The following is a 72,089-nucleotide window of genomic DNA, read 5'->3' on the forward strand; positions in this document are numbered from 1 at the left end:
AATAGTTCGCATTTTAAAACTTTATATAATCATGTCACATAGCTTTCAGCTAGACATTTCAAATTGGGTACCAACCTTTCTTGATTTTCATATTAAATTCATTGAAGTGATTATATTGTATATTATATATCATTACATAACTCATTATATAAACAATTCACCAAGAGAAGTCAGCATTTCTTCACTAGTCATAAAATAAAATAGACAGCAGTTCACCAAAAACATGAGCAAGTTCAGTCCAACACACCACTGGCCATAGGAGAGGGAATTTATTGGACAGTTAGCACCGACTTAAATCAATTATGGAAATATGTCAACAAAATAAGATGACTGTGACCACTTGTTGTAAGGGAGTGATGTTGCCATCAGTGCCAGTGAGCAGTTAGCGCTACAGTTCCAGGAAACGGGCCACACATCCAACTCCTCAGGAAGGTAATATCAGCATCACATTGGAGGGTGTTCTTCTCTGGTTTCCTGTTAAAACAACTCCGGTTCGTTTAGCTGCACTGGACACAGGAGTTGCTCATCTGTTATGAATCTGACCAATAAGATTCTCAATAGATGCAGAGACCAACAAGCACTCACGCTCACACTCAGACCTACAGACAATTTAGAGTCACCAGTTAACCCAAACATGATTCATCGATTTCAAATTTAAATAAATTCCATTAAGGCATCGTTTATATTTTGCTTTCATTCTGATGATGCAGAGTGAAATCTGCACAGAAAGTTTCTGTGTATGAATGACCAATGTTGCAATGTTTGAAAGAATGACAATATTCCCATGACTTCTGGGTATTTAGTTTGCAGCTGTGTTTCCTACTGAAGATGGGTGCACATTTGTTTGGGTCTGGGAGTAGAAGTCAAGAAAACTAAAAAGTTTGGGAACGTGTGTCCATCAAATCCACGATACTTCGGATTGCTGACTGAATGTCATTGTTTGTTTTACATCAAATGGAAGGAACTGAATCAAAAGGAATGGACAGTTTGTGTTTCGATGATGGGTGTGGAGGGTCAGTCAGAGTTGGAAAGGAACAGTGAGGGATTTATTACTTCAAGAAGTTACAATGGTTTGACATGCACAAACAATCTGAACACTTCAGAATTTGACTGTTCAGCTTTCTTTCCCCTGTTGATGTTGCTGAAGCAATATTTATGTGTTTTCGCAGTAACATACGCACCATATATAGTTTTCTGTTACTCTGTGACATTGTGAAGTACTTTCATGGAGCTGCTGACCAGTTGTTGTGGTTGTGACTCTGCACGTCGACTAGAAAGACTAGTAAGTGCAGTCCACTTAACCTTCACCATCACCGCTGTCATTTTAGGTAGCTTCTCCTGGTTAGGATTCCTTCATTGTCAGACCATCAGATTGTTTTCACTCAGAGTTGAATTATTTGCAGAGTTGTCCTCCTCTCCAAACAAAGGTTTGATAGACGGGAGTCATTTCAGAGAGGCATTGAGCTGAGCTCGGTTTCTTTAACCAGATGTTCAGGATGTTTTTGAAATGAGACTAAATGACCGCATAGAGCTCATTGTCTCCTAAACAAATGGAACAGGTGATGAAAACAAATAGAAAAAATACCAATTGAGCAGTATTTTTAATAAGCTGCTTTTAGCAGCTTTTAATCTCAATAAAACCATTTTTTCCTGGCACAGATCTTGTTGCTGCTAACGTTTATTCAACTTAGAGAAGTTTTCTGATAACTTAAGACATCCAGCGTCTAAAATCTTTCATCTGATTCAAATATGTAATTAGCCACTCCCACTCTCCCTTTCCCTTAAAATAGCCCATAATAATAATAATAATAATAATAATAATATAAAACATACGTTTTAAAAACATATCTTAAAATTATAGCTTAAAATCAAACGGACAACTACATACAGAGGGGATACGGTAGGCAACCAAATGAAATAGAAATGGTCTAGGTTTGAAGATTGCTGGAAGCATTGGCAGAGACACAAACAGGCAACTCAAAGCAATTCAAAAGCAAAGCATACAACACAAGTCTGTCCAAATTTGGCAAATTCCGCTGATGTGGAAAAAGTAAAATGTTTAACATTCTGGTGCATATCATGTTATCTCAACCAAAATAACAATAACAGAAGTTTAGTTTTTGAAATCTAGAGTCTGTTTTATACCAAAATTGTTGATGAGTATATATGAACGGGGTTATTTTCCATGCAGCTTAAGCAGGAGCTGAAGTACACTGGCTGGGAGAAAAATAGAGTTGTTTTCCTTTGTTGTGTAGTGATTTGCCTCAGAGAAGTGTGGTGTTTTGGTGCATAAAATCAACTGTGCTTTGTGTTGGTGTTGAGAGTTGTGCAAAGGGGGCATACCTACTCAACTAACAGCTGTCTCATCTTTTTCCCTTTGTTTCCTAAATGTCCGTTGTCTGTACATGCTGTGGAAAACAGGAAGACAGATGCGCTGGTGTTATTCCTCTGGTGCTGGTCGGAATGAACGGCACTGATTTGAGGGAAAGGATTGTTTTTTTTTTTTTTGCATGTGGTATAAAACTAAGAAATAAGACCAAAAAAAAAAAAAAACGGTAAAATCTGTTATAAGTCAGCACTGAGCTTCTGAGTGTTTTTACAAGTCAATAATAAAGGTAAACAAGCGGTGAAGTGTAAATAACAACAAGCTTTTGTTTGCCGTGCCATTTAGTAAGAAGCAACCAGCTGCTGAATAATGTTAACTCTGACAATGATTTATGTTTCCACTGTGTGTGTGTGTGTGTGTGTTAATATTTAGCTGTGTGTGTTGGCATGTTCTATTTTTGTGAGTGTTTGTTGCGTGTGTCTGTGTGTGCGCCTGTGTGTGTTGGAGGAAATGAGGTGACCTGCTGCATTTGAATGCACTTTGACAGAATGCCTCGTCAGATGTCTGGGGAGCGTCAGCCAATCAGCTCTCCTGTCTGTCGGCTCACCCTGTTACAGCCCAGACAAACAGGGAAGAAACACATGCACACACACATATTAGAGATGAAACATAAAAAGCAGGGAGAGCCACACAGTAATGACACAGGCAGCATCAAACACTGAATCACATGCAAAACACACATGTTCAGACACACACGCCTTTGGACACATTCATTTTATTGTAGCTACCAATAAGTCGCAGCCTCCCATCATTCAGGAGGTTTCTACCTTGACACAAAGGATCAACTGAGTTTCCTGTTTGTTCTTCCAGCCGCTGCTGACCAAGAAGTCAAATAACTGAAATCCAGAATCTGTTTAAAATATATAATAAAAATCAAAGAGGACTAAACAAATGTATAGTAAATATGTTGATTAAAACTGGATATAAGTCCAGTTTGGCGAGCAATGGAAGATAAGCACAAAACTGAAGCATGGTGATCCAACTGACAGGCAAACAGAGTGAGCCATGATTAACTCACAGATTTCAGTTGATTTGATATTTCCTGGAAATATTTAAAGCCTTGAAACCGTCTTTAAAGGTGTATCGGAAAATAAAAAGCAGCGGAATTGTCCTCTTACACAAGGTCTGAAACTTACAGAGCATAGACGTATAAGTCCAAACACGCAGAAACGACTGAATAGCTTGGTGGCACTCTTCCCTGAGAGAAACCCACTCAGTCTCTTTCTCTCTCTCTCCCTCTGTGAACATCATATGGCTTCCACTGACAGGAACGAATGGCTGTGTTGATGTCATTAAGTGTTCTCCTATGTGTGTTGGTTTATGTGTGTATGTGTGTGCACATACCATCTGCAGCTATACTGAAACCAAGCCAATATAGGAACTCTGCAGGAATTAACCTAAGGTGCCCACCCACATGCCACTTCTTCTCTCTCTATGTAAGATCTGAATGCGGGAAACAGAGACATTTGATTTTAATGAGCACCTAGTACAGTTTGAAGGTGTTTATACGACCACCAGCGACTGGTTTAGCCGCCAGTCACAGTGATGGAGCTGTAAAATTGCACTCAAGTACAGGCATTGTTACTCAAAGAAAAAAAAAAAAATCAAGTAACAAGTAAACTGAGTCGGCTAAATTTCCTTCACATTTTAAAAGAGAGAGGTAAATATTTAATAATAACAACTGCATGACAAAACAATTACGGAAAAATTCAATGCCATTCTAGGAGACCAACTGCAACATCAACTGGCACAGAATTCCAATGAGGCATAGGTGTAAAATGCTGAGTTATCAGTTTATCAAATAAATCAAGCTAAATCTATTCATTCGCTATACTGCTATCCTTTTAGGATTAGATCCAATCCCAGCTGGCATTGGGCAAGGACGGAGAACGCCACGGTCAGTTCACCAATCCATCACAGGACTGACACATACTGTATGGACGAACTAGAATTACCATTCATCTCATGCTCGTATCCCTCCATCACTAACACTATTTTCAGATGACATCCCTGTTTATGTCATATAAAATACTAACCAACTGTGTAAAAGTTTGTCATAATTGTTGTCTTAAGTCATGTGTAATATGAAGGGTTTTGTGGGGTTGCCCTTACCTTGACCTTTGACCACCAAAGTGGCGAATGCTCCATCAATGCATAACTGAAACACAGCAGTGTCTATGAGAATGGACAGCATGGAAGTTATATAGTTCTTTCTCTGATTATCACTGGCACTGAGGCCTGAAAATCAAGCACACTCATATTCATGCTTGAAGGTAATTTAAATTGGCCAGTTGACCTGACCTGTGTGTTTTTAGATTGTGGGTCAAAGGCACAAGAATAGCACAACGTGAACCCCACCCAGAAAGGTCCAGCCAGCCAGTTGCAACAGCGCTAATCACGTCACCACAGAGCTGTCCTGGCTGTCTCAGCAATAAATCTAAACTCCAAATGTTCAGTTTGTCCAAAATTATGGCAAAGAGTTGTGGATGGTCATTCTGAAGTTTGTTGTGGTGTGTGGTGCTTTCTGTTAACTTCATTGTCATAAATGGGACAAAACAGAAACCAGGACACCATGTATCCACAGACTTAAGGTAGCAACATCAAGCTCCATAAATCAAAGAGCTGTCAGAATTAGCAGTAGAATAGAGCAGAAGCGAAGATAAATCAACAATAGCCGCAGCAGACAAAAATGGAAATGCTGCACGTTGCTAGTCAGCAGAGTAGTTTTTGATGCTACACAGTGAGTTAGAACAATCAGTCATTTGTTGCACACGCCGGTCTGAGCAACACTCTGACCTTAAAGCCCTCCACTATATGCTCAATGTACTGCTGCTCTGTTTGCTCATTCTCGCTGTAGAACAGAATCAGCTTCTCTGCTCCTACTGTGCCCCGCCAGGTTTTCTATCAGAACTGAAAGAGCTCCGTCAAAACAGGGATTATCGGAAACAACAGAGAAAGGGTGCAAACCTCACAGACAGTAGAAGTGAACATTAAAAAGTCAGAGCTGACGGATGCACCATCTGCATTTTACCATTTTGGTATTTAGCTGGACCCAGTATGCACCTTTGGTTGTCCCAGCATGTGGATATGTTTGATTTGGGGAACTTGCCTTGTTGGTGGGTGCTGTGTCAAATCAACAGTTTTTTCTATGTAACAATCTGGTTGCACCACACAAGCAGTCCATCACTTAGCTTCTGTCCCGGCGCTCCTGCTGCTCTCTCTAAACTGGCAGTGTGCTGTTCTGAATCTACTACAGGTAACACTTTGACTACAGCTGAGTACCACAGACAGGCACACATCCAATAACTTCAACCACCTTTAATGCTCCTGAGACCCCAACAGACGTGATCAGCAGCTGCATTTCTATGTGCCACAATTTTTGACACAATTTTGACAGAAAGTTATAGCCGAATATTTTCACTGATAAAGTGGCAATCAGAGTTTCTATCGGAGGTCTCTAAGTTCCAATTAGAATTAATGCTTGGAGCAGATAAAATCATTAAACTGGAAGATTTCAGTATTCAAGTAGATGTCAGCGACGGCCTTAGTTCTGCATTTAAGTAATTACTGGACTCAGTCGGCGTTTCACGACATGTGAAGAAACATACTCACTGTTTCAATCACACCCTTGAACATGTGGCATTGAAATTGACCAATTAATAATATTTTCCCGCAACCCTCCTCTCTCTCAAACCATTACTTAATAACATCTGAGTTTACAATAAATGTCTGCAAAGCATCTGGGAATAAACTCAGCTTTAGCAGATGTTGATCTGAAAATGCTGTAGCCAAATTGAAGGAGAATATTCAGACATCATTTATTAACTGCCATTTCTTAAGTCAGTGGAGGACTTCTCCCTTTACATAGACTGATGACCTTGTGAATAGCACGATGGCCTCACTGTGTTGCAATCTTGATTCTGTAGCTCCTCTACAAAAGAAAGTAATAGAACTTGGTACAGCCTTCAAATTTATGCCTCAAAGGAAACATCACAAAAATTGGAAAGGAAGTGGTGGTCCAGATGAATTCTACTTAGCCTGGGAAGAAAGCTTAAATACATATAAAAAACTATTCACATTGCCAGAGGCTCCTGCTATTCAGCACTCATAGAAGAAAACAAGAACGAATCTAAGGTTTGTCTTCAGTACTGTAGCCAGGCTGACAGAGATTCCTTTAGCTCTTAGCAGCGATGATTTTATGGGCTTTTTTTTTTTTTTACTAATATAATCGTAACAATCACAGCCAAAGATTCAACAGCTTTTACCTACAATTGGCAGTAGTCTGCTATCAAATGCAGCAGCTTCTCAATCAACTGTAACACCTGCTTTGCATTTGGAATCGTTTTCACCTTTAAATCTCTCTGCGCTACTTTCTATAGTTTCATCATCTAAACCATCAAGTTGTCTGTTAGACTCAATACCTACCAGGCTGTTTAAAGATGGTTTCTCACTAATTAACATGTATATTCTGGATCTGATGAATGTGAGTTCATCTCTTGGTTATGTATCTCAGGATTGTTGTTATTAAACCTCTCCTCAAAAGACTTAATTTTGTTCCAGGTGTCTTGGCCAATTATAGACCCATACCTAACCTCCATTTCATCTCCAAAATTCTTGAAAAAGCAGATGCAAGCCAGTTATGTGAACATCTGCATAGGAATGGTTTGTTTGAACACTTTCAGGCAGGTTTTAGAGTAAATCATAGCACAGAAATAGCGCTGGTAAAAGTTACCAACAACATTCTAATGGATTCAGACAACAGATTGGCCTCCATACTTGGCCTGTTTGATCGTAGTGCTGATTTTGACACCATAGACAATAATTTCTATGGCAAAGGCTGAAACATGAACCTGGGGTCAAAGGAGCCGCACTAAGCTGGTTCGAATCATATTTACTGGACAGATGATTTTTTTGTTCATGTTAATAACATGAAGGTTCTGTCCTTGGACCAATCCTTTTCACCCTATATATGCTACCCTTTGGCAATGTTGTCCAGAAGCACAGCATCAATTTTCATGTAGATGTTACTCAGTTGAACTTGTCACTGAATGTGAATGAAACTAACCAGCTAATCAGACTTCAGTCATGTCTTACAGACATAAAGTTCCTGGATGACCTGCAACTTTTTATTTTTGAGCTCAGACAAAACTGAAGTCATTGTCCTTGGCCCTAAGCACCTTGGAGGAGCAATATCTGATCACCTAACCAGTCTGGACGGCATTAGTTCAGCCTCCAGTTCCACTGTTGGGAATCTTTTGATCAGGACATTTGCCTTTATCTCTCATATAGAACAAGTCTCTAGGACAGCCTTCTTTCACCTACACAATATTGCAAAGATCAGAAACATCCTGTCTCAAGACAATGCAGAAAAACACAGTCCATGCATTAGTTACCTCTTGACTAAACTACTGTAATTCATTGCTGCCAGGATGTCCCAACAATCCTCTGAAAAGCCTTCAGTTGATTCAGAATGCTGCCTCACGAATATTAACAGGAACTACAAAAAGGATCACATTTCTCCTGTCCCAGCTTCTCTTCTTTGGCTCCCAGGAAAATTCAGAATAGAATTTAAAATCTTTCTCCTTATGTACGAAAGCTCTTAATGAACGAGCTCATAGCCCCTTATTGTCCCAGGGGTTCACTTCCCTCTCTGGATGTAGGCTTACTTGTGGTTCCTCCTTGGTTTCTCCAAGAGTAAACCAGGAGGCAGATCTTTCAGCTATCAGGCTCCTCTTCTATGGAACAGACTCCAGGTATCTGTCCGGGGGGAGGACTCAAAACCTTCTTTTATGACATAGCCTACAGTAAAAAATTCAAGTTTTAATTACATCCCCAACCCCACCCACCCCCATCTCTCCCTCTCTCAACCCAACCAGTCAGGGCAAATGGCCACCACCCCGAGCCTGGTTCTGCCCACGGTTTCTGCCTCTTAAAGGAAGTTTTTCTTTGCCACTATCATCAAGTACCAAGTGTTTGCTGTTGGAGGAAAATGTATTTAACAACTCTATAAAGCGTCTGGTCTAGACTTGCTCTATGTGTAAAGTGCCATTATGCAACTTTGTTATGCTTTGGCGCTATATGATTTGATTTGATATTCCCCGTGTCCATCCCAATGAATAACTCCACCAAAAACAGTGTGTTTGTTCTTACTTTCTTACTTTCTACAGAGAACAGCAACCAACACAAGCATACTGATGCTCAACTGATGCTCAACATAGTCGTTAACACTCTCAGGTGAATCACAGTTTTCGGTGCACAGTATCTCCCCTCATCTGTCCTCTAACAAACCCCTGGCACTGAATCTGGGAGACAACACACAGAGACCTGATGTTTCTAACCTCTACTGCAGCTGCAGAGAAGAAAACTTGCCCTTCACTCCCTCCAAACTCTGCAGTATGAAGCACAGCAGCTTTCCACCCTCCTCCTGCCAGCCTTCTGTCTCAGCTCACACTCGCAGTAAGGGGGGAACAGGAGGTTCCTCCTCTCATGAATAGTTGAACATCCCCAGTATAACACCAGGCAGTGGATCCTGGATCTAACCTTGGTCACTTCAGGAGAGTCTGTACTGCTTTCCCTTGCGTACAGAACCTTTTGCGTAAATTTGTCTATAATGATTTGACACTGCACGGAATAGAATTCATATCCGGCTCACACTAGATGCCATGTGACCTATATCAATGATTCTGCACTAAATTTAAGTTCCATGAGAGAAATAACCTTCCAATATGCAAATGCAAATATGTACAATTACAAGGAAACAAATTATTCAACACAAATGTTAAAGTAAAAGTACATAGTCTGTCCCTTGCCAGCTTTTGTCCAACAGACATTACAACACATTTATATTGCTTTGTTAACATTAGCAGTGGAAACAAACCTGCAGGTTGCCGGGGTCTTCATAAAATGAAGGCATCGTCAACATAGACAGTGCATTGATGTCTGTAATTGACTCCAGCTTTGCCTCCCACATGATCTTCAATTTTCAGCGTAAAGGAGCGAGTAGATGATCGAGAGGTACCTATTTGTCTAGTCTAGCTCGACAGCTGCCCAGCAGGCCCCCATGCCAAAAGCTGCACCTCACCTGCATGGGCCTGTTTGGATCCCCTGTGAGAGAAACAGAGGGAGAGAGAGGAATAGCCAAGGGGATGCGAGAGGACATGAGGATGGTGGGAGGAGCAAGGGAGGAACCACCGAAGAGGAGGAGAGAGGCTGTGATTGCCAGCCAGCCAGCAGTGGGTGATACCAACGTTGTCTTCCTTCTCTCACACGCTCCATCTTTCTCGCACCCTTCCAGCCATTCACGCCTTTCGCTCTTGCATGCCTGTGTGTTCAAGGTTAATGGGAAGTTGGGGGTCATTGGCTAAATAAAGACACATACACATGACACATTCAGACCACACTCCTCTGTGAGCTTGAAAAGTACTGACATGGTGCAACTGCTTTGGTCATGGTCATGCAGGCCCCATCAGGAAGTCATTCTGGTCAACATAGTTCCATGGAAAAGGAAAACAGATTATCAGGTGGGTCTAGAAACAGGAAGGCTATTTAGTGGGCAGAGCTATGACAGAAATCGCAGGACATAGTGATCCTCCAAAATGCTAAGTAGTAAGTCCGCAGTTTAAAGTGCACCAGTCTTATATTAATAATGGATCCAATTATAAGTAATGACAGAGTGAAATCATAATAAACCTATAAAGCATTTTACACATCTCTGTATAGTTAATTCTCACTCCACAGAGAACTTTAGTAGCTTTCAGCTCATTACCTTGGAATTATGTCCCGCAACTTTGTTGCTTTGGTTCAGGCTCACTTCTCCTATTAATTCCAAGCAGCAGCAGGCTGTTTCTAGCCTTAAAAGCTCTGATAAAACACTGTATGCTACCTGAACAGAGTTAAAATGCAGTGTAAGCAGAAAACTAATGTGGCCTTAGCAACAACAATGAAAATTAAACATCTAAAACCTGATATTAAGGAATTTGTGGTGGGAAATACATACCTACAAGAAGAGTGAATATCAGCTGACCAGATACACACATTAAAATTCTTACAAGCCAAAAAAAAAAAAAAAGAGATTTTCTACACAGAAAAACAAACCTGTTATTCTCTCAACTTCAACTGCACGAAAGCTGCCTTTGGTAGTTGAGCTGTGATGACTATTTGAGGACATAAAAGAGTTGAAAACTGTGAGAAGTGCCCTGTTAATGAAAGAATTACATTTTGACAGACCTGGAGCAATTGGAAAAGCCCAACGCTCCATCACTCAGTCAATCACAAAGTGACACACATTCATGAAGGTACCACTGGTCTGCGGCAGGTCAAGCCAAAAGTACAACAGTGTTTTGCTTTCTGTTGCTTGAAAGGAGCAGACAGCTTGTCTTTTTGGCTTTTCCTGTGGAAATTCTACACTTGCATAATAGTTTAGTACACTAGAGAACTGCAAATTTTGCACTTTGGCAGCAACACACATAAAACCTGAGAGTGATAATTGGTAAATATTGTTAGCAACTTCCCTCACATCACTTGCTATTATTGAATCAATCATTGGAATAGAACGCAATGATTGGATTGGCTTTATTTTGTAAAATTTTGCTGTGTTTTTTTTTTTTTTTTTTAAATTGCATTGAGCAAACAAATCAAGTCGTGCTTGAGAGGTGGGTCGAGGACTAAATGTATAAGTGTAAATGTGTGCGTATGTATATGGATAAAAGATTCATTATTTACAGGAGTGGTTAAAGTAGGACAGCCTGGCCTTCAAAGCCAGCGTGCCAAGAAGCTCTGATATTTTCTTGTGCCTTGCTCTCCTTTCTCTCACTCACTCACCTCTCTCACCCCAGTTCTCTCCTCCTTCCTCAATTTGCCACTTACCACCACACCTGTATTTTTTTTTTTTTTTTTGTCGCCCTTTCTTATTTTCTCAGCCTCCTCTCCCCTGCTGTCTTGTGTAATTTCTTGCATTTTTTTCCCACTCTCATCTGTCTCCCACTGTCTTGCTCATTGCATTCCCTCTCTGTTTTACTTGATGCAGCTCTGTCCTTGCTCTCTCCATTACACGCATACATACATAGACACATACTTTAAGTTGCTCTACATGAGTGTGTCCTCTCCCCCTCCTTCTCTCCTCCCACTCGTTCACCGCAATCTCCATGTCTCCCCTGCTCCTCACTCATTTTTATTACTGTCACAGGAGCCTTTCTCTCACTCTCTTACTGCCGCTTTCTTTCCCTCTGTCTGTGTGTTTATGAGCAGAGCTATATTGAGAGCGTCTGGCTGGCAGACACAGAGGAGAGGAGGGCATGAAAGTGCATGATGAAGCTAGTGGAGAGAGGGAGAGAGTGATGGAGAGACAGTGGCTGAAAAGCAAGCAAAGATAGAAAGAAAGTTAGATAATTCTATACAACCATATAAATACAACATATTTATGTATAAATATACACATACTGAGCAGCAAGGCATAGTTTTTAGCACTGTTGCCTCCCAGCAGTAAGGTTGTGGGTTCAATTCCCAGAGCTGGGGCCTTTCTGTACAGAGTGCATGTTCTCGTGTGCTTGCGTGGGTTTCCTCCAGGTACTCTGGTACTTCCTCCCACTGTCCAAAGAGTGGTTGTTGGTCTGTCCCTGTGTGTTGGCCCTGTGATGAACTGGTGACCTGTCCAGGGTGTACCCCGCCCTCACCCAGTGTGAGCTGGGATTGGCTCCAGCACCCCTGCAACCCAGAAATAGATAAGCAGTAGAAGATGAATCAATGGATATACTGTATGTGCTGTACATATAACAAATGATTTGGCTCACCACTTGAGACTGAGTGGGATATATATAAATGGATATTTTTTTGTATAAGATCTCAAAACTGAACTCAAATCTGGGTTTCCTCCATCATTAAAAAGGGGACTGACGACAGGTGCTGAAACCATGGGTGCTTTGGGGCCTGAGCACCAATGGAGAATTCAGCACTAAAATGTGGGAGTCTACAGTCAGGGACAAATTCATACCAATTTGATAATAAATTCCAGGTTGGTGCTGGGTTGGCTCAGCTGTAGAAATTAAACTACTGTGGTTGTTTCACTGTTAAGCAACTGCACCCAACTGTAAGCATCCATCACAGGGAACCCAGCACCTACCATACTACCAACTGTTGTTTATGCTGCTGTTTACTGCGCTGGAATGCATGCATTAGACTTTTCCAAATTCTCATAATAATATCTCATGCAGACTGGTATTTTCCAGAATGGTCATAGAGTATGGGGGTGGGCCAATCAACTGTTAGAACATGCACAAGCAGAAAATAAGCACTTAGGGACTGATTACTGATGTATGATATGTATGCTAAAGGCTTTACTAATCAGTGCCCTTGGAATAAATCAAAAATCATTCAGATTGCAACATGTCATATAAAAGGGGGGTGCTGGTGATGATGAACTTGCACAGGTTCTGCAGTTCCTCTTAGCTCCACTGGGTATTTTTAGTATCTTATCTCATTTTGTTTCCACAGCCCAAAGGTTTACTATTTTGGGCTGATTCTCGTGGCTCTCATCACAACTGTTTCCAGGCAGCTGTTTTCAGTAACGCAGTTCTTAAAAAAACTGTACACTGCCAGCAATGTAATTTCAAATCAGTTTCCTGTTGCTGCTGAACATGTGACCATGACAGTTGTGAGAACAGTGTATGGTTGTTTTTTTACAAATATCTTTAAAGATGGAAAGCTCAAGAGGGTCAAGTGAAAATTCTATATAGATTCATCACATCAGCAAGCTCTTTCAGAGAATCACATTGCTTTTCAATATGGCCCCTTGATGTGTTTTTATTAAAAATGTATTGATGTTTTTTGTTTTTTTCATGAACTTGAAAATGACATAAAAGGATTGTTGGGGCCTTTTCTTTCTTCTTTCAAAGAAAATAAGGTGAACAATGCCCATAATCATACATATAGACAGTCAGACATATGCAGTGAAAATGAGACCGGGGGGGGGGGTCAGGGAGAGCAAGTGGGGATGATAACAAGTGCTGTGGAAAGGTGATATCTGAGTTTTTTCAGAACGATCACCAAATCTGTAATTGGAGGAAAAGCATTTAATTAAAAAAACATGCCAACTGTAAAGTATTAGGGTAGAAATATTCTGCAATACAAAGCACTCCAGACTGAAGATGGATTCTACATATGTGCAAAGCGAGAATTTTTTAGTTAGACAGGAAAATGAAATATTTCCTACAGCAAAACAATGTTCGAAAGCAGACCTCAAAATCTGTCATGAACAAATTCAAGAAATTCAAAATGGAGCTTTCAGGGGGGACTTTACAGGACTCAAATTGGATTGGACTGGTTTGAGATCTGGGTAATTCGGAGCCGGATGGACACCTTGAACTGGTTGGTGTTCATCCAACCATTCCTGATGCATTATTGCATTGTGGCAGGGAACTGAACCCCACTGAAAGAGGTCACTGTAATTAGTGACTACTGTTTCCATGAAGGGCTGGATTAGGTGTGAAACATGTTTAGGTCAGTTGTACGTAAATTATCATTTTACGGTTTGGTACAATGATAATAAAAAATCTAATATAATCTGCATATGAATGGCAGAACTCAAGGTTTCCCATCAGAACATTGTATTGTATTGTATTGCACTGTCTCCACAAGCTTGTCTTCCTCCCATAGTGCATCCTGGTGCAATAGCTTTCCCAGGTATGACATGTACACACACCTGCCCAAAGATGATGCCCATAAAGATGACGTAAAAAAAAACCATAACTAATCCGTTCAACCAGGTCACCATCTTCAATTGCTCCTGGTCCAGCTGTGATGCTTATGTGTCAGTTGTAGGATCTTTTGGTGGTGGACAGTTTGCAGTTACACAGCCCCATACACTACAAGATGTGATGCTGTGTTCAGCCCACACGGCTCAGCCTTCACTCCCCACGACCATCAATCAGCCTTGACCCTTGGCCCGGTGCGTGGTTCGGTGGTTCTCCTTCCTTGGACCACCTGTGTTGGTCCACAGATCTGCGGTGTTGTGGATACAATGATCAACCTTACCTCTACCAACCTATCAACCTCTACCTAATATATCCTACTGCAGGTGTCATGGTAACCAGATAACCAAAGTTATTCACTTCACCTGTCACTGGTCATGATGTTATGTCTGCTCAGTGAACTTTGCTAAAACTATAATTTCAATGAAGTTTCCAGAATGGGCTGACTGTCACACAGAGAACATGCGTATGATCCATCTGCTGAACACAAATAACAAATAACTGAAGGAACACACAAGAAGGAGACCAAAGTGATAAAAATTGCCTGATGAGTCACCCAGTCTTTTCCATTCATCCAGGTGGGTTTATATTCAGAGATAAAGACATAAAAACTCCAGCTCTGTAAGAGTTGGAGGTGGGTGTGTAATGGCAGTAGCTACAGTGAATCATCACCTTGGAAGCTTGGTGTGTATAATCACCATGGCTACCACAGCCACTCCTTCCTATATAAGAAAGTGCAATGACTGACGGCAATATCACAGAATAAGTAGATATTTATTTCCTTTTGTTGCCCTTGTACTCATTGAGTTCTCCTGAATGGAAACAAAGAGTAGGGAATACCAAAGAGGTGCCAAGAACAAGTTGACCAGAGAGATATGAAACTCAAACCATAGTGTAATGTCACTTTAATAATCTAGCATTGGCCAATAGTCAAGGCAGTCAACATACACAATGTCCCTGGAAATAGTTCAGTTCTGCGTGTAATTGGTTTTTGACCATTGCAACTTGAGCTCAGAAAATAGGGATCACACTCGTGATTTACTGATACATTTACAGTTAGCCTTCAAAATGATTTATATCAGTAATTTCAAAATGAAATTAGAGTCTTTTTACATATTCTTTTTGTGTAATCAGTCTCATACATGACATTTTCAACACAGTGAAAAAAAAAAAAAAAAACACACCTCAACACGCCACAATTGATGGACAGAGTAAGCGACTTCCTCAACCAAAATTATCAGTATCAAACATGTGGGCATTGGCATTCATCACTTACTGTGGTCAGCTCACTGATTGATGGTTCGAGTGCTGTTAAGTGAAGCTAATGCTGAAGTATCTGAAGCCTGCATTCTATGTAATGACCAATAGGTGGTGACTCCACAGGTTATAAAAAGCAAGATTGTACTTAATTCTATGGGAAAATGTCCTTACTTTTAACTTGATTTATGAGCTTCAAGCTTCAAGTTTCATTTATGAGCTTCAAGTTTCAAGTTGTGCCACATTTAGAGGAAAATACACAATAAAGCAGGAAATGCATTAATGGTGACCTTATATCTAATACTTCTAATACTTGAAAAGAATAGATTCTTGATAGAACGGTATCTAGCTAATTTACAATTTTACATTGCTAATAAATGTAGTCATTCGAAATGAGCCTGAGAATGCCATTGACGAATACGCTGTGTTAACGTAAATGCAAAAAATTGGCTGCTCGGGCCAAAAGGATTAGTGAAAATCTCTTCAGTCTGACAGGGAATCCCCTCAAGTCCAGTGAAATTGAAGGCAATACCAGCAAAGGACAGCAAGACCACAGAACAGAGGATTTGAGATCAGCCCAATACCAAGCACCAGAGTATACGATGCTCTCTAAAATCTGCCAGTGTCATTATCAGAACAGTGCAGACTTTACTGGTTTCTACCATGCAGTCAAGTCATTTGAATATATTTTTACTGAGGTAAGGTCCAGGATACCTCACACAGAGATCAGGCTGAAGTGTGACAGCGGTACACAGAGGAATAAGGGAAGAAATCGAACCACCAAGTTGTTTTTATTAGCATTCATGGAGAATGAGCTAAGAGTTCTCTTTCAGCAACAGGAGGAGGAAGAGGTCTTGACATGCATTTGTGGGCGAGTGTTGAAGCAGTGAAGAGAAAACAAAGCAACAGTCCAGCATAGACTAAACAATAGAGCAGCCAGTCTCCAATTTTACAGAAGACAGGAGAAAGCATGAGTATTAAAGCATATGTGCTTGAGAAACTGATCAATAAAGACTGATGTTGAAAAGTCCCTATGGTGAGTTTATAGATATGAATTATATAAAAGAAAAGATTATACAGGTTCTACAAATGAATTGGAAGTTCTGTTTGACACACATAGTCCGGATGTTGGCAACAGGAGTGCCAGTTTGAGTTTTTATTCAGTGCCATTATCATCAAAAAACGCAAAGTGAAATTATCACACAAAACACAAAAACAAACAACATGAGCAATGCTTCTGTCCTGTGATTTTTTAGCAGTGGTAAAAACTTTGAGGGAGCTAGCTTGTCTGTCATACCTGGACACAGCACGTTTAATTGACTTCGCTTTGTCGGCTTGGTCTTTGAGCTTCATGTGGTTCGTCTCAAAGCTGACATTCGGCAAACAACATTTTCACCAGAGAAAGTGCACACAACACGGTCCTTCAAAAATACAGAGCCAAAAGGACAAAAAAGCCCAGTTTTGACCTTTTTAAGAGCCAGTCTCGTTGCCATTTTGACAACATCTGTAATGCGCGGGTCTCTCAGAATGTGGGCCGGACTGCTATGGTAATGTGGATACAAATCAAATCAAATTAAGCTTTATTTATATTGCACTTTCCATACATTAAAAACGCAACTCAAAATGCCCTGTGGGGATTGTGGGGTCGGAGGTGTCACTCAAACCTGAAATTCAGGACACACATAAAGCGAGGATCATCATAACACTGAGGTGCCAGCATTTATGCCACAGGGTGCCACATGTGCCAAAGGTTGCTGACACCTGTCCTAGTCTATACTAAGGCAGTAATCTTGTTTTCATCTGGACCAGTGACAGGTTTTGAGATTAAAAAATGTAGCAAATAAATTAACTCCATAATTTGACAAACTGGTCAAATAAAGATGAGCTGCAGTGCTCTCTGCAACAAACCATCTCATTTTCTGTTTGCCTAAAAATGGGTTGAATTTTCCAAATTCAGTTATAATTTTTGAATATTGGCTTGTGCCGCCCATTGGCACACAAACCTTTGTCTACAGAAACAGCACCACATCACTGAGCATTTAAGCTGTAGCTGCATAAATGGTATGATATTAAAACAAAATTAAGAGCTGGAAATGTATACCTTTTACTCAGAAAGTGGGCGCATAAAGTGAAGTGTAGCTTCTTTAAAGAGGGGCACATGGAGATGTAAAATAATAGAATGAGATCTTCTCTATTAGAAGACAAGCTGATCTGAATGCGTTATCTCAAGGACTTTTCAGTTCTCCTTAGAGTGTCAACCTATTAGGCTTGATAATGAGACTTGGGAAATTTTCGTATTTCAGCTATTTACTGTAAAAGTAAGAGCCTCGGGCGCTATGTGACAAGGCTTGGTGACTTTTTATTTCTAATATCCCATAATCAACAGAAATCTAAGAGATGCTCAAAAACTTTGAAAAACGAGCATAGTATAAGCATGTGACACTGTCAAAATGACCAGTAACTCTTCACAAGATAGGCCTCAGGCCCAGGGATCATATCCTCAACCTTCTTTCTGTGATGCGACAAGTCCAATGCCCCACTGTGCCGCCTTGAGGGAACTTGATGGCGAATAAATATTTTACAAATGCTTTTAGGCTATCTTTTAACTATAAATAGATGTAGATTTTGGCTATAGCATTTTTTAAAAATCCTTTTAATGTAATAGTTTGGGATTTTTTCATATGCAGCCTTCTCACTGTTGACAACTCTGAACGCAGCTCCAGATCATTCACCCTCCAGTCATTCAGACGCCTGCTCCACTGCGATCAAGCCCAACAGGCGGCAACTGGGTTTCCTCTGTCAATGCACATTCACCCCATTTTCCATGTCTCGAAGATCAATCCCCTGGTGCCTCCAACACTTCCTCCCCCTCCTCCCCGCGTGGTTGAAGGTATGGTTTGTACTGTTCAGCGCCTCCTCCGTTCTTGACACAGAGGGCGAGGAAGCAGTATCTTGTTGACTGGGAAGGCTATGGCCCCGAAGAGACGTGTTGGGTCCCTGCCAGTTTTATTGTTGACCCTCAATTCGTCACTGAATTTCACCATGAAAACCCTTTCTCTTCCATCCCTGCTGAATGTCATCCTTGTACCCACTTGCAGCAGTCCTGGCCGCTTCCCCCTGACCTGTTGGATGAAGAGGATAATGATTCAAAGTGGAAGATTCTCTGGACTCTCAGGACTCACAGGAACCTCTGGATGTATTCCCCCCCTTGACCCCCTTCACCCCCTGCACTGGAAATGGATTTGTCTGCATCCCCTGAGTACTAGCCCTCCTTCAGAACCCCCACTACCCACCCCCTTTTTTTTCTTTTTTTTTGGGGGGGTCATAGTTTTGGATTTTTTCATATACAGCCTGCTCACTGTTGGCAACTCTGAACACAGCTCTGGATCATTCACTCTCCAGTCAATCACACACCTGCTCCACTGCAATCAAACCCAACAGGTGGCACCTGGTTTCCTCACAATATAACACACAATATAACCTCCACTCTCCCACTGTTTCCTGGCAGCATGCACGGCTTTCCCAACACTCGTCACTGGATATGTTTATTGGTGCCAGCATTGCCTCTTGCCTGCCCCTTAGGCCAACTGTTAACCTGTGTTTTTTTTTTTTTTTTTTCTCTTTTCTTTCTTCTCCCCCTCTGTTCTGGTTAGGAAGAGAATTGCAGTCAGGACATCTGTTGTCCCAGTTTCTGCAGAAGAAGAAGTCCTGACTTTTCTTTTTTTTTCTTTTTGGTTCAAGAGGAAAAATGAAGATTCTCACTTTGTATTTTTGTTCGCCCCCTCCATGTCCTACTAAGAGGATCTGTACTGTGGGGTATCAGTTTAGCTAGGTAACTTCTGGGTTTTGGTAACACAAAGGTAGTTTACTTGTTACTGGGGTACATTGCCATGGTAAATTGCGTAGAATGCCTAACCTGCTCCAGAGCAGGTTGAGTACTGAATGAGAGCTTGGCAGGTATATGAGACTGCCCATTGACCAATGAGTCCTGTTGGAAAATGGCCTTTTTTTTTTTTCTTTTGCATGAGCCGTTATAGGAAGCCCATATCCACCAGTTTAAAAAAATATATATGAAAAGTTAGCCTTGATTAAAAAAAGTCAGAATTAAATGATAATTGAAATGACAGTTTATAGTAATTAATTCATTAAAAAGTAATAATTATGAGATACTGAGTGTGCATGCACATCAAGTGGCGCCGTCTTCAAGGGTCCCACTTCACCTCACTGGACTAACCGATCAACGATACGCATCAGTAAATTAGTTATTACTGTTCTTTTACTCTGTCTGTGTTACTAAACAAATTACAGTATTTTGACGATATCTTTCTTTAGCTGTCAATGAATTATAGTTTTGAAGTAACTTTTACGCCTGTAGATGGTGACACTGAAACAGGAACAGTGTCCGTATTTGCTACCTGTGAGTTGCATTATGTTACTCAGTGTCGGCTACATCAGTCTTCACAAAGGTCTTTATTAGGAGTTGGTAAGTGTTATCAGAGCTAGTTATACATGTAACATTGTGCATGTAACATTGTGTGCATAGGCCTACAGTATGTTTAAAAAGTCATGTGGCAATTGTAATCTGAGCACTGAGTTGTAATTTTCCAGTTTAGCTAACTATTCTGCTAAACGATGCTAATGTCATAAGACTGTTAAACACCTGCATGCAAAGCCGAGGTGGCACAGCCAGCATGGACAGCTTGCCTGTCATGTTATAGAGTGTGAATACACTCTCCGTCTATTCCTCATGTTAATAAGCATCTTGTTTTTCTATTTGTTTAAGGAACATTTTGGTCATTATTTGTTATTATTGTTAGCCTATATTATTTTTAATACACAGTGAGGCAGCAATATTAATATCAAGCCACAACATAATCTGATCTCCGGTAACCTAGAGATCAAGTTTTGGAAAAGAGACCTGTGCTAGGTTCACGGCTGGCAGTGGCAGTAGTAAAACGTATATGTTACACAATAGTCCAATCTTACTACAGTTTACATTTCATTTTTTTTATTTCACATTGTAAGCACTTCCAACATCAGGTTGCTTTTTTTTTTTATTTATCAAGAGACAGCTTGCCATTGTCAACCATTTTATAAGCCAGTAGATGAGTTACAGTTAAAGGATCCCTGCTTTAGGAAGTTAAATTAAATTACAGCTGAAAGGGAAACACATGTAGTTTTATATGCTGTTAATGTTTTAAATGTTTAAATGATATAAAACAACAGTTAATATGTGTGGAATTTACTGTTTTACTCAAAGTACTTTGTGTGTATGTACTATATTTTTTGTTAGAAAGATGTTAACATATTTGCTCCATCTTTGATTTGTCTGAATAGCTACATATATTTTATCATCATGGGTTAAAACATATAATTTTGATAAACATAACACGCATAAGTGTCTTTGTACTGCTTACATATACAAATAAGTATTTGTACTGCAGTGAAACATTTGAAACATAAAATGTGTTGATGATCTAGATCCAGTTCATTGTTTATCAGGCATCTGAGTTTAATATGCAGGTTAACTGTAACTTCATCCTACATCCTACTGGCATTAAATCCACACAGACATGGAACACATTTTCATCACGTGGAAAGTCCTTGAACACACACTCTTCAAGGCAGACTTGAATCTTCTCCATGTCCACATGGTGCAAACCATTTCTGCCTCCGTATAGATGAGGGACTGCATGCAATATGGAGGGACGTCCATGAGGTGATCGTGAATTTTGGACCTGATGTACTCTGTGGTTGTTCCAGGTCAATGCAACCTCATTAAGTTCTTCCTATGAGGCATATGATACTCAGTCAGACCATATTAAAATATTGTTTATATATATTTGAGATTTGTCTTGGTAATAATATGGTGTGGTGGAAGAGCCCAAAAAAGAGCTCTCAATCATTATGTCAAATGAAGCCTTCTTATTCGATGGAGATTTACTTTGAATACCTCAACCCACAAAAATGTATTTACTGAATGAGTAATCCTTTATTTCATTACGTGTCAATTACCTGTATTGTTTGAAGAAAGCAAAACTGGATCAGGGACTTGTCCAAGAAGTTGTCTGAGAAGAAGCCATCTTCTCTCATTTTGTCAAATAGGTCTTTCCAAAACTGGACACATTCACTTTGCAAGATCAGCCACCATCGTTCAATCTGCTGGTTTCCAGTGCTTGGACCAAAGGTTACACTGTCTGTTTCAGCATGGTTTTCGGAAAATGCAACAGACACTGCATTTCAGCTGTGGGGGCCATTTTCTGTTCTTAAATCAAGTCTGATCTTGGCAGGACATCCGCCAGCACTGATCACAGCCTCCATAAAGTAGCCAGCTATGATCTTTGGGTCATTGTTTGTTTTGTAAGCCTCAAGCCATATCATCTTTCCGGAAAACCCATCAATGCATCCACTAATTGCAACGCCAAATGGCTTTGGCTTGTCATCAATGTGCCAGACATAGTTTGGACCACAGCTGTGATATACACGCCGTCGCAGTCTGTTTCTTAACCTCAGGTCAACACCTTCACGAGCCAATAATTGCAACAATATTTGAACTGTTTCTCTGTCAGCCACTATCCAGTTTAACCAACATTTTTGGTGCATCCCTCTGTAACCATGACACTGAACAGGCATTTCCAGTTGCTGTTCAACATAGGTTGCCACCTCAGCCACATCGGTTTTGTTCTTCCTACGCCAAAGCTGCTTCTTGCTTAAGATTCTTTCAAGGGTGTGTTTGCTTAGTACAATCCCATGGGAATCCGCAAGCAAATGGAGTATTTCATTTGTTGTAAATTCACGTTTAAAGTAGTTCTCGATGTGTTCACAATCCATTTCTCAAGAAGAGAATTCACACAAACTACTACTGACTGACTTTTCATCTCATAATTATGACTTTTTATGTCATAATTTTGACTTTTTATCTCATAATTATGACTTAGTATATGATTTTTTTCTTTTTAACAAGGCTTAGTTTTCTTTTTTCTTTTTTTCTTTTTTTTTTTTACTGGTGGAAATGGGCTTCCATACTAAGACTATTGATGTGGGGGCAAAAATAGTAAGAGTTCTGAAAAGAAAAAAAATGCAAGATCAGGTGAACTCATTGTTTTTTTTTTGTTTTTTTTTTGTTTTCCAGATGAGGTTCTGCATGAAAGATACAAAGATTGTCTTCTGTGTGTATCTCTGTTGGAACCGTATTTTGTTGGGTGCTGACAGTACCCCATACTCATGTAAGTGATTTGTATGTTTTTTGTAAAACATCTGATGTTTTGCAATCTGATATACAATGATTACATGAAAAAATGTGTAAATTAAATGAACATTATTCATTTGATTGCTTGCTAATTGATTAGATAATCCTTTCATAGGCTCATTCATATATGCTGTTGGCGAGGCTGGGAACCTCAGCAAGAAGTTGTGCAGTAGAGCTATCCACAAGGCCAGAGCACTCACAGGGCTACTTGATGCCTTTGTGGTGTTTAATGGCCACCTGCCCACGCGGGCAATAAAGGAGGGGTTTTATGAGATAAGGGGTAGGCTAATTTTATATTATAGGAATATAATATAGGCTACAGTGTAAGAGCCTACATTTATATATTAAATGCAGCATGCTCCCTTCACAGGGTTCCCAGGAGTTATAGTGTTCATTGATTGTACCCACATCCCTCTCTCCACATGTCTGGGTGACAATGAGGTGGACTATGTAAATCCATAGCCTCAACATTCAGGTAGTATACGTCATGTAATACTGTTTACAATGCACAAACATTTTTTTTTAATTCAACCAGTTAAAAATATGCTTTGCTTGTATCATTCATTTCAACATAGAATTTATCATTCTAAATGTAGCCTACGAAAGGGCCCCCACGACAGTGCCATACTCGAAATGTGAATCTCTTCAAATATGCATCGCTGCATCATTGACTCATGCTCCTGCAGATGACTGGTGACCATCAATTGATGAAGCAAAATGGCTTGGCTCTGTCCACGATTCCTGACTATCCTGGGTGTCTGCACTATGCCAAAAGTTTGAGCAGGGTATGGCAACGGTACGAGGAATGTTTATCTTCATGTTCCTAAACTGTGTAACATGATAAAAATCAAAGCTATTTCTTTGTAGCTATAGGGCAGTTCAGTGGATTGCTGCTGGGTGACAGGGAATATGGTTGCCACCCATATTTGATGACCTGGCCTGGTGGAATGTGGCTCACTCCAAAACCAGGGTCATAATTGAGATGACTTTTGGGGCTTATCAAGGCCTGTATTGCCTGTCTGTGTGGGGGGTCTGATCGTGACGTGCATGTATACATGCATCTCACGTTTGCACAGCGATGATTTTGACATGCGTAGAGTTTTCCAACATTTGTTGGATGTAGTAGAAGAAGCTACTTCCGATCTAAACAAACACTGCTTCATGTCTCATCCTTAAATGGATCTGTACCCTGTTCTTCAGGCTGTACCTTTGCTTCTGCTGGCTTCCTTCAACCATTCATACACTTGCATTAACAACTTGGTGTTTCTAGCCTTTCTATCATCGAGTCATTCAACAATTAAGTTCTTTTAATATTTCCATTAATGTATTTGTCCAATCCCTATCAAGGAGCACGGTTCCAGAGCCTCAGCAGTATGTGGAGGCAAGCTCCATCATATCCCCACAGTGAGGGGACATTTCACATCCCCAGGGCCAGCCTATGCCACCTGGGTCCGGTCCGTCGAGACCCTCTGTCTCCACCGCCACCCATTTGGCAGCGCACCTGACCCCATCAGTCTTCACTGTGGATGGTGGGCCCACAGGGTGGAAAAGCAGTTGTTACGTAGCTCATTTGGACTTTGCCTGGCCGGGCTTCATGGCAGACCCAGCCACCAGGTGCTTGCACGTGGCTTCCCCATCTTGGCCTGGCTCTCGATGGGGGCCCCAGGCTTCCTCTGGGCAGGGTCTTTTTACTCCTTCCTCACTCTTCCATGGGGTCTTTGTGGACCATTCTTTGTCTGGCCCCTCACCTGAGGCCAATTTGTCATTGAGGGACACTATCAGGAGCATAAAGCTCCAGACAACATAGCTCCCAGGTTCACTTGGACACGCAAAGCTGTCCACCACGACAAGGTGACGGCCCCCCAGAGTGGGGGATGCATTTGTGTCTGATACAGACCAGCTCTGTTTAACTCCTGCCATGTCTTCGGCTAGCTGTAGTAAAGGTTGAAATGCGATAAATGGCTGACATGCCCAGTTAAGTTCTGCCCAAACTTTGAAGTAACTGTTTACATCCACGCCACTTGGATCTATAATTGGCATAACCCACCCATTTTGATCAGAAGGACACTTTGATCTGAACGAGTGTGATCAGGTCAGAATTTTTATTCCTGTCAAGCTTTTCATCTGATTAATTGTGTCCATGTAAATATAGAAAAAAAAAACAAAACAAAAAAACGCTATATACATGTTTATACCTACATCAAGGACACATACACAGCCTATAAGATATTTAAACTTTAAAGATTAAACCTACTGACCACTTTGAACAATGTTCTTGTATTTGTTTTTCACTTGCTTCTAAGTTCTCTTTGCTCTACCAGGGTTGCAACCGTTTTGGGCCAGCATTCCTTGCAACTGCTGAAACCGTGTTGCTCCTTTTTTGAATTACCAATTTATACTCACATTTGCGTAAAATGATTCTCTGCTCTTCCAATGTAAAATACGTTGCTCTTTGTGTCTTCTCCATGGTGCAGTTCGGTCGGATACAGCAAACCTCACCCTTTTATGTGAACGCAAACCGATCTAGGTAGGGAAACGTCTGGGTTCAATTAGCAAGCTGGTAACTGGCTTCATGACACTGATTATCTGGATTTCGGCTGTCTGGATGAATGAGCCAAGTAACGAAAAGAGATCCTGTGCATAATAATCCAGCTTTGTGATACAGGCCCCTGGCATGTGTTTTTCCTGTTGGAAAGAAGAGGAGTTGAAACCAAGCCTGAGTGTTCCTGGTTGAAGTTGCTGTGCCTTATGTTTTTAATTAAAGGTCATCGCTAACCTCCCTTTCGTCTGTGCTGCTTTTGGGTCTAAACACACTTCATTTCATTTGAATGCTGCTCATTCTACTTCAGTCTGACATTAGTAACTGAACCAATCAAGAGTAACTGAATTTAACCATCCCACTTCCAAATTAACTCGCATTTTCTGAGCAGCTGAGTTGGCTTGACTCCCTTCTAACTCTTAGCTGCTTGGCATTCCTCAGCACTGTCATCACTCTGCATTTTCCAATCAGTAATGTGTCCTTTTTTTTTTTTTTTTTTTATTAGAAAATTTAACTAACCATGAAAGTTTTAACTGCAATTTAGATGTGACTATCCTCAGTGATGACTCAAAACTTATGTCATCTCAGCCCTCTTGCACAAAAGAAAATCCCAACAGTGTGGTTTATGATTTAATAGTTAGATTTTTCACTTTCTAATAAGCCATGCCGTTAGGATTAGTTTCATAGCCCATGAATTACAATTATTTGAGGTTTTTCACTGCCACTTACATGAGAAGATCAATACCATCCTCATATCTCTATGCCAAGTATGAAGCTACAGCCAACAAGCAATTAAGAGATTAGTCTCCACTAGTTGCATGGAAACCTCACGGTCAAAAAAGAAAAGGCCTAGGAAGTCACTGCACCCCACCAAGCTCTAAGCTCTTCCCTATTCACCGGGGCACATTGTGCAGAGGCTACATTTGTTCACTGATTGTATTACAGCTGCCAAACTATGCTGTAACATTTTTACCTTTCCTTCAAATGCTGCTGAAAGACAGGGCCATCCATTCCTGTGCAATGAATTCTCCAACAGGTGAATCCTAAGATCCAACAGGCATTGGCAAAGAAAAGAAAGTGGCAGTAAACAATTGCAACTGAGACCCTGGGCATCACACTTGATCATACATGAATGTAAGAGCCGGGATTCAGTTCAATTCACCAAGCATCAATACAACTGTTGCAAAACCAAGGGCCTTAAGACATCGAGTTTAGAAGTGAAAAGTAGACGTACAACCCTGAAGACAAGCTGATTTGTCGGTGCGATACCAGAAAAATCTGCTATTTAGTACTAAATATACTAAATATTGAGTCACTTAGTTAGGTGAACGAGGTGTCTTAATAATATCAGAACAGTACAATCTCCATAGACCTCCCACTTTGCCCTACAGAGTCAACCAAACTTTCCAACAGACTTCACCCCCCTTGCCCTATCCCATCATGGGAGGTTTTGATTCACAGGACTGACAACCTTATTATGCGGTGCACTTATTATTGATATTACGCCGCAGAGGCGCGGTTGCCATGGTCACCGAGCAAGAGACATTTAATTTTCTCTCCTCCATCATCATTATCTATGGGGCCATCTGTTGTGGAAAATGAATTCAGCCTCATTTGCATGACTGATAAGCACATTCTTTATCTGTCCCACAGAAGGTCATATGCCATGGATTTGGGGACTCGAGAGAGAGAAAGAGAGTGAGGGGGTGAAATGATGCGTGGCCTTACCTCTATGAATGAAGTAAATGGGGTGTACATTTGCGTTTTGGCGTCTATCGGAGCTTGGATATGTGAATATGTCTGCATAATGCATGGACATGTAATGTTTATGTATGCTCTCGTGTTTATACTCATACCGTGCCTTTGTTCCAATGTGGGTGCCTTTTGAATTTACATAAGCACGTGCTTGTGTGTGTGTGTGTGAGCGTTTTGTAAGTGTGGTAAGAATGAACAAATTTTGTATAAAGCATTTTCGCTGGTTTACCTTCTGGTCAAATGCTGCTCTTTTTTTAGGGCCTGGTTTTATCCTGGTTTTACCTCTCTGGGCTGTTAATGCAAGCAGGGGGTAACTTCTTCCTTCAACATGTGTCTAATATGTTTATGTCTGTTTTGACTTCATTTTGCACCTGCCTCCTGAATATGGAACATGCCAGCACAACACACTGGGTGGTTATCTGAAACACCACGTTCTGCCTAACTTTGCAGACATGGTAAATGAACTGCTTATGCAAAGCCTTTCTAGTCTCTTCATCTGCTCAAAGAACTCCACAACGTAAGTCATATTCCCTCACTCACATATACACTCATACAGAGGCATCAGAGGTGGTTCAGTGTCTTGCTCAAGGGCACTTCGACACAAGTGGTGAAGTGGCTGGGAATGAAAACACCAAACTTCTGACTGCTGAGCCGTAGCCTTTGCACTGTACACCCATCGTCAGAGAAGCATGATTCAAACTCAGATAGACCCTGAAAATACGGCATGTTACATATGATCACCTAATGAAGTTGTCATGACAATGCAACACTTTCCATTCACTTGGATTCATGTTTGTGTGCAACCGATGAATATAAGTCAGTTGTTCACTCCTCTTTTATTTTTTCAAGTCCTGAGGAAAATGTCTGGCTCATTAGCTGCTTTGCCCTCACCAGTTGCCGGTGTTGCTGTTGTCTTTGTTTTAATTTTACAGGGTCATGGCCAAGATTTGAGAAAGGTGAGGCTGTAAGTCCCTGGCAATGAGAACACCTTCCTCCACTCCTACCCTTTACATGTATTTAAGACTCCAGCAACTCCCATAATGTGTTGCACTTGGCAACAGTGGAGAGGAAAAAGACCTCCAGCAGAGCTAGACTGAGATGGGAGATGTCTCAGTCCTCGACTCCTGAGTCTGAGATACCTGCAGAATGAAGGCTTAGAGAGAGAATGAAGAGAGGTGCTGGAGAGAGGTAACAAACTTAATAGCATGCAGTAGTTTGATATAAATGCATGGCGAGAGAGTGAGGTCGAGAGAGGAATATATCATGGAAATTCCCTCAGCAGCCCTGACCTATAGCAGTATTAACCAAGGGAGGACTAGCGGCTCATCTTACACAGTTCTAACTGTAAGCTAGAGAGGGAAGCTTTCATTTTCAATAAAACCTATATGCACATATGCAATTGAAATATACAGCTACTCGGTAAAAAACATATCTCCACCAAGGCTAAACAATCACAAACAAGTATAGTGGAATGTGGATTCAAGCCAAAATGAACAGTCATAGCTATCAACATCAATAAATGTGTCAGAGTTTTGAAATGTATCCCATTTAAAAAAAAAAAAAAATCCTGGATTTGCCCTTTAAACTGGATCCACCATGTATTTGGTGTCATGATTATTTGCAGCTGATGCATGTGTCTAATTGATGAAAATGTTTTTTTGAAGTTGTTTGTGTTTTGTCTTTTCACATATGCTTTCTTAAGTTGCAGTGTGTCGAGCCCTCGGGGCCAACACACTAAAAGCTCCTTCGAGGGTGATAATTCTGCATGGTGTGACACTTTTCAGATGTTGTTCATTTTGGACCAGATACAGTTCGGTTTACTGCAGCTTTCGTGAGCAGTTAGACAGGTTGATGATGGTTAAAGAACTGATACATGTCACTCGGGGTGCTTGCAAGTATTGTGATACAAACCCAGGTTGTGTGTTTGTGTACTGTTGGTGCCATGTGTGAATGTTTGTGTGTACAGGTGAAGTGTTTTCCGAAGCAATTGTGTGTGCTCTGGTCTTTTTGTCTGGTGCATTTGTCATCGTTTTTCCACACACATAGTCTCTTCTCTTTCTCTCTGTCTCTGTCTCTCTCTCCTTAACTCTCACACACACACATACAAGCTTACTGTAACCCAGGTTACTAGGCCCTTATTAGTAGTCAAGTTCACCAGTTAATTAATTAGATAAAATTAATGAATTCATGTTTTGACGTGACAGATAGATAAATAAATTGATTTAAAAAAAAAGATCAATATACACAAGTTATTTATCTGTTTAAAAAGAGTATTTTGTTTTAATTCAAGCGTGGCGAATGTGCCTTTCTCACATTCACATTCACTTTCTCACATCCTTTCTCAAAGTGTATCAGATTCGGGTGACATGAGGAGTTCAAGTGATGTAACATAGCGTAACCAATCAGACGCCATCAGGGTGTATGTGCAGTCGTGTTTTTTTTTACTCTCTCTGCCTGACCGTCGTCGAGGTAGCTACATGCTAACCCTTCGCTGCAGACATTACCGTTTTGAGTAAGAGAGCCAGATATTCCAATGTCTGTGTGACTTTTATCATCAGGGCAGAGACCGAAACTCCTTGCTTTTTGCCGTGTGTTTTGTTACAGAGGAGAACCAGAACCTGGACTGATGAAAGCCGCGTATTCTGTCTTGTTCCCGGGGTGTGTGTGTATCGATGATGACTGAGCCTCTGGTGAGTGAACTTTATCGATAAAAGTCCGGAAAATGGAGGTGAAATGTGCATCTGCTAATGTTAATATAGATGAACGGTGCAGTAAGTTCATGCACATTGTGTTAGAAAAACAAAATTGTTGTATTATGGTGTTTTATTTACATTACCCTGACTCGTGTTTTTCTCTGAGAGTGAGTGGCGGGAAAAAAAAGAAAGATGAATGGAGAGAAATGTTAAGACATTTTGCCTTTTCCACATGTTAACACTGAGTGTTACAATGTACATGTATAAATATGAGTATTACAGTAATCCTTTTTTTTTTTTTTGGCTTTTATAGGCCGGCTCTTTTTCATTGTATGGATTCCTGGGGTTGAGATCTACATGAAGCCTTCTTCATCTTCTTCTGCTGGGATTTCTCCCACTCTGTGAAGGTAGAAGGGAGTCTCAGTGGTTGTGGCGAGCCACCCAAAAACAGTCTGTGATTTATTCAGTGACTGGGTTTATGGAAAACTGTTGTTGATATCTCATGTGTGCGCTGAAGATTTAAATGTATTTTTTTATTATTTTATTTTTATCTTTAACTCAACACAATAAAACACCCTAACCCTAACCCTTTAAAACTTGCCTTTTGGTGGTGTGAATTCTTCACTCTGTCACTTAATGCATATTGCTAATACCCCTTTCTCCTGTAGCGATCTAGACTTCTGATTTCTCTGGTCCATGAGGTAATTAGTGCACTGATAAGATAAACATATCTTTATCTCCCAGTCTCAAACATCAACAGTTAGAGCTAAGGCAGGTCACAATACACCATACTGTACATATGTAGGCTCCATTTTGTTATTCCTCCTCCTCTTATTCTCAATAGACAAACAAGTCAACTTCTCCTCCCGTAGATATCTCTCTGCTCCCTTGAGATATCTTCTTCCTCCTCTTCCCCCTACCCCTCGCCCCACCTGCTCCTCACCCTCATTCCCCATGAATAACAAGCCTTCACCTTCTCATCTTCTCATCTCAAGTCCCAGAATGCAGTGATTTTCTTTCTGCTGCTCCTTCAGCTCCCTGGCTCTTGCCTGCTTTGACTCTGAAACATCAAATCCTCTAACCTCAGCAACTGCTCCCTCCATCCCTGATGCAACACCAGCTTTCAATCCGTATCTCTCACTTGTTTTCTAGCTTTTTTCTTTATTCAGCCACGTACTTCACGCTGTTTAAACTGAGAATGGAAGTTGTGCTATTTATTCAGGTGTATTAACGAATTTGTATATGCATTATTTCTGTACATTTCTCATGTCTGTTTGAGTAGACGGTAAATCGTTGTGAGCAAATTTCTCCGCCCATTCTACTGCGCTGCATCCACAGGGTACATTACATACCTAAGTCTATAGCCTTTGACATCAGTTCATTCAACATACCAAAACCTTGTGCAAAAGAATATGTGATTTTAAGGTTTAACGTTCAATGTGGTTTTACTTTATCTGGAATGTGAAGGTCCTTCATTAATCAAGTTTATATGATTCATATATTGGTTTGTGTTGTATTCTAGGTACACTAGGGGGAGTTATGTAATGCAGCCACTCTTTATAGATGACTTAAAAGCACTTGACACTGTGTGCAGTAGAGCAGCGGTCCCCAACACCCGGGCCGCGGACCAGCACCGGTCCGTGGGTCTTAACTAAGAATAAATAACTTATATTATTTTTGTCTTATTTATTATCTGAATCTGAACAGCGTTTTATTTTGAAAAATGACCGGATTCTCTCCATTACATCTGTCTATGAACACTCTTGACGCACGTCAAGACGGTTGTCTCGGTCCCGTGATGTTACCGCTAAAATTAAACCCACAAGCTAGCGAAATGATTAAAAAGAGGAAAAGGCCCAGTGAGGAGACAGAAGAAGAGCCTGCGACTTACATGAAAAAGAAAGCTGCATTTAGGTTCGGAGTTTGGGGGCAGAGAGGATGTTACGAGGACGCTGCTAATAAAGTTGCATACGGGTGCACAGTGGATACACGTTTATTATGATATTTAGAAAATAGCGCAGTTTTTATGCCGATCGTATCATTTTATTTTGTTGCATTTATCCGCCACACCTTAAAGGCCAATCCGTGGAAATAATGTCTGACATTAAACTGGTCCATGGCGCAAAAAAGGTTGGGGACCGCTGCAGTCGAGTGTGTTATTTGCACAGTAGCCATGCCCCTTAACTCCCCCGTTTTATGGTTTTGTTTCCTCTAATCATGTATTAACATCATGTTATATCAAAGTCTTGAAGCTAGATTGAAACTGAAACTATAAACTCACTAGGAAAATGTTTAGCAAGAGGAAATCAAAGGGAAGTAAGGACATTTTCACATAAACTTCAGTGCAATCTGATTTCATTTTACAACCTGTGGAGTTTGCCCCTTGTGGTCATTAGACAGAATGCAGATTTAGGGCTATCCAGCGTTGGATACACTTCACAACCCCAGAACAAAGGACAGAAACAAGTCAAGTCAACTGGTGAATTGCAATCAAATCTGTTAGTGTTGTAAGAATGTGGAATTTAAAGAGCATGTGATAATGCACTGAAGGAACTCTTCAGAGGCTGAGAGACGACAGACAGGATCAGTGAACGGTAAAGGGTTTATTAATATTATCCTTTCTTTGTCTTTATTCATTTGGACTAATGTTTTCATTCAGTCTACTAACAGTGGGTGGTGGTGTGCACCTCCTTGTCTGGTTTGCGATCCAGCAAAAAAGACGATGAAGAGCAGGAGTTCTCACTGAGCTGAAGCATTTATGAACTATGGACGCTGTTTGTTTTGGACAAAGGTAAATACAAGACTTAATTGGGGATCCATGGAGTTCACTGTGGGGCAATCTTCCATCAACCCTGTCCTGCTTGCAGCATGTTGAAGAGTTACTTTCCAGCAGACTCTGGGGTGATATGAGGGGTTTTTGTGCAGATTGTGAGGAGATTGTGCTACAGTGATTATCTCTGTGTGGTGCTAGCTTTTTAGAAAAGGCCTCTACATTGTTCTGCTACTTTAATGTCTCATTAAACTCAATTTTAGTCTTTGAAAAAGTGTTCTTTTTTTTTTTTTTTAATACGAAGCTTCTTAGAAATTCAATATGAGGTTGTCCATGTTTTGCTGATTTGCCCATGATTTGTCTGATTGCTAAGGACAGGTTAAAGGTTTTAGATGCTTGGATCCTCAAGGTAACAGGAACTCTGTTGAAGCTGACTACAAAAGAAAAGCTAATAAATGCCACTGGTAATGGATCAGTTTTATTTGGCAACTGGACCACTGGACGGTCTCTTTGAATATGACTGTTTAGCACATTAGAGGTTTTTTCCAGTTGGTCTACAGGTTGAGCTTGACAGCACATTGTTGAGCAGCAGTTGACAAAATATCAAATGAAGGTCCACATGCCCACCCTTTGACTGCATTGCACATTCCATGAGAGGACATAATGAATGTTCAGCTGTTAAAAGCTTTTGAACAACTGGACTAAGACTAAGACAAAATATTGTAATATGGAGTCACATACCATTTATTTAATATGATTAATAGTGTGAAAGTCATTTCAGGACAATTCAAAGTGCATTTTTACTGATCAAAGATATTTGTAGAAATGAACGGCTCACTTTGTAAATCACTCATGAATGAAAGCTAAATCCCACACAAAACCATAGGTATTTTGTCGGTGCATCCCAGTAGAAACAATTATCAGGGAATTGGTTTGCCAAATGCTTGAGAATATCCAACTCATTAAGGAGGAAACACACTGTGGTTTGTACAGTTACACATGCTGTGTGTCTTTGTGTGAGTAATGGTCAGTAGTGGGCTTTCTTGGCTGAAGCTTCAATAAAACAGCCTCTAGGTGTAGTCACTGACTAACCTCCTACTGTACTGTTTGATTATCTTATTTTGGTTTTCATTCCATTCCAGTGTAAACAGCCAACTCTTCATTGGTGTTCAATTTAGGTGTTTGGGTGTTAACATTGGCCCTCAGTTAGTCTTTTTGATTCTATATCCAATTTTCAGAATACCCAAAAAGACATCAGCATATAGCACATTCAGGCATATTCAAAGTTTTATTTTTCTTTGAACCAAAAATCTTTCTTTGATTTATATTTATTCTATGGCATATTCATATTCATATTCAGGCATAAAATGCCTTTCCATCCATCCATCCATCAATCTTCTAAGCTTTTCTGTTTCCTGGTTGCGGGTGATGCTGGAGCCAATCCCAGACTACATTCCGGGTGAGGGCACAGTACACCCTGGACAGGTCACCAGTCCATCACAGGGCCAGCACACAGAGACAGACAAGAGACCAACAACCACTCACACTCACACTCAGACCTACAGACAGTTTAGAGTCAACAGTTAACCTAGATATGCATGTCTTTGGGTGATGGGAGGAAACGAGAGTATAAAATGCCTTTTCATTCCGCAACTTAATCTCACGTGTCAAAAAAAGTGATATTTCAAAAATATTTTTGCTTCATTTCATATTTTTAAATAAATACAATGGCCTCTAAGGACCAAACATGCAACAAGGAGAAATCACAATACATGAGGGGAAAGTGCTCCAAATCCAGAAATATAACGAAGCATGAAAGCACAAACATTAAGGGAAATGTGCAACAAATACAGAAATGCAACATAAAGCAAAATATGTGCAAAAAGGCAAAGTATGTGGAACAAGATCTGCAACACCACATGTGTTCTAGCACCCAAGGGACAGCGATGAACTGAGTTTGGAAACAGTAATATTACACACAGACTTAACACATTCAAATGACAGTGAGTATAAAGCACAGAACATCTCTGATCTGTAACATACAGTGAATGCCCATTTCTCCTGTTGGACCACCTTTCCGACCAATCCGTCACTGCGGCTCCCTTCCCCCCCCCCTAACACAGGTTTTAGCTAATGCTAAATAATTTATCATTTGTAATTGTATTGACCCATGGCAGATCACCTATCACTAATAAGGTGCATTTACCAGTGTGCAAGCCTATTTAAGGTGAGTTATCAAAAATGTGTATCCTCATACTGGATAAATTTAAGAATGAATCACTTTGTTTCATTGGTCTTACATTTTTTTGGCACATGCCCCAGGTTAGGGTTAGGGTTACATTAACAGATTTGAATCATTAAATAATCTTTAAAGTTTTTTATTCATGCAAATTGACTCTGGAAAAAAAAATTATTAACAGATTTTTAGGCTTCTTTTCTTCTTCACACCTGTATAAGTAAAAGCTCTGAGGGAAGTAACAATTTGAATTAAGAGTCAGTGAGCCAACAGCAGACATTCTGGCATGTCTTAGGAGAAAAAACACATCTGTAGTTTCAATATTACAACTGCATTCCTCCTGGGCGGGATGGAACAAGATGGAACGGAGCCATTGTTCTACCTACGCTTTTCATGTGCTATGCTGTGTGAAATAGTAGGGTGCTGGCACAAGCACACGGGTATGGAAAACATCTGTCATGAATGATGTTGGTCACAGATACATTTGTAAACGTCCATCGTGCCAGTGGGTTATGTGCTTTCGGTCATGAGCTGGACAACCTATGGAAAGCCATATTTAAAAAAATTACAATGTTTAAAGGAAATTAATAGAAAGAAAACCATGAAGCCGATGTGTTCCATAAGTAAACAAAATCAGTTAAATGGGTAATGCTAGACTGTTTACTTAAACGAATAGGACAATCAGCCATATTCAAACACATTAGGGCACATAACGATTCCACAATTCCCAAATAAACATACATTTTTGAATTCTCAACCCTCATTTCTGTTTTTCCAGAAATCAATTCAAATGTCAAATTGCTTTCTTAAATCAATGATAAGAAAGGCAATATTTTTATTATACATAATAAACATTTATTTGTTGAACTTTAAAAAAAAAAAAAAAAAAAAAAAAAAAAAGAGGAAAAAAATGGGTTCACCAACGTGCCGATCGCGATCTACCGGTTGATCTCAAAGGTAGTGTGGATAGATCGCATGGCATTAAAAAAAATGACCTTAGCCTATCATCCATACCTCACGATGACGTTTGTCACTTTGATTGACATACAGCTAGTCAGACATCCCATATTTTCTTAGACATGGGTCACCACGCATGCGCGTACAACCGCGGCAAGTTATCGAGTTACCTAGTTAACCTCCAATTCATTTCTTCTTAACTTAAGAAAGGATATGAAAACGAGTGGGGCAGCTGGACCAAGCCAAAAACCTACCACTTCCATATAGAATGGGAGGAGGAGTTTTTTTCTTTTTCACAATGTCATATTACATTATTCGGCTCCACTTATTTATATGAGTTTGCCTTTTCCCACATGAAGTCCAAATAACGTTCCACCATAAACGATGATCATTTGGAAGTGTGCTTGAGGCTGCCTATCAGCAGCGACTGTCCGGACCATGCATCCCTGGCTGATTCCATTCAGTCCAAGCCATCAGAGTAAGGTAATACAAAAATGTAGAGTTGTATTGTGCAATATGGGTTCATGTAGTTCTGCACGGTACACCAACAGATATTGTCCATATAAAGAATACTCAATATAGTTATACATAAATATATATAAATATATATATTTTGTGGTAGATCATACTGGGCATTTTACGAGTAGCTGGCATGCTGAAAAAGTGTGTGCATCCCTGCATTAGAGCATTAAAAATCAATACACCCGCACTAACAATTAAGAGTAGTAAGAACGTGGCGCTCTGAAAAAGTCGATTCTGATTGGTCAAAATTCCGCGGTGGTTATTTCCGGACAGATGACCGCTGCTCCGTTTCTACGGAAGCTAGGCCATAGCAACCACAGCGGGGAGGTTAGAGATCAGGACTAAACCCTTTTCCCGGCTGGTACAGGACTCTCCTCCCGATATCCATCTTTTCTTGAAGGTTCCGTCTTGAAAATGCAGTTGAAAGTATATCTGTGACCAGATCCATTTCTTCTGCTCCTCCATTATCCAATGTGGGTTTAAAAAAAAGCGAGTCGCTCTACAAAAATGAAAATTAGCGGGTCGTCACTTATAGTAAGAGAGGCGGCGCTATGCAAGATAACTTACTTTGATTGGATAAAAGCCCTAACATAAATATACAAATATACAAGTTAGGCAACCAGGGAGACAGCTATGAATTGAAGAGAATAGGCAATGGGGAACAATTGAATACATATTTATGAAAAAAAAAAAAAATCTGATGATGTTTAGTCCAGCAGAGAAGGCCTTGCTGGCACTGATGGGCCACCACTGACATATATAATTACACACGCATAACAACTGCTTGAACGTTGATTTCTGACTGCTATTCTAAATGGATGAGGATTCCTCTTTGTTTATTTGTTTAAGAATGTGTGGTAAATTAATTGTGCTTGACTGGCATTAACATAGCCAAATAAGAGTTTGAGATTGCTAATATTGAACACCCCGAGGGCATCTGTGTCCCAACCCACCAGAGTACTTATCATGCCTTCCACAATTGCCTGGCAGCATTGTTGGAGAGAGCGCTGCTTGGTGGTTCTGTACAATCCTGCTGTATGGCATTTGATTTGTTTACTGATATGGGAAAGATCAAAACAATTTGGCTCATATACATGTTTACTGGGTTGGAGGAGCACAACATAGTCCTGTGTCTTTGACTGTTATTCTGAATATTTATGTGTAAACATGAATCGATTTGAATATATTACTTGTTTGTCTCCCTCATATAAGCATTCTGCTCTGCCTATAGGGTGACTGCTACATTTTCAGCTGAGTCTCCCCCACTGGTAGAAAATAAATGAATTAGCACCTCTTGTCCGGTAAGAAATGAACCTAATTTATAATCTAATTATGATGATGTCTCAGGGATCAAATTAACATTCTTCTTGTTTGCATATCTGGGTAAATATGGAAATCATCATGTTAGTATTCCCATTTTAATTCACACAAGAGCGCACATGAATGTCACCTTCTTCTTGGTTGAGGATGATTATATAGTAAATATTGGTCTCCTGTTTAGGAGCAGCTCTCATCATTGAACACATGGCTACAACCAGCCTGTATCAATACTCATTCATCTCCTGCACTCTTAATGCTGGAGCTCAGCCAGCCAGAAGCCTGGAAATGTGAGTTGTGGAGTCGGGGAGTTGGGTGTGAGAAAAGCGTTAATTAGCAGCAAGCCAGCGATCAGCCAGAGACTTCCTTTACGTTTGCGTCCGGAATCTGTCACAGCACCCTGAATGATCTCAGGCCAAATACTGTGCACCAAGCCACCAGTGCAGCTCATTCTACTTCTTTAGAGGCACAAATTTGTGTCTCTCCCATTTGAAAATAAATACACTGCACATGTTCCACATGGCTCAATATCCAGCCATCCTCCATCCTCCCTCTCCATTCCTCTGCCTCACTCCATCTCCACCGGGGCCGTGGGAAGAAGCGACTTGGGGAGCAGACAGTCTGCAGCCCTGAATAAATGTATAAGAGGTAGAAGGGGAAGGGAGGGCACATTAGCAGGCTGAGAGAGGGAGAGAGAGAGCCAGAGAGGGAGAGAGAGAGAACATATTGAGTGTTGGAGGACATACATGCACAGTGTACAGAGGGGGAGATACACAGATACAGGGAGAACGACTGGCAGAGAGGAGGAAAGCAGTTCAGCCTATAGGACTGAGACAGGAGATAGGGCAATCCTCTCTCTCCCTCTCTCCTCCCAGCACATACACATGCTCATACATACTCCAACCCTCTCTCCCTAGCGCGCTCACACACACACACACACACACGCACGCACAAAAACACACACAAACACTCACACACATACATACAGCTGTGGGGTATACCAGTTGGCTGTGGCAGTCCTCTCTTTTGTTGTTTTTGCTATTGGTTAGTCTTAGCAGCAGCGCGCCTCTATCGCCGGAGTGGGTGCATGTGTGTACACGTGTGCGTGCATGTGTGTGTGGAGTCTGCGAGGCAGCGTGTGAAGGATGCTACCAGCAGCACCCGGGTAAGTTAGCTCTCCTTCCCTCTTTCCCTTTCATCCTTCCTCTTTCTGCGTTTCCTTTTTTTTCTCTCTCCCTTTCTTTGAGCTCCTCTCTTTTCCCTCTCTCTGATGTGCAGTCTCTCCATCTCGCTCGGGATGTTTGCCTCTCTCCTTCTACTGTGCACATCCGCTGTGTGCTGCTCTCCTCTCTTTCTCTCCCCCTCTCTCTCTCTCTTTCTCTGTGCTCTGTCTGTGTGCCTTCTCTCTCCCTCAGTGTCTTTCTCGATCTGCGTTACACCGTCTCCTCCCGACTGCGCTCTCGCCATCCCTGCTCCTCTCACCCGTTTCCTCTGCTCTCTCTCTCTCTCTCTCTCCAGGCTGTGCCTCATTGGCGTGTCCTGATTCTCTTTTTCCACTAGGCTTCAGGCCCATTGGTTGCCTGCCTTCTAGCCATTATCTCCACTCCTCCACCCCTCTTGTCATCCTTTCTCCCTCCGCTCTCTCTCCTTCCCTTCATTCCCAGTCATCTCGCAAGTCGTAAAAAATGATTTGAATGCAGAAGGAGAGCAGAACTTTGCAGTGAGCTGGAAGAGAGTGAGAAGGAGAGGTAAAAGAAAAGACTTGGGGGTGAAAAAAGGACAGGAAGCGCATTGTGAAGAGCAGGAGGAAAAGTTTACAGAGAAGACTGCAGTTGGTAGGTAACTTTTACCTGTTCAAGGCTTATGTCTTATCTTGTACATTCACTGAAGGCAGACTGCATCTGCTATCCTGCAAAGAGAATATTTGAGTTAAGTAGTAAAAAATGGCAGTTTTAATCTGAGTTCAGTCTTTTGGGTTGATTGTTCTAGTGTCTTGCCTTTCAGACAGGTGTAGTTGTACCCAGGTGCAGTGAGGAAAAGTAAAAGCTTGTTGCACAGCAGTGACCATAATAATATATGCGTTTGACTCTTTTGTATCGCCGCCAAACATTAGATGTTTATTCACATCATATTCACTTGATCAAGCTTTGTTCATTCATAACAGCAGCATCCATTTAAAAGTTTCTTCTGCAAGTTCCTAGCTCCGCTCGCGCATAAAGCTGCGCTGTAAACTTTAGTATGGGACGTCTTCTTAATGCTTAACATTGTTTAGCTGTTAAACACCATGTTGTTGTTGTTTTTAATAATGCATAAATATTTTTGGATCTCAGCTCAAAGCAGTGTCTTGTACAAAGTTCTGTCTTTGCTCTTACTCTGATGTCTGCAAGGACACTGTTGTGTATCCAGGGAAAGCACAGGCACTGTGACTTACACAGCACAATAAAGAGCTGGTGGAAGTGGAGGCGAGGAAAAGACTGGTGGATAGACAGGAGAGAATTAGAAGTTGGAGGAGTTTCAAATCCAGTCAAGTCTTTGCCTGAGTTGGATGCATATAAACAATCATTCACACATGCGCACTTGTTCCTCCGGTCAGTATTTCATCCTACACACTTTATTTCTCTGGTTTGTAACAAAAGACATTGCAGATGTTGTTGTGTGTGTCTGTGTGTGTGTGTGTGTGTGTGTGCGCATGCACGCATGTTTGTGTGTTTGTGTTATCCAGTGGGTGGCATACACTGTACACACGCAGCAGAAGGCAGATGCGCTGCAACATGTTTCATTCTGTCAAGACAAACAAAGCTCTCATACAAAGTGAGCTACTTATGTCTCCCTTGCCCAAAATGTGTCAGACTGAGAGTTTCTCATGTCAACAAATGATGGAGACAATATTTGGAGACATCTGGGGATGACTGTGAGGGATCGTAACGGCGTGGTTTCCATGCCAATTTTTTGCTGGCAACAAACCAATCTACAGGATGTAGGTGCATTAAAAAGTCAAATTTAGTATTTGTGGCTCTTAAGCTATAGATTGAGTCTGATTTTATTATGTAGCCATTATTAGAGAGAGTAGTAGTAGGAAGAGTCAGCTGTTTTATTTCTTATAATTTTCTTCAGTGTAGCTTGTATTTTTGTGTTGCTTTATTGAGGTGGCTGGGACAATCTGCTTAGCAGGAGGTGAAGCCTTGTTCCTTGGGATGTTCCTTTAGCTGGCAGAGGAAGGAAATGTCTTGCTTGTTAGAAGGAGACTAGTGTTAGTGAGCATACACTCTGTGTGTGTACGTGCGTGCATGTGTGTGTGTTTGTACCACCACGGTGCCTGATGTGCTTTGCCGAGCGAGCCGAGGACAGGGAGACAGCCCAATGTGATTAAATTATAGAGGGAAAGCACGCTACCCAGGTCTTACTGAGACCAACATTGCGGGAACCCCCTCCCTCCCTCTCTTCCTCCCTGCGATCGTCTCGCTCTCTCCTTCCCACTCTTTCACCATCTCTTTCTCTTTGCCTCTCTCCCTCTGGTATGAAAGTAGAAGAGCCCAGCCCTTCGTAATCACAACAGTCTCGTCAGAGCTGGAGGGGAGAGGAAATTAGGTGTTGATGGAATTGCTGAATATGGACTGGAAGGTCATCAGAAATGCACTCAAGCACTGTACTTGGTACTGTACTGCAATGTGTGACAACTTGTACTGCTGCACATTATTGTTCAGAATTCTCTTATTTCTTCTTATTTCTTATTTCTAAATTAATAAAAAATTAAATAAAAAAATACCTTAATGTTTTAACATATGGGGGCTCAGACTGGACGAATGGATGGAGGTTTTCTACTCTGTATGTCCCTTAGTCCTAAGCAGCCTAATAGATGAGTGGCAAAATGCCTCCTGGGGATCCCCTCCATGCAACTGGCAGCAGTGGGTTGGGGGCACATAGGGGGAGGAGGGGGCAGCCATGTGCTAATATTAGCCTCCATGTTCAGTGGCTGGAATTCATATCCCCATTATATGCTTAGCATGTCTGAGCCATATACTGTACCTACATTGCATGAGTCTGCATTCATGTCAGAGCGTAAGCTGCTATAAAGGTCAGTTAAAATTCCACTGACGATGTTCACAAATTTATGTATATCCTATATTCTTTTTATTTTTTTATTCTTTCCTTGCAAGGTCAAATATGCTGCTATAAGGTTCACTGCAATTGTACTTATGCCACTGTTCTTCAAACAAATAAATAATCTTGAACTTTGAGCAAGCTTAGTAGAAACTTAGCATTGAGAAAAAAATATGTATTTAAAAAACATCCAAAAGTATATTCAAATATTTCTTTGAGATATATTTGAATAATTTAATTGAAATTCAAAAGGAAGAAAATCAATTTAAAAAATGTATTTGGATTTTATTCTTAGATTCCAGCAAACAGAATTTGGTGAGAAGCCAGTTGGGCAGGGGTTCCCAATATGTCGATCACAATCTGCTGGTTGATCACAAAGGTGGTGTGGGTAGATCACATGGCATTAAAAAATAGACGTTACCCTATCATCCATCCTCATGATGACGTTTTTCACTCGATTGACATACAGGGCAGCCAGTCAGACAACCCATCTTTTCTGCAACATCTCAACACCTCGCATGCAAGTGCTTCAAAGCTACCGATTTCCTAGTTGACCTCCAATTTATTGCTTTTAAACTTAAGAAAAAGTATAAAAATGAGTTGGGGAAGCTTGACCAAGCCAAAAACCTACCACTTCCATACAGAATGGGAGGAGTGCTTTTTTTTTTTTTTTTCACAATGTCGTATTACATTATTCGGCTCCACTTATTTATGTGGGTCTGCCTTTTCCCACATGAAGACTAAGTATTGTGCAATATGGGTTCACGTAGTTGCAACAACAGATATTGTACATATAAAGAATACTCAATATAATTATTAATAAATTTATTTTTTGCATTTTCTATATTTGGTAGATCATTTTTATTTGGTCATTTTAAAAGTAGCTTGCCTGCTGAAAAAGTGTGTGCACCCCTGCAGAAGGGGATCACATTCTTATTGTTGCATGAGTAACTCCTGGTCATTGATTGATTCCTGCATGGTGTGAACAGTGTGATCTTCATAAATGCTTTGTGTGAAGCTCTCAATACAACAAAATGTTCCAACAAATATTACTGTGACAAATAGGAGAGAATTAAAATAATGCATTGCATTCCACCTTTCAACTGGTGAGAATGATTCAACTTGGAATGAGGTCCCTGTTCACAGCTGGACCATGAGCCCAGTGTCACAGTAACTCTGCTGTACTGGATACAGCTGTGCACTGTGCTGCCTCCCTCTCTCCCTGCAGTGAAGGCAAAGCCAGACTCACAGGCTGGCCGTCTAATACAGCTTGCCCTTGACGTCAGAGTGTGGTGCGCCCACAAAAGTGCTGGCTTGCAGTGTATCTGCCGACCCCATTGAGGGTTGTCTGCTGTTTCGCCTCATGATGAATCATAGCCAGGCACAAATCGATCCAGGCAGCACCAGAAAAAAAAATTTCAACATTTTGTCACAAATGGAAAATTTTACCTTTCTCTCTCATCTGAAGGCCAGAGGTATAGGTCTGCGGTTGCACTGTGAACGTGTGTCCTCGTGGACCTCTGTGGAGATACTACAGGGAATCGATGCAATCGGTCAGGCTAAGGGTGGAGAGGGGATTGATCTATTTGAGAAGACACAATGTCAATACTGACGTCTACTCAGTGTAAGATGTAGCTGCTGTCGTGTCCTTCACACATGCATTCCTTGCCATGCTTGCCGCTACAGGCTATTAATTATGGCAGATTCATCACTCAGACCCAAATTCATGCTGCAGCAGTCACTCTAAAACAGCTGTTTTAGTACTGCTGTGTTTAATGACAAAAGGTGAAAATATTCAGCAACGATACATATTACTAATTTTATAGGTTAACACATTCAATTAATTGGAATTTCAAGAATGTTTCACCTTTTTATTGTGTGTAGGTGAAAAATGCTTTCAATCAGACAGAGCTGCCTTTTCCTCTGTTTTACTAAAAAGTAATAGTTGCAGACCGAAAGTGAATTGTAAAACACTTAAATATGTTTGTAATTTTTCGTAATGCCAATGTCAATCTCATATTTGGGATGTACTTTTATAATTACAGACATAATTGGTAGCTGTCATGTCACTATTGTAAGTAAAAAAGAAAGGTTGCACCTACTTTTTATAGGCAAAGGTAATAATACTGCATGTGACAGGTTGTTGCCTACATCGGCTTGTTTGCCCTTCTTGTAAAATGAAGAGAGAGCAGAGATAATAGAGGGAAATACGATGTGGTATCCCTCCAGACATAGCTCAGGTGCCCCCCATCTCACTCACATACACACACACACACACACCTCTGCGCCTTTCCTCAGGGAAAACATGATCTATCTCCTGGCGGGCAGGCCAATTAAAAACCAATCAGGCTACTTGAAGTGCGCGGGTAATGGGAAAGCCATGGTAGTGGAGGAAGTGGGACTGATTAATGGACATTTTCACCTTGTGGCATAACAGCCTCCCACAGGCATCCATCACCTCGGGGGACAACGCTCACCTAAACACCAGACCCCACACCCTAGTGAGATGATGTGTTCCAGACTAGATTAGAGCATCTATGATTAGCTTTTCTGACCTGTGAGGCCACTGAGATCATGTGGTGCAAAGCGGCATCCAGACTGAATCTGGGCTGTGTCACTCTGTATTTTTTCATGGTGAAGATTATTAAAGGTCATTGCATGTACAGAATCCTCTGGTCAATAACTATGAGAATACAACTGCTTCAATCATCCTATAGTATTAATAGCTGAAGCACTACTCTCTATTGATATTTACACAATTCAGAGTTGGTATTGCTTGCTTTTTTTGTTGTTTTGCTGTGTAGAAGCTGGACTTTCCCACAGGGTGCAGACACATTTTTAACAGCTGAGTCAAGATGCTTTTGCTAAGGAGCAGCGAAACCGGCGTGCTTGTGTCTTTCCTAGCTGTGCCATTGTAAGGAAGCGAGCATTCAAAAGAAAAGTATTAAACGCTGTGAGTGAGGTTCGTTCCATTTCAGGAGCTGCTGTGACCTACTTCACACAGCCAGGCAGCTAGCTGTAAATAAGGATTTTCATAACCTGGTTTGGCCTTTCCCATTAGAGGCACAACTGTGCCTTGAAGAATATTACAAGGAGCACAAGACCAGCTGCTTAGAGCACTGCTACAATATCATCAAAGCAACGACCTTGACTCTGCCTGTGCTGTCACATGATTACAATTAGTTTTATATCTGATTATAATCTCAACTAAAGTTTGTGTGCAAACAGGGATAGAGCGGGTAAGGGCACAAACTGGTTATTCAATCTTTTGTGCCTATTGCTTATTTTTTATTTTTTTTACGTAATGTAACATCTCTAACTGCTGACATTCTCTGGTAAGGTTTTATAAATTCATCCCTTTGTCCTCTGATTACACATACACACGCCATCAGGATCCTCCCGTTCATCAAGCAGTGGTTGAAATTTGACATGAAGCTCAGCAATGTTTAGACTTTTCCGTGACGTCACTCCTACAAGGTTATGAAAGTCAAATTGAATCAGAAATGAGCAGGAATCCAGAGGCCAGTATTGTAAAGCAGCAGCAAGAAAACTTGAGTTTGTTTTATCTGTGAAACTTTTATTTTCAAGTTTGACATATTGACTGAGTTGCAACATTCACACCTGTTGACATTTTCTTTCACTATACAATAAACAAGATGAGTCAGAAAAGCAAATTTCAGCCACTTGCCTCTCCAGTAATAACTGACTCCTATTTTTTTTAAAGGTAGCATATAGTATAAAGTGAGCTGTTTTTGTTTTGGTCTTTGTGTTTTTTCATAAATCTAGGCCCACTGAAACATGCTCACAGCCTGTTTTCAGAAACTGAGCCTTAAAACCAGCCATGGCTATGTTCCAAGAATTCTGGAATATTGTGATGTCACAAAACTCAGCCACACTTTGCTTTACCCGTTGCCTGCCGTTTTCTGACTATTTGCCTGAAGTCTGCTAAAATGTTATTGGATCAGTCTGAGATAGATTAGATGAAAAACTATACTGAGATAGTTTGTGGCTCTTCAAACCACAAGTGTATCTTCTTCTCAGATATAATACAACACTGGGCAAGTACGGATGTGTGAGACCTTTAAGTTATTTTTTGATAGTCTTACATCTTTATTTGATGGAGTAATGGAGACACACAGAGGGAAATGAAGAGATAGAGACCAGGGGACGGACGTGCAGCAAACTGTCCGGCTGGCTAGAATCAAACCAGTGACTCACCCAGGACATTAGCATTTACTCAGCCATTAGGTTTCCCAGTCATAGCAGTCTTCACGTTAATCAAAGAAAGATGTTCATCAGCACTACATATGAAAATTTTCCCGTTCTTGTTCACTATCTCCTACAAGTCAAGGTGCCCATCAATCAATTTACGAGAAAAAGGTGAGAAATAAAGAAAAAAGACAACAAGAGAAAGAAGGGAGAAAATAAAAAAAAAAGAGGACTCTGCTAAGCCAGTCTAAGAGGAAAGTGGTGTGATATTGGAAAATGATTGCCAAACAGACATCCATTATTCAACAGGGCAATCAGGGAGGGCACAATCTCCTTATTTATGCTAGCTCTGTAAATCAGATTTGTCGGTTTTGATCACTCTAAAATCTCCCAGTCACACGGCGGCAATATTGGCCGAATATTACACTGTCTAATGGGTAATTGATGACGGCATGCGACACCGATCGAAATGAATGAACGGCCACAGGAACAAGGAGTAGGGGGGCTGAGGCTGGAGGTGTGGGTAGATGAGATGACTAGGACGCGCCACATTCGGAAAGCGCATTATAGGTCTCCTCATTTAATTCAGTGTCGATCATGGTTCTTGTATGAATCCAGAACTGACTAAAGGGAGCATAGTAGTGCAGCACTAGGGAGTCAGAGTAGTTGTTATTAATGTAGTTATTTTTATGGACAGTGAAACAGCTGATTTGAGTGATATTTCTGCATTTTGTATTGTGTGTTCTCAATAATTGGATTTGATGCATGTCAAAGGGAACAAGGATGAGTCCGCGCGTGCGTGCGCGCATGTGTAAATTTGTCTCATTGTTTCACGGACTGGTGTGTGTGTCTAGATGTGTGCCAATATTTTATGCAGGAGTGTGTGGTGTGTGTGTGTGTGTTCAGCCCACCCTACGCTGTCGGGAGGCAGGCAGGCAGACATGATGCGCTCTGAGTTGCAGCATCTCTGTGAGGGTGGCCTGACCCCTGCCTTCAGCTCCACTTCACGGGACAGCAGCAAATGAGAGGTGTCATTGCATGACAGCAATACAGCCCCTCTTTAGGACTGACGGCTCTTCCAATGCACACACACACTCACACACACACACACACACACACACACACACTAACATACACACACAAACAGACACATGCCATACCAAATGTGTGAATACATGGAGGCATATGTGTACACATGCATGCAAACGTGCAAGTTGAGACAAATGCTTGCAACAGTTGGAACATAAACAGACAATGATGCATAAATATTGACACACACGCATACACACGCATGCTTCCACACAAACTCCCAGGAAACACTGCACAGATCAATAGCTTTGTTTCCTGAACATACAGCTTTTGTTTGGGGAACAGTGATTTGGATTCAGTTTTGACCACCTAGTGCTTATAGCGTGTTTTGTCTAGCTCTGAAAATCAAACTCAGATGTAGAAAGGATTGTGTTAGACAACAATCCAGGCACACTCATTTTTGATTTGGTTCATTTTTTTATGGGGCGTCAGAATGATACTTTGATTGGGAAAGGGCATTTAAGTTTAGCTAATCCCTTTCTCTGTCTCTATGTCTGTCTTCTGCACTTGAGTCAAATCGATCACTGTGTTTTTTTGGAACAAATGACATTTTGTCAGAGAAACTCAGCTATCAGTTAATCCACTGCAAACTGGAAAGACAATGAAATCTCAGCATGTTTCCTGCTACTTTTAGGGACTCAGGATGCAGATGGGTGATTTTAACTCATTAAGATATACAATTTGGTAATTATATAAGGCAAAGTTATCACTGTGACTCTGCACTGAGCGTTGGCTAAGAGTGTTAAATATTTTGGAAAATGTGATCAGGAAAAGGACCTCAAGTCTTGTGTGTTTTTCTATTATACATTTGTGTGTATGCGCTTTTGTGTTTGCGAAAGAGAGAGCTTGTAAGTGTGAGAGGGTGTAGAATTTGACAAAGACGCCACTCCTTAAATTGGGGCATATCCACCTGCCACCTGGAGGTCTCCTCAGACAGCCCTCTGAAACCGCTGACAAGGCACCTCTGGGCCTTCCTGCTAACTTCAGCCAAAACACACACACACACACACACAAACACACCTGCCAGCCTCTCTTCTCCTCCAGCTGTCTGTCTCACAAAGATTTTGGATGTCTCTGTTCACCGTGTCTATCCTTCAGCTTTGCCTCAGAATGCAGTGAATCCCTGTTCCATTGTTGCCCCAGTCTCTGAAACAGGATTTTCCCTGTCTTAGTAGATGATAAGTTCAGATATAACTGAGAAGGGGGACGGTGGGTAGGGGGGGTGTCGGTGCAAGTTTTTTCTTCACTTCTTGTCTCTCAGTTCAGCGGTTAATGAGGGGGATGGATCGCATATTTACTGTTAACAGGGAGGATGCCATCATTTCTTATTCCCCCCTTACCAATTGTGCTCCACAGTCCCATGCATAATAAATCAGACCCTCAGTGTCAGCACCAGTCTCGCCGCACAGACAAGAAAGTCACAGTGTGCAGTGTGATCTTCTACAAAATACAGGAGAAATTTGAAGCTGTGCTCCTAGAGCCCGATTCCCGCTGCAATGTATTCAGGCCATTTCCAGGGTTGTTAAAATGCCTATCTGCATCCCCCTCGTCTTGTTAATTTTACTCAAATCTGTGTACCCCCTGTCCTGAATAAATAGCGCTACACGTTTTAGTCCTTTAGTCTCAACCCTCACCGGCACTGCCTCCTGAAAGAAGGCGCTGCCCTGCTCATGAAAGTGACCTAATTTTCCTGCTCGGCCCAGCGTTTTCTGATGTGATCCGTTCCAAAATAGCTTGGCTACAGCAAAGCGTGGCAAACTCATTTCCATCTTGCATAACAGGGACCAATCCCCCCATCCCCATCTAGTCCCAAACTGGACTTAAAGGCATGATGGCAAATTCTCCCAGAGGCTGAATATTAGGCACCCACACCAAACCATTGTTATATAGACGTGTGTCTTGTGAATTTGACTAATTCACATTCATACCCCACAGTTTGTGCGTTATTTCTCTTTAGTCCGTCATATTTACTGGACATGCCATTCCTGAGCGTTAGCCAGAACTGTTTGATTAAATTAACAGACTATAGACAGGGTGCTTGGTTCAGATTAGAAAATAAAACGGACAGGAAAGGAATCATAGACACACTGCAAAGGTTGGATCAAAAGGTTGAGCAGCATATTCATTTGTGCCCTAACAGAATAACTAATCACATGCTACAAAATCAAGCATCATTTTGTAGACACGTAAAGCATCACAGAGAGAGGGCATAACAGAACAGTATAAGGACCGTACATGCATTTGGCCCCCGTGCCTACTCCCTATCATTGAATTGGCTTTGGATGGAGATAATGAGGAGTAGGGGGTTGAGAAAGGAATCATTATTTTACCCATGGCTGCAGTGCTTCTTAACGGGGTCTGTAGGGCGCCTTCACAAAGCTAATGTAGAGAAATGGAGACAGATGGAAGGCATGATTATTTGATCTGCAAAGAGCTCTTGGTGGGCTTTGTAGTAACTGGACTAGACTGCAAGAGAGTGGGTTGTATATCTGTGTGAGTGTGTGTGAGTGTGTGTGTGTGTGTGTGTGTGTGTGTGTGTTCCGAGAGAAGTGCATTAATGTGCCTGGGTGTGGATGGGAATTGTTTGCGTGCGGATGCCGGCATGGATATGCGGTTGTGTTTGTCCATCTGTTCCCATGTTTGGATCACATCGCACGTGTCTTTGTGTGTTTGTGTACTCCCCTAATAACAATAAGATTATTCGTCTCACATTCCAAACACATGGCTGTATAATGAAGATTGAGCAATGAGCAGCGATACAGGTAGAAAGCTCATGCTGACAGCTTTCACAGTATATGCAGGAGTCTTGGTTTTGTCCTGAAGCCTGTGTGTGCGTGTGTGTGTGTGAGATTTTGTGCGGGAAGGGTGCGCCATTCTAAAATGTTCATTCATAGATACACTTTTGCAGAAATGCACTTCACTGTGCACAGGTCTCATCGTTTCTGCTTCACTCCTACACATATGCTGGATATCTACTGTCGATGTGTGTCGATGTGTGCATGCATAGACACCAGTGCCGCCACTCAACCATGTGTCAAGCAAAAACGACCAATCTCACTGCTAAAAGTAATAAGTGAAAAACACACATCAAACATACAGAGGCATGGGACTCCATACTGTAAAGGCCAATCACAATAGGGAGAGAATTAGTCAGGCTCTGTGTTATTCTATTGATCTTACTGCATTGCTGGAGCTGTTGCCATACCGCTGTGCACAACATTCACAGCTGCAGCAGCAAGCCCCTTCGCTCGCACTGTGTAGATCGGCTTTGATGTGACAGAGGGGCACATTACTAACTGCTGTATGCATGCAGATAAATCCAACTACATGCACATGCGGATCGCACTGGGACACATGCACGCACTCTGACAAAATATACAATCTCCCACTTTAGTTCTCCTCTATCTGTCCAACACAAACACACACATAAGCACACTGTGTCACCAAATGGGGTACACTATCACATGTGGTTCCTTGTCAGGCAAGGGGTTGGAGGATGTGGCTGGCTGGTGTGTGTGCGTGACCGGCGAGCCACACCTGTCAACAGTACTCTATAGGCTGGCTGGTGATGCTATTTGACAGCCTGGCTGCTGCCATGGCAGAATGGGTGTGTGTGTGTTGGTGTGGGTGTTTGTGAGTATATGTTGATGAGTGTGTGTGTGTGTTCTGTGACTGTTTGGATGAGTCACTGTTATGCCTCCACTGCTATATTCCCCAGAGGACCTTCTAGTGTCTGACTGGTGTTTTCACTATATGTGTGTGTGCGCGCATGCAGTTGTCTTTTTTGTCTGGCTGCGTGTTCAGACCCTATTAACAGCTGGCCTCTTACTCACACAGTAAATAAACACGTTGAACCATCAAAATTTTTGCAATCTAGTCTCTCGTAGCGATTCCACCGTGCGTCTGCAACACATTCAAATATGCAGTGCGCTGGAACACTCACACTCTCATCTGCTGTGTGCTTGTGTCTGTAACACAGCAATCTGCTTTAATTCATGGGTAGGATTTACATTGAGGAACAACACCTTTTCCAAATTGTCTCATTGTAATGCAAATCATGCTGCTTTAAACTTAATGTTTGAGCCCACTTCACATCGCATGCAGCAAACGACTACTTTCTGGATGCGACTCTCAGACACCATCCTTCAATCACAGCCACCACAAGACCCAGCATTATGAAGCAGCTGTACCCTCCAGTGCCTCTCAGCAGCACATGCATTTGGCTGAAATATTCAGCTCGGCTCCCAGCGTTACCTTGCATGTATAATTACCGGATATGCTGCCTGCTGCTGATAACTCTCCCAAACAATGTTTGAAGGGGGAAGGCAGCGTTGAATTCCCAATGAAGTGTGAAAAAGACTGATTAAAATTGCCGTGGTCAAAAGCCAGCACACACAGCCAGTGTGTTCTGCTCTCACGGACCAGGGGAGATGGGTAGACAGGCTCTGCAGTTAAGATAGCTGGCTATTTTTCTATACAGTGGCTGTGATTGATTTTTAGTTTCTATTTTGGTCAAGAGTGGACATTTTTATATTTTTGTGTTTTAGTAGGCTCTATTTTTAGCAGCACATAGTGGTTCCATCCAGTAAATACAGTTGGATAACTTCTGTATATGTACATGTAGATGGCATCAGAAATAAGAAAGCTTTTTTTTTTGTCGTTGTAATCTTTGCAAATGATGAAAAAATAAATGCTGCTCTTCACTAGGTGCATAGATGGATAGCTGGATAGATGGATATGTGTGTGTGTGTGTGCCAGAGCCCAGCCACCCGGGAGCCTATTTGCAGAGGGGAGGGAGGGATGGATGGCGTCTCGTTCAAGGCATGTGGGCGTCAAGCTCAGGGCACCTAATTACAACCCTGGCTCCCACAGCCTGCCTGCATCTCCCTCAGCCCCCATGTTTGGGTGCATCTTCCCTGCCAGAGTCAGATGATACGCTCCCCTTGTCTCCGAAGCTTTGGTCTCAGGAGGGCTCCACCTTAGCACAAAGCACGGCTACGTCTGATAGCCGGCTTAAATGAGCTCCCCAGCTAACTGGCTATATTGTCACTCTCTTTGTTGACAGTTATGAGATGGGCTGCCACACAGCCGTCCACTATTTTTATCTCGTTAGCTTGATCAGGAGATTTTTATATCCTGCTGAACAAACATCGGTGTTGCAGATCTGTAGGGAGCCTATTTGGAATACTCTATTTGAAAAACTAGTTAACCAGCTAGTTAGCTATGGACCTTTGTGCTAACAAGCCCTGACTAACATAGAGAGGGCCTTTTTTCCTCCAATCTTTTCTTGTACACTGATGTATAGTTCAATAATTGGTGGTTATTAGGGAGCTTGCTGAAAGAGGAGCTGGGTAGCTGCTTAACCCTTTACATGCAGAAAGGACCACAGTTGTCTTTCATCTCATTTCAGAGGATTAAAAGGCAGAAAGACAGCAGCAGAGAGACAGAGACAGAGATGGATGGCTATAGTGGGGGTTGGTTATTATTTTTTTGCCAACAGCAGATGCCAGGCACAGTGGTTTCAACCGGGCACACTTTAAAACACATCACAGCTGCCTTCTCTGCATCTGGGCATCAGATAGAAAAGGGGAGAGGGAGGCAGAAGAGAACAAGAAAACAGACTAGGAATGAGGAATGAGAGAGAAAGGGAGAAAACAGGAAGCAGACTGTGTTGGGAGAAACAGAGGGAACACAAAGGATGAAGAAGGAGAGAGAGGAAGAAACAAAGGCTGACACAGATAACATCTATCAGCGTAGCAGAAACACGGGCCGGGTTTACCATTATAAATAGAGAGATTAACCACATCCCCCTCCCGCCTCATCCCTAGTTTAGTATTCCCTTCCAAAAGCTGGGAACCACTAACTGGGCCAATCCACAACAGGGATTAGATATCGAGCTGCAGAGGCATTTAAATATGCTCATAGCAGGCGCTATGCTTTATGTGGGAGTGACTGTAAACACAAACACATACTGAGGTGTGAGGAAGAAGAAGAAGAACAACAACAACAACAAAAAAAAATACATTTATGGTTTACTCTATTGTTTTTAACACCATAGAGGAGGCATGTCACAATGGTTGTAGCAGTATAATAAAATCTTTTTTGGGTGGTGAAAAATGACAAAAAGAAAATTACCAAAATGTTGAAAAATATGGAATGATACACAAGTTGTTGATTTATGAAAATACTTGAAAATTAAGATGGATTCAGACTGTGGAGACATACTGGTGAAGTTTGACTTGCACATTCAGACTGTACATGTATTCAATTTAGTGAATGTGCTCAGGGATGCTCCTTCTTTGAGATCTGGCTATTGAGCTGTGTACTATGTAAAATACAGGTAGATTGAAATGTGCTTTCTATCTCATTCCACAGTTGAGGACAATGATGCAGGGCAAAGGTCAGCACCACAGAAAAGGAAATAACACACTATTATTATTTCACCAAAGTATTATTTCAAAGAGCCTTACACTACAGTATGCTTCTATCTCTCCATCCATCACTTTGTGCCCCCCATTCTCCCTCTCTCTTCCTCTTCTTTCCTCTTTTGTTCTACCTCTATTACAGTTGTCCTTGACTGCTGAGTGAGCGCGCAATGCAGCCTTTGGTTGAGAGGAGCCAGTCAAACGCTCTCTCATTCTCCCGTTGAGACAAGAATAAGAAAGGACATGGGGGAGTGAGAGAGGGAGAGAGAAAGGATAGCAAGAAACGAGAGGAGAGACCCTTTCTCTCCTCTCAGAAAACATATTCCTAAAGCCACAAAGAGCTTTGAATGAGATAGGACGAGCATTAGCAGGATGCTGGCCTGACGACTAAGTGTCTGAAGACAGTGGAGGGCTCTGGGCATCTTGTTTGGAAAGACAGTGGATGAAAAGATGTTGTGTGCCACAAATTGTAGTTCATCGTTCCCTGCAATGTGTTGTAAAGTCCTGGGTCCTGGAAAACCTGCTCCTGCTCAGGGCAGAATTGGCAAGGTGGCACTGATTATACCAATAGCTTTTGGTACAAGATTAAAGGAATGCCTTCCATCAAACTTGAACATTAACCACCAGTAGTTGCTGGTCATACACAGTGCTGTTCATTGAATGGTTAGTGATGGCCTGAATGTGTCTGTACCCTTCTTTTACTTCACTGAAGAGTGTCTTCAGGCAAGGAAAGGGTAAGAAATAAAATTGATACATATCAGGTGACTGAGATACAGAGAGAAGCCAACAGCACTTACTTTTTTTCCCAAGGCAACTTAAATTAATGGTATTTGGACAATAACTGGAAAAGAAGTGGAGAAAAAGATGACAAGAAGGAATACACAAGCAAAGAAAGTTGAGCTTGAAAGTTAAAATGAAATTAATGAAGACCTGAGCATGAGGCCAGAATAAATTATATTCAAATGCAAGGATATTGTGTTTCCTGTCAATTCTAAATAGAAAAACGCAGTGCTTTACATCAGAGGTCCCCAACCATGGTGTAAAGCACTAAAAGAGCCCACAAATCAGTTCTGGTCATATTGGCCATTTGGTACCAGGCCGCACAAAAAGACTGCATAAATTATCGGAATCTGAAAGATGGTTTATTAAAAAAGAAAAAGAAGAAGAAAAAGCAGAGACATCCGTCTGTGCTTCTGGACACCTGTCAAAATGCTCGTCTTGGTCACGTGATACGGTACATCAAAAATTAAGTCCACAAGCCAGCAAAAATCTGTAAAAAAAAACAAAAAAAAACCAAACATCTTTGGAGAGCTTCTTTGGAAAGGGGAGAAGGCCCAATGAAGAAGAGCCTATGACTTCCAAGAAAAAGAAAAGTGCATTTAAAAGACAAAATCAGCAGTCCTACTTCAAATACAGCTTTATCGCTACAGGTGATTCTCACTCACAGAGCCTGCTCTGTATCATATGTGGCGACAGGCCAGCAAATGAGAAAATGAAGCCTTCAAAACTGCTTTAACACATTGAGACATATGCTTTATCAGTGCTTTGGTCACCCTTAATACATTCAGTGTAATGGTAAAGTGTATTTTTATGCACTTTTTTTTATTTGTTTCTATGCCGTTCTGTGAAAATATTGTTTTCCATGAAACCGGTCTGTGGTGCAAAAAAGGGACCGCTGCTTTACACAATGGTGGCAGATTTAATGAAATGAGATTTATGTAAATAGTGTTTAATTTTTGGTTCTGATGAAAAAGCAGAAATCCGGAAAGATTTCAAAAAGAATAAAGCTATATTCATGAGTTTGAAGCTTAGAAAAATAATACCCATATTTTCAAAACTTCTGAATTGTGTGCCATAAACATTAAACAGTCGCACTGTTATTTGCCTATTTATGTAGATTAAACTTCAATAGTGCGTCCAATACATCCCGGGGTGCATCCCTTGAAATGATGCTGCTGCTACAAAGAATTGAAGCTCCTTACTTTATCATTTAGAGCACTCTACCAGCTCCTGAAATAGCTTTTGCTTAGATACTTCCTGGTCATTTCATCAGAGTACTTTTATTTTGATACTCCAATAACATTAAGTATTTTTACTGCCACATGTGACTACAGGGGTTGCTGGAACCCTGGTGTGATGGCTACTGCGGGACTAATTGAAGGTCAAAATTGGGCACTATGAAATAATTTTAACCCCTTGTGAACTGAACTGTGGGTTTCCATTCATCTCGTGTGAAGTGGCAAAACACTGGTTTAGTGTCCAGTCAAAAAAGATCGTGTCCTCTACCATGGAGAGGTTCATGTTTGTCACACTATAAATCAGCTTGACATAGATGGACATACAGTAAGACCAGCAAATGAACAGACCACAGACAGATGGACAGGCAGACAGGTAAACAGGCCGATAGACGAGCAGGCAAACAAATAGAGACACAAACAGATGACGAATAGACAGGCAGATATTCAGGCAGATTGGCAGAGCAGCTGACAGCCTGGCTTCTTTCCGGCAGAGAGGTATTGGCTAGAAGGAGTGGCTGGCAGGCAGACAGGCAGATGGACAGGCAGGCACCCATGCACACAGACACAAAGGCAGACAGACAGGAGGACTGGAAGAGCCATAGATGGACAGACCGGCTGGATGAGAGACATGCATGCAGAGCAGCAGACAGAGAGGCACGCAGAGAGGTTGCCAGACAGACATGCACTGTTGGTAGCAGGACAGGCAGTTGGCGTAGATAGGAGACATGGGGACAGCAAGTGCCTCTGGCAGAGAGGGAGAGTGAGATAGAGGGTGACAGAAATAGAGGGAGAGAGAGGAAGAGAGAGAGAGAGGGGGGATGAGGTCAGTGCACGGCTGGCTGGCTGACTGTTGATCTGTGGCACTGGGCTGGCAGAAGAGGCTCCTCAGGGAGAGAGCTGCTCCACACAGCCTGCGACTACATCCCCGCAGCCATCCACCCATCCCTTCATCTCTCCATCCCCCAGCTGGGATGGAAAGACAAGCCTGCTAAGGGATGGCATCTTAGTAAACAGTGGCACGGAGAGGTGAAAGGAGGGAAATGTGCAAATTTAGGAGCCAGAGGGACAAACACTGTCAAGAATGGTCGAGGGAATGAACACAGGGATAAAAGTTTTGAATCAGGTGGAGAAATCTCTTCCTCCTCCTCCTCAACCTTTCTTCTCCTGTCCTCTTCTCCCTGCCTCAATCCTCTCTGCCCTTCTCTCTGCAAGACCCTTGAAGGACACAGTGACAGGACTTGCTCTCACACGGGGCTCTACATGCACCCCGGAAAGGAGAACATGTGATATTCGCTGTGCTTCTTGACTGATCAAACAAGAGAAACACCAGGTCCACACTGCGGCATACCAATTTCACAGATAAATCCGGGCATTAATACACTTTTACACATTTAGAAAATGCCTGTACATTCGTGCATTTATTAATATCGGAGATAACTGCAGAGGAAGAAAAGCCAAAATGACAACGCAAAGAGGACTTCATTCATTTTTTAAATCAGAGCCATGCATTAGCTGTTATCGTTATGTGTGTACTGATCATATTTCCTGACCAGCTGGGATCAGAGAGAATGTATTGGCCATTGTTTAAAAAGCTTGATCATTAAAGACTGTGTCTCTGGTAGAACAGCCTGTGGAGGTATTTTTATGTTCAAGGCGCGGATAAAATGTTCGAATATTACAGCCGTTTTAACTTACCCCATGTTTGGACAGTTGAAATATTGAATCAGGTTGTCGATATCTGATTTGAGGTGTTGAGGATGTGTTTTTTTTATGGCTTTCTCAGCTAGAGTTACACAAGGTTAATGTTACAGCCGTGTGGGAGTGTGAGTAAGTGTGTCTCTCTCTCTCTCTTTCTCTGTGTGTGTGTGTGTGTGTGTGTATTTTGCTGCAGGGTGCAAAGCTGCTCCAAATGTCCATCTGCCGAGTTCACAATCCACCTGAGCCCACTCACACATGATGCACATGTGCGTGCTCCCCCCCAACATAACACTAACAGACACAATTGCACACATGTGCTTGCATACACATTCGCACAGACCCACTCAGGGACATGACATAGCTCAGAGGCTCAATTATTCAGTAGATACCTGTGTGGCCACGCTGATTGTTTTGCCTGTTCTACTTCTGTTCAGACTGATCTTCACTTGCAGTCGTTTGCATAAAAGCATCCCACCTTTTCTCGAGCTGTCACCTTGATGTAGCTGCAACATGCAGTGTGATAACAACATAGCAAGTTTTCTGACAAAAATCCAGAAATGCATATATACATATTTCACAACAGGTGTTAGGAGGTAAAGGAAAGAATGCTTATAAACACATTGACAGAACAGACACAAGACAATATCTATACACATGCTGCCTTTCCTACAATGTATAGCTGCATGTGTGGACAAAGACACACACACACACACACACACACACTGCTCTTGTTTGCAGATGATTGTTTTTTCAGCTTGTATTTCAGTGTGGGCATGTGTGCTTGGCACTCCAAGTGCAAAGCTGATAATTATTGAAATGAGCTTGTGACTCAGTGTCGCTACCACTCTGGCAAGATCTATGAACCAAATTCATTTACAAGTGCCACATAAAGCACCTGTTTCTTTCTGAGGTTGTGTCTCCGTTTTCCAGGGATGCTCAGCTCCATTGCCATATTTTCTCAACTGGATTAAAGACAAAGTGTGTGTGAGCCATAATGTTGAAAATAAACGCTGCTTCTGTGGGTGTTTCGCTCAGTTATTCACCAGCTGAGGCAGTGAACATCAGCTCTGCTGTGGCAAAACAGGTGCTAGCAGCATTTATTCCACTTTTAGATTTTAAGATGTCCTTATTTTACTGTTGATTTTATTGTTGGTACGGATTTCTTTGCTTGGACAGTTTGATGAGAAAGTTTTAAAATTGTAGTGTATTCTCTTTCCTGCTGGTGGCCATTGACAGGATACAGTACAGTGACAATATACCATTTAAATATGTCTTGTTGAGTTTGAAAATTAGCAATAATGGTTTTGCAGAAAAACATGCTTACATTTCGCAAAAGTATTGACAAAAAGTGTTTAGTTTAGGTTTGATATAAACAATAGTTTCAAAGACATGGGGAACAGCTGGAGTATAGACAGGAATGGCAAACAACAAAAACCCCAAGATGGGCTTCAACAGGCATGCTGTTTACGTGGTCCGCAAGTCTGATCACTGAAATGTATTCATCATCGATTGCACTTATTTATACTTTATTCAAACATTTTTTTTCTGAAGCTGATGATCTAACAGTCACACCCACCTCATGCTGTGTTTAGCTAGCTGCGCACAGGTTTCAGAGAAGCCAGTCATTGTACCTCCCTTTCTACTTCCCCTTTTCTCATTTTGCTCATTTGTGTCGCTTTCAACCTGAGCAACTGAGTGCAACAATATAAATGTCTTCCTTAGAGAACTGACTGACAGTATACATCATTATCAGGTTTTTTTTTTTTGTTGTTGTTTTTTAAGGATGTTGTGCTTTCTCGGCTTCCAGCTCTTGCAACCAAGGGTTGGTTGGTTGATGTACAGTCAAATATAGCATCATCAGATAATATTAAATGAATGAAAAAAAGGTTAAAACTGTGGTCTTACAGCCAGAAGGTTTCTGGATTCTGACCTTGCTGTTTATAGTTGGGTGCTCTGCCTTCTTCCCACAGTCCAAACACATGTGGGTTTGGGTTAGTTGGTGGCTCTTGGTTTCCTGAAGGTTTTGTGAGCCCTGTGATAGACTAGAATGCCCCACCCTTGTTCAGTGTCCACTGGGATTTACAGATCCTCCTTTGCCACTTTAAAAGTACAAGCGTTATGGCTGTAGACGTATTAAATTGACCACACTGGGTTAAAAGCAGGGTATCTGTTTTGGGGGCCAATCCCTTAGCATTAACCTGTGACTTATGACATCAAGAAATCCCTACTGAGGTGCGTTGTGGTCAGTTGGTCTTAAATGTTGCTGACGGACGTTTCAATTGTCCAGGTGCTGCACTCCTTTTGTAGCGCAGCCTTGCCTTTTCTTTTTCTTTTTCTCTTTCTTTTTTTACATCAAACAAGTGATGTGCTGTTTGAGATTTTCTCATCAACTGGTGGTCAACACTGAACTTCTTTGGCCTTCTGAGAAACATACCCACCAAATATGAAATGGACAGGTTGAGGGGTCATGGAGAGAATTCAAATGCAGATGGACAGCAGTCCCTGGGTGGATGATGTCTGAACTTTGACGCCAGAGCTTCAGATTGTAAATTTGCTACAGTGACTGTGTGCGTGCCACTGTGGATGCTCTCCAGATTTTGGGAGGCAATGTTGAGTTCTAGTGTGATTCATTCACATGCAGACAAATTTTAGCTCATGCGCCTTCGACACCCACATTGAAAGTATGGCTCCTATCTGAGCAGGAGGGGGGACATTTTATATTCCATTCTATTAGGCTGCTATTTTTGGTGCCACAGGATACCCAGTGACTGTGCAGAGCCTTGTCAGTGACGAATGTGTTTACGTGAGAAACAGGGGTGGGGTGCCATCCCACAGGAGGATCTGTGTGTGTGTGTGTGTGTTTGTGTGTTTATTTGAGATGGAAAGAATTGTGGGCATATTCACTGTTTTTCTATCTTGCCTGCAGGACTGTGTGTGTGACAGAAAGAGAGACAAGGAGAGAGATAGCATGTGTGTACAGTGATAGGATGTTCTCTCTCTTTCTCCTGCTTCCTCCTCCTGGCTTGCTCCCCTGCGGTGATCCAGTGTGTGTATGCCCATTAGCTTGCAATGCCCTGTGTGCGTGTGTGTCTGCCTGCTTTACTGCCTATGCTGAGATAGAGTATGCCAAGTTGGCGGTACCTGTGTTTGAGTGCGTGCGTGTGCTTGTGTGTGTGCTTGTGTGCGCGTGCGTGCACTTTGCCTGCTGTCATTCTGGGGTAAAGCCTCAGGACACATCGGGTCATGTGACAGACAGCCACATCTATCTATCTGCAGACTGCATCATTGGTATTCTGGGTAGACACTGTCAGCCAAGCAGGGGGTGCTGGGGCAGAAGAGGGAAGTAGAGACAGCAGAGAGTGAGTGTGTGTGTGTGTGTGTGTGTGTGTGTGTGTGTTTGCAATCATGCGCGTGAGAGAGAGAGCGACAGAGAGAGAGAGACAGTTGAATGGAGAGAATGAGAAAAAACACAGGGATTTTGTAAGGGAGAAAAAATAGGGAGGAGAACAATAGAGCTCATCAGTGCTTTGAGACCCCGTTGCAATCAGACACACACACGCACACACACACACACACACACACAAACATATACACGCACACACGGTAGACAACATTGCAAATTCTTCAGGGGGATCAGATATGAATAACGAGGAGGACAATGCCAGGAGGACCAAATGTTGGAAATGTCATCAAAATGAACACAAAAGGAGCGCTGTTTTATTAGCTGGGGTGCCGCTGTCCAATACGGCGTCAGGCTAGCATAGCTTAGGGTTAAACTCCCATCTGATGTGATGAAAGACACCTAACCTTCAAAGAGTCTGCAATTCTTCACACCACACAGATCTTGCACACTGCTGCTTTTGTTTGATCCCACTGACTGTCTAGTGCGGAACGATTGTGCATGCCATTTCCGTAAATAAGCATTCAGCCGTCATTGACATACAGTTTCATGCAGGGGTATCGGCTCACTGCACGGAGCACAGGGTCTAATATCATTTACCAGGAAAACATGCAAGATAAGTGGATCAATGAGTTGTGGCTGAGTTGTTATAGTTGGCCTGTAGAGGTCACAGTTAATCTTGTCACAGTTGGCCCAGAATCAAAACTTCAATGGACACAAAAGCATTAGGCCATGCATCATAATGAATAAATGAATGAATGAGTGAATGACTGCTCTGCTGAATCTCTGCTTAGCTGCTGTATGTTCATTAAAGTTCCTTTCCTCAAAACATATACATTATAAAATAAGAAGGCTCATTCTATGAGCAATGTCATGTTTGAATCAATTCAAATTCTGTGTCCTCATGTTGTGGTTTACATTTAGATGTCAGAAAAAAATAGGAGCTCAAATTTAGGCTGATGACACTGAGAAAAATCAACGACAACGTCAGTTTGGGATCCAAAAATTTGCGTCAGTTAAAATAACCTCCCAATGGGAAAATGATCACCGGCTGAAACAAGGAGCTCATACCGAAGAATGTTCATTATGGTTTAGCTTTCGGACGTGCGAGATCTTTAATGCTTCCTTAAGGCGTCATGGGGAGCGCTGCACTTGAATAATGCTGTTTTCTATAGGCAGAGGTGCCATACGACTCTGTTTTCCTGTGGCTATTTCAAGTTCTCGCTGTCTCACTCCTCGACCTTGGTGTTCTATAGCTGCTGGGAATGAGAGATGGTGTTAACACTTCTAAAGGTGTAAATCACCTCTCCCTCTCTCTCTCTCTTTCTGTCTTCTCCCCTCACTGCAGTGTTGTTTTCCTCACTCACTATCTGTGCTGAGAGGTGATTGGAGTCTTCCCAGTCTGATAATGGGCCACATAAACACACTCACACACCTTTTTACAGCCACAGAGCAGAGAGAGAGAGAGAGAACAAGAGAGCAGGAGACTCATCAAGTAATTAAGGCCCTGGCTCTCCCTTGGAAATTAAAGGAATGGCCCTTTGCTCTTATCTCTCTCTTTCTCTCCATCTCTTTCTCTCGCTCTGTCTCTCTCTCTCTCTCTTGCACTTCCTGCAGAGCTGATTGCTGTCTGGCTTCTCTTCTCACCTGAGTATTTCGCTCTCTCTCCTAGCCAGCCAACCCATAGTGCATTGTGCTGGTGATTACCCCACTGTGGGTAATTGCGGTGGCGGTTCGCTCGATGTTATTTCCCCCCACACTCTGCCCTTACAGAGGAGGAGGCACCTCCCTGGAGAAAGATGGAGGCCAGGGGTACACATTTAGCTGCGTGTGTCCGTCTTATCAGGAGGGGCAAAGCAATAATGAGTGCACTGTATGTATTCCAGCAAAGATTTTTGAAAGAACATCAACATATATATATATATATATATATATGTATATATATAAATATACCCCCACACACACACGCATACGCACATACAAGTACATAAAATCTTATCCAGGCTTTTTTTGTGGACTGTGTGTGTTTGTGTGTGTATGTGGGTGGGTCATTGGCACAGTTAGTTTTATCGCTCTCGTCCTTGAGTAGAGTAGCGGGTCAGAGGGTTGCCTTTACCTTGGCTCCCTCTTCCTATTATATAGGAGCATGAAAGTCCTGAAGAGCCATTCCACTTCACCACCTGACAGCTTCCTTCACCCTTGAATCTGAGTGTCTCAGACAACACCGCTGAGTCCAGAGCCACCGTGGGAAAGATTCAGCCCAACAGACAGATCTGTTTCAGCAGAGATTGCCTGATGGTTAAAATATGGTGTATACTGTTCTGTTGTATTAGTGGTGATTTTGTGGTTTTCTCTGTTGTGTCCTGACTGGACCTACCTCTGGTTTGAGGAGTAGGTGTAGGAAACAGAAGGATAGTTGGAGGCCGGTATAACTAGCCTGACACTAGCCTGTCTCCTGGCAGCAGATTTTTTTTTTTTTTTTTTGCTCTTCTTTTTATTAAAAATGTCTCTGTTATGTGACTGGAACTTCTTCATTCTAAGTAATAACTGCGTCTTTTTTTGTTTGTAAATACTTCATTACCCAAAGTATATTATTTCATAAAATTTAGGAACAGCTGCAAATATCACCTGTTTTATTAGCAAAGCATCTTTGTGCTTAAAACTCATTAAGGCTGATGCTATTTATATAAAACCTCATGTTGGAGAGTAAAGTTATTAATGCTCAGTTTAAACCTTGGGGAGTATCCCATATTAAACATATCAACAAACTGCATCCTATAACCAACAATCACATTAATATATTCAATGTGGTATATAATATTGCGTAATTGATAATCAATCAATAATATATTATACACCTTGAATTCTATATCAGCATTTTCAGAATTTCTTTTTTTTGAATCATCAAATCTTTATTTTGAAACATTATTTATTTATATTGACATTTGTCCCAGTGAATCTTGTTATTCTAACATTTTTTTATTGTGGAGCCACTAATTCAAGCAAATGCCCTAAAACTCTCATGCTCCCACTTGTCATTCAGATTCTTTTCTGTCAAACTAAAGCAAATCAGGCCACCACCTGGCCCTGCAGATGCGCAGAATAACTAACTTTTAACTCTTTATTGAATTAATTAAAATTGGTATCACAATTTGTTTAATTAAAGAACTAGTGACGATTTACACCATAATTAATACAGTAAAAACTGCAGGCACATATTTCTCATGTAATATCACAAATATATAAAATCTGCATCTATGATGGACTGACGCAAAAATGTGTTTTAAGTTAGAATGTGTTGCTTTTCATCTGTATTATATTATCATTAATATTATATTAACAAATCAGATCTGCATGGACCACATCTGACTCTACCACAGCCACCAACTGAGCCCATTATACCCAGGTGTCTCCTATCAATAAGACTAAACTAGTGGTCAATCAGTCTAATAGCCAATATGGCTCATTGAGACTAATCCAAAGATAATGACGAGAAGCTTGATAAATAGAGATTTGTTTTTGTTTTAGTTTTTTGTTTTTTTCTTGAGGTAGCCCATTTGTGGTTGAAACATAACACCATCCATGTCCCCATAAAATAAATTAAGCATTGTCTCTCCTTTCCTGCAGTGTGTTTCAGATATTGCACATTAGCATCAGGAGAGCAGTCGTGCCTATGGCTCAATGTCAGCTCAGTATCAGCACCCTGATCTGACGTGCTAACCTCAGACCAGCATTCACAGTCTGCCCTGGTCATTTGGCGTTAGCTGCTTTCGGAAAAGCATATTCCAACCCAAGGAGTGAAAAAAAATAAAAATAATAATGAGTCTCATCTAATTCTCTTGCTGTAGCTTAAACCATTATCTGGTTATGAGCAGAGTCCTACGGGGGCATAGCTGCAGCAGGATAACAGAGCAGCAGCAGACCTGGTATCAGCAGATCACAAACTTCTTCCTCCATAAGAGTAAAACTTATGCTGCATTAAAACTAAAAAAAAAAAAAAAAAGTGTTACGGAGGAAATGTACAGCATTGCTCTTGACCTCTGGGGATCGATATAAGTATTTATAAAATAGAAAAATATCAAGAACATTTTAGTCTTTCTCTCTTGTAGAAAATATCCCTAAAACTGTTCCCCATGGTTCCTGCTGTGCTCCCTCGCTACACAATGGAGGATTTACTGCAATAGAGACGTTGCCGAGATATGGGGTCATGGGATTTCTTGGTTGGTATTCTGTAGTATCACTGTTTTGACAGCATGGCCGGTGTAATGTCTTAGTGGATTTCAGGGGTTGTGCTGGTTTAGATTTGGGATGTAGGGGTCTTCTTTTATAAACTGAAAACCAACCAGTGTTCTGTGTGGAGTCCAACTCTTTGCAGACCCTCTGAGCAGACATCGGAAAGTGAAGTTATGGATCCTGGCTGGATAAATAAAGAGCCCCTCTCACTGTCTGAGGATGCACAAGTTCCTGCATCAAAATGGTCCCTTCAAGCTGGAAATTATGTGATTGCTGTTGCTTGTTGGTTTCATCTGTTTGTGGTAACAGTTTACAGTGGCAGTATTGATTTCCACACACCAGTTAAAGCACAAATGGTCGCCCTGGTTTCATCATCAGACCAGTCCCATCTCCAGCTAAATAAAACCTGTTAACAGACAGACCATTTCCACTCCTTGTCAGCAGCCACCTCAAATTTCCATTTCAAATTTCTCTTCCCAAGTTGGTGGCTTTTGGACATGTGCTTGACTTTTTGGGGCTGTAAATACTTTAGCTACGTAGATACTCCATGTGCAGCAGAGGAAAAGACAGAACACTCATCCGAATCCATCAAACACATGTAGCTGTACTCTGACTGTGCCATTTTCATCTGCAGCAGGACAACATTCAGGCCAAGAAATCATAGCTGCTTCCTCACCTCTTTTGGGTGTAGGTGTGTGTGTGTGTGTGCATGTGTGTGTGTCAGTGTGTGTGTCCAAGAAGCAATGAACAGGCACCGAAAAGAGCAGAGGATGTGGAACAGAGGGAGAGAAACAGAGACAGAGATTTCATCTCCTCTCTGCCTGTATACATATCTGCTAGAATGTAGGTCAGGCAGCCCCAGTCACTCTCAGAGTCTGGGAGAAGGAGATTGCTGTGTGTGTGTGTGTGTGTGTGCATACACATCACATGAATAAAGCATGTGTCTCTCTTATAATATGTAGTTATTTATGTGTCCCCCCTGTCCTCATATGCCATATGTATTATTCTCTATATTCTCTATATATAGCGTGTGGATGTGTGTATATGCCTGTGCATGTGTGTGTGTTTCTAAAATTGCTGTCATGTACAGTATGTATCAGTGAAAATGCCACAGCAGACATCACTGTCCTGCTTTCATTACCGCTCTGTGTGTAACCATACAATTGGGTTTTCATAACAGTTGTGTGTGTGTGTGTGTGGGGGGGGGGGTCCAGAGCAGTCAGTCTTTCCAGGCTATTTGCAGTATGCACCCTGGCTTTGATAGATATAGGATCCCAGTAAAGGGCAGGCATGGATCCCTCTTTTTCTCCAAGGAATTGACTGAGGGAAAATCACAGACACACACACACACACACACACACACACACACACACACACACACAAACACGCACACACATGCCTGTAGAGCTCTGGCTTGTGAAGCTACAGTCTACCAGTCCTTCATCATATATTCTTCCCTCTTAACAAAGGGGAAGAATGAGAACAGCTTGTGCGCATGTGTGTCAAGCCCATATCAAGAAGACTTGTGAGTTTGCTCTGTATGTCGCTGTCCTTGGTTCTGAAACAGACAAGCTTCTCAACTCCACAACAAAATCACCACACAGAAAGCTCTGAGCCATTGCATATAGTATAGTATCGTTTTCTGTTTCTTTGAGTTGTCCTGTTTGGCTATTGCTATTTGTCATTTTCATCTCTCCTTTATTTCTAATATATATACACAAACATACACACACATTCACCAGGGGGATGTAGGTTGTGTCCTGATGATGAGACAAACAGTTGTCATCAGAGGATAACCCGTCACTTACACACTGACTATAATGACCAAGGGGACAGGAATTACAGTTTGTGTGTGTGTGTGTGCGTGTGTACGTGTGAGATCATGTAGTAATAATGCCACACATTTGCCCATCATTCATGAACTTTGCATTGTATTTGGTAAAATACATTGATGGGTCATACATTTTTAAATATACAATTTTCCAGATTCCTTCTCCCTAATTCTCCTAACTTTCCCACCATTCCTCAGAATGATAATGCTTTCAGGATTCTCCAAGGGCACTAATTAGATTCAAGGCAACCTTTGACGCAGTTTTCCAAAAAAACAAATGACAGCAGGACCGTGGTTGTAAAATGAAAGTATAGTCTTGACTGGCCCATTGTTTCACATTAGGGTTTCACGCTGATAGCCCCTTTCCAAAGTTGTTAAAACTCGCTCGCACTGCTTCCAACTCACCCGTGCTCATTTTTCACACTACAAAGGAAGTGGCCCAAAATAAAAGTGGAAAGCAGAGGTATGTGTGTTATTCATGGAAGCAAAGAAAGGACCCCTGCTGGTTCAAAGTAAAGCCCGTTTATGAACGTTTACATAACACACAACAGACACTCTGTGCACGCATTGTACATCTATGGTTGCGTTTGTCCTGGGGAACGAAACAGCTATTATTTTGATTTAAGCTGTTTTGAGATAGGTTGGGATTGACTCTGATTTGTGTGTGTGTGTGTGTGTTATGGCCATCTGGTGGGCTCCCTATGGGGGCCTTCATTCTTTGTGATGGTCCCTATACACCAACAGCACCTCATCTGTTCTCTCCCATACATTCTCTCAATTAGCAGCAGCGGATGGGAAGAAACAAAGACAGGCGGAGTAACACAGGCAGTGTTCAGATGCACACTAAAACTCACACATCCATCTCTGTCTTTACCTTTCACTAGCTCACGTTACTTCACTTTTTTTTTCTCATTGAACCCCCTCCCCCATCGTGCCTCCCCTTTCCTCTGCTCCTCTAACTCAGCGAAGGATGGAGAGCTGAGGAGAGAAATCATGACGGCAGACACGGATCATTAGCTATATTTGTCCCCACTTCCTGCAGAAGATGATAGATCTAGCTAATTACCCCATGTTGCCAAGCCTATCGAACACAACAAGCAGCCACTGTTGTGGTAGAAATCAACGTTGGCTTTGGCGTGTGCCGCAGAGCTGATGCTATATGACTATTCATGAGCCCTGAGTCAATTCAGAGGAGGAAATTTCAAACCCCGTCATGGCTGTGCGTGAATGTGATTGTTCTGGAAGTGATTTTAATGACACATGTTATCCATTCTCCTCTCTCTGTGTAGAAAATGAGTTTGGAGGAGACGTGGTGAGCCGTTCCTCTCCAGCTGAACGTCATTAGGTCACATTGGAAGCAGAGGTCTGGACCAAAGAGCTGTCTCAACCCCAAACCACTTCAGGTAGTGTCTGGTATATCTTTTTTCCAATACCTGATCTTACATTTATCACGTTAACATTTCTCTGGTCCTGATGCATCATAAATCTAAATTGCAAGATTTCCTGTTGGTGCCTTTTTTTATTATGTTTTATTGAGTTTATAAAATTTAAATCAGATATGATAAATTATATAGAAAAGGAGCAGTGAGTACTGGGATTTTTTTTTTTTTTACGTTTTTTACGTTTCTTTGTTCCACCAGGCCACCAGTGTGTTATACAGCAAAAAAAAAAAAAAAGTATATACACTACCAGTCAAAAGTTTGGAGACACTTTCTCATTCGCATGAATAGGAAAGTTTTTATATATAATTTTTCTTTTGTTTTTGGTGGGGGTAACAGTACATGTATTTGTCCCAAACCGTTTGGCACGAATACATGCATGTTTGGTCTGCCTGCGTTATGTGCAAAGTGCCTTGTTGTAACTTTGTTATGATTTAGCGGTATATAAATACTTAGATTTGGGTCCTGAACGTACCGAAAATATAGCAGATCTAAAGAAAAAAGTGGAACTAGCCGCCACACTCCAGGTGACGGAACAATATCGCAAAGCCCCGTATGTTGTTGTTGAGCCCTCTTAGCCACCACGTTCAGCATACAGCACAGAACAGCCTCACTGAGCTTGAGCTACCCAAGCAATTAATCTAACGACCCAGTCTGTATTTTCAACATGGCATTCTTTAATTGGTCTTTATTACTTATAGAGATTACTTATTTTCCTACCTAGACCCAGATATATTTCTATTTAAAAAGAACCATCCTTTGTTCAGGGAATTGTGTAATGTTTAATGTTTTCATAGTTTTACGCCTTCAATTTGACAGTAAATGAAAAACAAGATCACCTTTTTGGTTTTTGGAATTTTCTGAACCAAAAATATGCCAAACCGTGATTTCAAAACCGAGGTACATACTGAACCATGGCTTTAGCTTACCGTTATAATACACACACACACACACACACAATAAAAAGACTAAACACCTGCTGCAAGACTGTGCTGCCGACAATATTTTGGTGTGTTGTCCTACCAGTGCAATAACGATAAAGCTTCAATCTAAAGCTTCTACCTATTTATTCTGCTGCCCATGCAAAGAATACAGTTTTTACAGGTGAAATATTTTAGATACAAGATAATAAAGCTGAATGGTATTAAAACAAGCACCTGACCTCACATCCTCGTATTGTAAAAATACAGCGTTTATTTATGTTAAAAATCATATACATTATGAATCATATGGCTGGAACGCAAGTTATGAATACACCTGAGTTCAGTTCCTGGACTGATAAACTGTCACACTGTCTTCAGATCACAGCCTCACTCACTCTAAGTGTTTCACAGCTTCCGTCACTCACTGACGGTGTTTGTTGTACTGATTACGAATCACTCCCCACATTTTATTCTCTCTTTCTGTCTCCATCACCCTGCTCTCCTTCTCACTCTGACCCCCCCACCCCCTTGCAGCGCCCACTCAGATGCTATCTCGACAGCCCTTCACACTAATTCAGATGCACTTAGCTTCGTTTTGGCACACATGTTTACTGTCACTGGATGATGTATGGTACAAATACATATTTGCAGTGAAATATGATAATGCCAGAACACTTTTGTTGGCTCGCTATTGCTCCACTGTGCAGAATACCAATGTGAGAGTGAGTATATATGTGTGCGTGTTTGTGTGTGTGTGCAATGGAGGGTGGGGTTGGGCTGGGCGCCATATGCCTGAAATGCATTCTCCCAAAACTTCAAGGTGAAAACAAAGGGAAACTGATAACGATGTGAATTGTTGTGGCAGATGCCTGAGTGCCCCCACCCCCACACACAACCCCTCTACCACCACCCAATTGATAAGCGCACACACACACACACACACACACACACACACACATACTCATGTACAGAAGCCTTGTTTTATGTCCCAGTGGATGTTATAATAATGGCTGCATGTTTCATTCAGTATTAACCCAAGTCTTTTCTATCAAATAGCAACACCACTCTTTAACTGATCTGTCTGTGTGCCATATAGTCATGGAGACACACAAATAACATGCACATTTTTCAAGGAAGAGAATTTACATATGATTTGTAGTTTGGTGCCGACTTATAAATACAGTTGGAATTTAGATGGCTGCTTTCTCTCGTATATGATCTGAATTAAAAAAAAAAAAATAGTTGCATTCATGGCAGGAACGGAGAGGAGGCTTTGTGTTGAATTAATCACTTGTGTTTAATATGGGTTTAGATGCTGTGCATTTGAAGTGGGATGCAGCTATTTCATCTCAGGCCCTGAACATTCTGAAAGTACACAAAACCCTCACTCATTAGTATATGCTACGTAGTGTGCTGTATATATTAAAAATCTTGGATGCAAACTAAAAAACATAGGACTGAGAGGTAAAATATAGTGAATAGGAACACGAGGTACAGTAGGTTTTCACCAATGTACTCCTGCTCTCTACTTGCTTTTGACACAAACTGAAGCCCAACCTTGTTTGAAATCCCCAGAATTATTTTATCAGCAGTCCAAAAATCGTATCATCAAAGAGCGTTATCATTCTTGTCTTATTTGTCTGTGTTTACTTTAATACTTGATCAATCTGAGCCTTTGTCTTGATCATTGCTCCTTAACTTTTACTTGTGTGTTTATCCATCGGTCCTCATCCTCCTCCATCTTGCTAGAATACATCGGATACTGTTCTGGGCTCCATTAGTGTCCCATTCAGAGGCCTAGCTGTCAGCTGCGTGTATAACCACAAAGTTTGTGGGATCAAACCTGTATGTTTCTGATCTTAGAGTGAGGAAACGTCAGCCTGACTTTATTGTAGTGACAGAACAAAGAGAGAAAGACATGGAGAATAAGATATATAGTCCATTTTGTGGAAATTTTCCAGAGGAAAGGAAAAAAACCTTCCCTCACTACTGCTCAAAAGAATGTGCAGAACTCATGATCAGATAAAGAATAAACTTTAAATCAGCCAACAACCTAAACACATGTGCATATTTTTTTTTTTTTTTTTTTTTTTTGTTACTATAGTTTAGAGGGTTAGTTAACCCTTTTTTTGTTTGTTTGTTCATTTTATGAGTGATTATCCCCTATTTGAGTCAACTAAGGTCTTTATTGTATTAAGTGACATATACAGTACAATTAGTTGAAGCTGTGCTGATTCAGAATATGTGGAAAAATTGAAAAGCCTGTGGCTTTCGAAGGGTTAATTTCATGGTACATACTGTAACTTGCGTTTACTTCATTACGCAATTTGAAGTCTTGTCCAAACTGCTGCTTATATAGTGATAAAATATGCAGAGTCGTCTCTGAAGTGTGCATCATGATGCATTTTTACTCAACCAACCTAAACTTTTGGAGCTGGAGTAAACGTCACTCTGTGGTTATTCATCTGGGCCCGTGATGCCATTGATCTGGGGTCTAATTGAGACACTGACAGAGAAGGAGTGGGCCTCCTCCTAATCCTCAATAAGCGGGCTAACCTTCATTACAGCCGTGACATTTTCCCATGGGGTGCTGAGAGGGAGTAAGAGCCAGACAGAATATGAAGGGCTCTCTAACATATGGTGAGCTGCAGAGGCGTGTGCATGCTTCCTGGGTCCAAGTCTCATGAGGAGCCTCGAGGGAAGGAAGTGGAGGCCACAAGGCTTATATAGTGCTGCTGCTGCAGCGGCGGCTGCTGCCATTATCGTAGCTGTTATTTTATTTTGCTGCTGGATTCGCTTGTTGACACTGTGTTCAGAGCTGATGCAGGCCTGGCGTAAAACCGGGCCCCTCAGAGAGAGTCTGACAGCTTTAGATAGGCACTGCTACAGTGTGTGTGTGTGTGTGTGTGCGTGCGTGTGTTTAAACAAGTTTGTCTCATATTTCAGTCCACACGGGATATTTTTCCTAACAAGGGAAATGTTGGCCTTTGCACTTGTTTTCATGATTTCATTCACTTCACTCTTGTACATTAAAGAGAGGTCTACTAAGACATTCTTTTCATGTATCTATTTAAATCTAATTATCAGCAGCACTCTTGAATAAACAAATGCTTCTTTCTGCCACAGGGGATATATTTCAATACTTCCTGCTGCTCCTGTTGCAAAGTTGAGCATTTCTAAGCAGGAAAAATCTGTGGTTTAGAGATTGTCGGAGGACACAGGTACATCAACATAGACCGATTGAAGAGCAGCATCTAACAGAAGTCCATCCATCCATCCATCCATCTTCTACCGCTTT

Source organism: Echeneis naucrates, chromosome 22 (genome assembly GCF_900963305.1).
Source record: "Echeneis naucrates chromosome 22, fEcheNa1.1, whole genome shotgun sequence".
In the NCBI taxonomy this organism is placed as follows: Eukaryota; Metazoa; Chordata; class Actinopteri; order Carangiformes; family Echeneidae; genus Echeneis; species Echeneis naucrates.